Consider the following 70,659-nt stretch of genomic DNA (forward strand, 5'->3'; position numbering starts at 1 on the left):
GTAAGTAACCCAAAGTGTTAACAAATTATTAAAGTGCTCAGCATAATGTCAGCACCTTCTTAGTAAAAACTAAAGAAAATGTCAGCTATCTCTACTACTACAGAGATGGGCACAAAGTCCTCTCAGGAGGCAGGTATTTCAGTTAGAGTGGGCTCAGTGATGAGGTCATTTACTTGGTGAAGATGTTATTTCCTAGACCTGAAATCAGAAAAGGAGAAGAGGGCTTAGGAGACTTGTAAATTAGAACGTATTAGTGTTGATCAAGAATGAGCAAAGTTTAAGAAATAGCTTCTAGAGGGATGGACCTTAAGAATGGTACTTGCATGTTAAAGCAGGTCAGAACTAAAAACCAGGGTAAGGTACCCAGGCAAGAAGGTACCTCTAAAGTACGGTGAACGTAACGAAAGACAACAGGTAATCTAGAGTGGGCTTTGTAAATTAAACTACAACAGATTAAGAAAACCCTATCCGGCCGGGCGCGGTGGCTCAAGCCTGTAATCCCAGCACTTTGGGAGGCCGAGACGGGTGGATCACGAGGTCAGGAGATCGAGACCATCCTGGCTAACCCGGTGAAACCCCGTCTCTACTAAAAAATACAAAAAACTAGCTGGGCGAGGTGGCGGGCGCCTGTAGTCCCAGCTACTCGGGAGGCTGAGGCAGGAGAATGGCGTGAACCCGGGAGGCGGAGCTTGCAGTGAGCTAAGATCCGGCCACTGCACTCCAGCCGGGTGACAGAGCGAGACTCCGTCTCAAAAAAAAAAAAAAAGAAAAAGAAAAACCTATCCTTGAAATGCCAGGCTTATTTAATGCTTTTTGTATTCTCTGTGCTTATATTCCTGTTTTTCTTTTCTTTTGGTTTTTTTTTTTTTTTTTTGAGATGGAGTCTTGCTCTGTCACCTAGGCTGCAGTGCAGTGGTGCGATCTCCACTCACTGCAAGCTCTGCCTCCCAGGTTCAGGCCATTCTCCTGCCTCAGCCTCCCGAGTAGCTGAAGGCTGGACCATCACACCCAGCTAACTTTTGTATTTTTAGTAGAGATGGGGTTTCACATCTTATAGTTAGCCAGGATGGTCTCGATCTCCTGACCTCGTGATCCACCCTCCTCGGCCTCCCAAAGTGCTGGGATTACAGACGTGAATCACCGCGCCTGACCATTTTTCTTCATTAGTATTTCATAAAGTCTGTAATCCCAGCACTTTGAGAGGCCGACAGAGGCGGATGGCTTGAGCCCAGGAGTTGGAGACCAGCCTGGGCAACATGGTGAAATGCTCTCTCTCCAAAGAGTATGGAAATTATCCATGCGTGGTGGCACCTGCCTGTGGTCCCAGCTACTTGGGAGGCTGAGGTGGGAGGATCACCTGAGCTTGGTAGGTCAAGGCAACAGAGTAAGACCGTGTCTCCAAAAAAAAAAAAAATTTCATAAAATATTTGGAAATGTCCGACTCAGCCATCTATGCTTATAACTAAGGATTTGGGGTACATGAAGCACAGCCTGAAAAGGACAGCAAAAAGCTGAAATGGGAATTTCAACAGGGAGAAGAAAAAATTCACTAAAACAATGAGGTTTCCTAGAAAGAGCTGCCTTCCTTTACCACCTTGCTAACCTTGGCGAAATTGGGGCTGTTTCATTAAGTGAAGCTGCATTCCCTTAGGATGTCTTTATAGATTTCGACTGAGAGATAAACCCCACTTCCTGCTCCCACCAGTTCTCCCCTAACCTCACTTACCCCAAAGAAATAGGATGGAGGAGAAAGAGAGTAGGGGCTCAGTTCTTGAGATATAGAGCAAGGGAGACTGGGCAGGTTTGTGCAGAAAGCAATAGGCCCTAAAGGCAGTAAATCTTAGCTGCTCTGGCCTCAATGGCCCTTTTAAATTTTGACTAATAGTCATTATTGGTATTCCATATTCTCGGTTTGTTTCATCTGCACAACTGGTAAGTTTCCCTTTAATACACTGATCAAAAAGCTGACAGATCTGTAGTATACTACAATAAATGGACACAACTTTGATACCATGCAACATAAACAGTCCCAACCCACAGGATATTCCATTCTCCCCACCCCCCTGCCCCTTGTGAGGGCTTGGGGCAGGTGCTGCTCCAAAGCTAGTCAGACCACAGTGATCATATCCAGTCCACAGCACCTTCCATTTTATTGTTTTATTTACAAACAGGGTGAAGTCAAAGGGAAAGTCAGGGGTTGAAGCCAGTCTGGGCCATCCAAATGTGGAGTAGTTCTTGGTCAAGCTCCACCATGAAGGCCACCTCTTACATATCCTTTTCCTGCCCCTTGGTAATGGCCCCTTGATTCCTCAGGGCAGCCTCAGTTGCTGTACCTGAACACTTTTATAAGGGCAGATGGATCCTGGGGTAACAGGGGTGGTACGAGGGCTGGGGCCCCCTCAGTTTGTGTAAACCTGAGTTCCGATCACACGCATGATTTCCTTCTGTATCTTGGGGTCCTGAGTATTAATGTTGGCATCGCCCACCTGACCATCCTCATATCTGCCAAAGATAGGGCAAGTGTGAGCGTAAGAGGGAGAACAATACCAGAATAACATCAATCAGTGAAACTGTATTTGAAGGTATGGCCATCCCATCCCAGAAGTCAAAGCCCTTTCTCACTACTCTTCATAGTGGAAGAGATTCAGCTTATCTGGTTTCCTCTAGATAGATCCCAACAATCTATACCCATTCCCATCCTCCAGTGGTAAAGTCCCAGTGCCAGCTCCACTCAGCTAGCCAAGGACATGTCTCAAATAACAGAAATACACTTTTCCCAGTAACCACACACCATTACACCCCCAACCTCACTCCTCGAGGAATCCCCAGAGTCCCTCTGAGACTTACACAAAGAAGAACCTTGTGCAGACATGGTCGGATACAGGGCACACCCAGATGTTCCCATGCTTCTGGAGGTCCTTAGATGTAATCACTGGGAGAAAGAGGGCCAGAAATCATAGATACAATGCTTAAGGCATGGAGTCCAGGCAAGAGAAGGAAGCCATACCGCTTTAACATCACTCTTGGCCAGATCATGTGCCAAAATTACATCAGAAACAAAGGTTAGAGACCCAGAAAAATAAGACATGGGCAAGCTACCTACCTTCACAAAGTGCTATACAGTTTAGATTCCGACTCTGCAGGAACCTTGACTGAATGGATCGGGTCTGGAAGAGAAGGAGGCAAAGGAGACCAGAGCCAGGGTACGGCTTTCCCCAGACAGGCTAGTTAGCTGATGACTGGAAGTGGGGATCAGAGATATCCTGGGCTCCCAGCAACCCCTGCCAAAATTCTGCTGTCCCATAATCAGTCTGGATAGGGTGACAGCTTCCATCTTTACATTTTCATCTAAACTCAGCCTCTGCTTTTATACTCATGACTTTGGCTACATATGACTCCAGACATGTGTTCACTTTAGAACATACCTGATTCCTTTAAATGATCTTCAAATCACTCCCCAACCCATTCTCACCCCACTGTTTCCCTGTCCAGCTCTGGAGCCTAAATTAGCCCCAGGAAAAGGTCCTGCCTCATTAGAACAGTTCCAATACCTGGGGGATGGTATTCATCCTGTTATATCTCTGGACCAGCTCATCCTTGGAGGGCATCCTGTGCTGTCCTTTTCCCATTCCTGTCACAGAACAATACACCCAGTTCATTTATCAAAAATTTACTAAAGGGCCTGAGCTAGATGCTCATCCCAGCACTGAGCTAGATGCTCATCAAAACAGCAGAAAATAAAACAAACAAGATATTTTCCCCCACAGAATTTAGTCTGCTGGAAATTATAGGCAAGAACAAGTAATTATAACACGGTATGGTAAGGGGCTGTGATGCAGATTATAGAGCATGGTGTGAGCCCAGAGGAGGGCAACCAGCCTAGCCTAAGGGTTTAAAGAAGTCATGTGGTAGAGCTAGACTAAGAACTGCAGGATCAGGAAGAGTTAATTAAATAAACAGGGAGGAAGTATCTGGACAGAAGTAACAGGATACAGAAGGCCTGAAGGAAAGATAAGATAGTGCGTGTTAGTCACATAAAGAATAGTCAATTGCACAGGAGTGGTGAGAAATGATGTAGAAGAGGCAAGCTAGGATCAGATCAAGCAGGCTTTGCAGGCCATGTTAAGGCAACTAAAGTCTATCCTCAGAACATTAGGGAACCACTGCAGGGTTCTAAGATAGGGGAGTAGCACATGAAATCATCCAGGAATGAGGGGCCCAGGAGAGTGAGACATCAATACCTTGGTGTCAAGTGCCTGGATGAGTGAAATGAATCTGACGAGCAGAGCAAGTCAGATTTGCTCTAGTCTCAAAGTTACATTAAAAATCTGACCAGTAATTCAAGAGAAAAGCACTCATCAGCAGTTAAGTGATGAATAATTTTGTACAGGAAATCACAATGGCAACTACCTTGAAGAATCTTACTTCAAAAAGTTTTCCTAGGCTTGAGAAAGAAGTGCCCATTTCTTCCAGTTTCCACATTATCTGAATCCATAAACTCTCTACCTTCCTTACCCCTGTTTATAACATTTATAGACTCAACTTCGACTTTTCTTATTTAGATATGAAAATGTGCTTGTGTGCTCCCACTCCTCACTTTTTCTGGTTTGAGGATAGGACGTTAAATCTCTGTACTCAGCTTTATCATAGGCCCAATCTTACCACAGATAGGGATAAAAGTGTGTATGCATGTGTGGACATAGGTGCCTGTGTGTATGTCCACCAGGGAGAGAGATGAAGATGGAGATGATGCTATCATTATAGGTCATAAGCACTCTGATCATTCTGCCCTGGAACTTTCTAATATTATTAATTCTACTCTGATTAGTTCTTGGTTTTCTGATACTCATGGTGTAGAAATAGAGTGACAGCTGTTGAACTGACATTCTTCACTGCTCAGGCTGTCAATTCATCATGCATTCACATTCAAGTCTCAGGACAGATTTAGGTAGGGCCAGAACAGAACTCAGGACACCAAGAGCCTCAAGGCTTGAATTGCCAATTTCTTCCTTTTACAGGACAGATACTCATAACCCCTTTGTTTTCACCTTCCCCATTAGCCTTAACTAGATTCAGCTCTCCATCCAAATACCATGACCTTCTCTCAAATTGGGTATGTCAGTGACAAGAAGTAAAATTCCCATTCAGGTTATACTCCAGAGGAGGCAGAAAAGAAGATAATAAAGAACAATCTGATTCCTCTGGAAGGTCTTAAAGATGGCCCTTATGATAGAACCCAAATCTTGTCCCACCTCAATCCTGTTGTACACTGTCCTTTCCATACTGATCCAATGATTGTCCATTTCCTGAGCCCAGACCCTGAGATCATGGTGGCTAGAATAATCCCTAGATGTTTTGTGTCCAGATTATGCACTTATCAGAAGTCCCTAAACAAGACTAAACAAACAGATGGAGTATATCACCTCCTTTTTCACTGTCCCCTATTTCAACCTGAACTTTATAGCCAAGTCACTGGAACCTCTACTAGATATATGAACACTATTTACACCAACCCCCACTTCCAGAGGGCACCCAATGCCATTAGACTAAAGATAGTGTGAGAAAGAAAAAACAGAAAACCAGAGCAGAATAGCATAGAAGAAAACATACAAGACAGCTGGTTAAATGCTGGAGTAACTACAGTAAGTGGAACATTTGCACACATTTCCCCAAACATCCCATTATACATACTCACATATCTATAGGGCCCTCAGAGACCCGTCATTCAAGCAAGGCCTACTCTTTCAGTCTAAAATAATGTATTAGTCCATTTTCGCACTGCTGATAAAGACATACCCAGGACTTGCTAATTTATATAGAAAAAAGGGTTTAATGGACTTACAGTTCCACATGGCTCAGGAGACCTCAAAATCATGGTGGAAGGCAAGGAGGAGCAAGTCACATCTTAAATGGATGGTGGCAGCCAAAGAGAGAGCTTGTGCAGCAAAACTCCCCCTTATAGAACTATCAGATCTCATGAGACTTATTCACTATTACAAGAACAGCACTGGAAAAACCTGCCCCCATGGGCCGGGCGCAGTGGCTCACGCCTGTAATCCCAGCACTTCAGGAGGCCAAGGCAGGCAGATCATGAGGTCAGGAGATCGAGACCATCCTGGCTAGCACAGTGAAACCCTGTCTCTACCAAAAAGACAAAAAAAATCAGCCAGAGCGTGATGGTGGGCACCTGTAGTCCCAGCTACTCGGGAGCCTAAGGCAGGAGAATGGCGTGAACCCGGGAGGTGGAGCTTGCAGTGAGCTGAGACCACGCCACTGCACTCCAGCCTGGGCGACAGAGAGAGACTCCATCTAAAAAAAACCCTGCCCCCATGATTCAATTACCTCCCACTGGGTCCCTTCCACAATACATGGGAATTCAAGATGAGATCTGGGTGGAGACACAGCCAAACTGTATCATATAGTGATAACAACAATGGCCTAGAAATTAGGAGACCTGGATTGCAGCCCTATCTCTGCTACTCATAGCTATGTAACCATGAGAAAACCATTTAATTTTTCTGTATATCAGCTTTCTTATCTGTAAAGTAATAAGGGATTAAATTAGATGATCTATAACTCCAATAGTAAAATTCTATTGTATTTTGTATCTATAATCAATTACCCTTTGAGAGAGGGAGATGAAAGGTGTCTATGATATCTTTATGTAATCGGTTAAGTGATGAAGAAAGACAAGAGGTCAACAGAGATTTCTGACTTCATCTGGTAACTAAAGGTATTCAGGCACTTGATAGTAAACAAAGGCCAGGGGGAGAAAAGAGAAAGAAAGGGAGGGGATAGGGAGAAAACGGGAAAGAATCTCAATGGGCACCAAGAACCATGAGAATCTCACTACTCAGAAAGACAAAAGAACTTAATCAGAAGGATGCTTAGGCTGAGACAAAGATAAAAAGTGAAGAATCTAGACAAATCAAAAAGACTATCCCAACCCTAACCCCACTTTGGATGCCAGGCACAGAGAGTAAGATTCACTCACATATTCAATAAATATGTGTTGGTCACCTGCCCTGTGTGGATTAATCATAACCTTTGTTTCATGACACATTGTTGGTTTTGTTTTTTTGAGACGGAGTCTTGCTCTGTCGCCCAGGTTGGAGTGCAGTGGCACGATCTCAGCTCACTGCAACCTTCGCCTCCCAGGTTCAAGTGATTCTTCTGCCTCAGCCTCCCAAGTAGCTTGGACTACAGGTGTGTGCCACCACACCCAGCTAATTTTTGTATTTTTAGTAGAGACAGGGTTTCACCATGTTGGTCAGGCTGGTCTCGAACTCCTGACCTCGTGATCTGCCTGCCTTGGCCTCCCAAAGTGCTGGGATTACAGGGGTGAGCCACCATGCCCGGCCTCATTATTATTTTTTAATAAGACAATGAATACCCAGAGACCCAATCAAAGAACTAAATTCTAAATCTAAAACATTACCAGTGACCTACATCTAACTATCTGCCTCCCTTTGGAGGTAATCACTATCCTGCAATTTGAGTTATTATTTTGTTTTTTTTTCCTTTAGTTTTCTCACACACACACACACAATACACATATATATGCCTAAACAATGTTTATTTTGTTTGCTTTTGAACAATATAAAAAAGGCATCACAGTCTCACTCTGTCTTCTGGGACTTCCCTCTTTTTATTGAACTTTTTTTTTTTTTTTTGGAGATGGAGTCTTGCTCTGTCACCCAGGCTGGAGTGCAATGGTGCGACGCGATCTCACCTTACTGCAACCTCCGCCTCCCGGGTTCAAACAATTCTCCTGCCTCAGCCTCCCAAGTAGCTGGGATTACAGGCATGCGCCACCATGCCTGGCTAATTTTTTTTTTTTTTTTTTTTGTATTTTTATTATAGATGGGGTTTCTCCATGTTGGTCAGGATGGTCTCAGACTCCTGACCTCAGGTGATCTGCCCATACTGGCCTCCCAAAGTGCTGGGATTACAGGCGTGAACCACCGTGCCCAGCCAAAAAATACATTTTTATTACTAATCTTTTGTGGTTATATGTGCTGCAAATGTCTTCTGTCAGTTTGTAGCCTGTCTTTTCACCTTCTTTAGGGTGTCTTCTGAAGACTGTAAGTTTTAAATTTTTTTCTTTTTTGAGACAGGGTCTCACTCTACTGCCCAAGCTAGAGTGCAGTGGCATGATCACGGCTCACTGCAGCCTCAACCTCCTGGGCTCAGTGATCTTCCTTCCTCAGCCTCCTGACTAGCTAGAACTTACAGGCACGTGCCGCCAGACCTGGTTATTTTTATTTTTTGCAGAGATGGGGTATTGCCATGTTGCCCAGGCTGGTCTTGAACTCCTGAGGTCAAGCAATCCTCCCACGTCAGCCTCTCAAAGTGTTGGGATTCCATGTGTGAGCCACTGCACCCCGCCAGAAGTTTTAAATTTTAATATAGTCAAATTCGCCAATCTTTTATGATTTGTAATTCCATTTTTTCTATTCTCTGGAAGACTTTGGATAAAACTAAAATAATTTGTTACTTGAAAGTTTAAAATTAATTTGTAAAATTATCTGGGCTTGGTGAGGTTTTTTGTGTGTGTGGAAATTTTTAAACAATTTCTATTTCTCTTATAGTATTATGACTATACAGGCTATTTCTTGTCAGATTTGTTATCTTTTTCTAGGAATTTATCCATTTTATCAAAGTTTTAAAATTATTAGCATAGTGTAGAGAACTCTCTTATTACCTTTTTTTTTATTTATTTTTTTAGGCAGTCTTGCGTTGTTGCCTAGGCTGGAGTGCACCGGTTTGATGTTGGCCGACTACAGCCTGCCTCCTGGGTTCAAGCGATTCTCCTGCCTCAGCCTCTCGAGTAGCTGGGATTATATTATAGGCCCATGCCACCAGGCCTGGCTAATTTTTGTATTTTTAGTAGAGACAGGATTTCACCATGTTGGCCAGGCTGGTCTTGAACTCCTGATCTCAACTGATCTGCCCACGTCAGCCTCCCAAAGTACTGGGATTACAGGCGTGAAGACACCGTGCCCCGCTTTATTACCTTTTTAAATTCTGCTGTATCTACAGTTGTACTGCTTTTCTTGGTCATTATATTATTTAATTGTGTCCTTTTTATTCTCATCTAACCAGGGTTTATCTGTTTGGTTAGTTCTTTGAAATCATCCTTGGACTTCTTTGGTACTATCTATTGTAACTATTTTTATTTCACAGGTATTAGTTCTTACCTGTATTATCTCCTTTCTTCTATTTTGTTTGGTTTATTCTGTTGTTAGAAATGTTTTCAGGCCTCTGATTTTGGCACTTTCTTTTTTCTTTTTTTTTTCGCGATGGGGTCTCCCTCTGTCAACTAGGCTGGTGTGCAGTGGCGTGATCTCAGCTCACTGCAACCTCCACCTCCCGGGTTCAAGCGATTCTCCTGCCTCAGCCTCCTGACGGCGCTACATTTTCTGATCTTTGTAACAGTTACAAATTACTAGAGGATATCAAGTAATAATCTATAAAGAATCTAGCACAATCCCCTTCATGTGGTGAACATGCAACTACATGGTGGCTATACCTTGTACAGAGACTATATCAAAAAAGCACAAAAGCAGACTAAAAAGGAACTAAGACATGAGCCAGGAAGACTGAGAGAACTCTAAATCAGATTCCTTTTCTGAGCTGGACTGATCTCCTGATTAGAATCTGGACTTCATTTTTAGAATAAAATGCTTTATCTTGCATTCAATGTGACTAATACGTGTATGATTATAGACAGTTTAAATTTTAAAAGATGGTTGAGAGAGAGAAGAACAATGTCTCTAGAAATATAAGCCAATGGAAAGGACTCAAGCCTTCAGGCCTTTGGATGTTTTCACATGTAAATTTACATGCACAAGTATACACAAACACAATCTATAATTGCCAATACCAAACATGTGTTCTACAAAAAACCTTGTTATGTCCCTGTTATTCCTCCACCCATTCCCAGAGCCAAGCCCCTGCCATGAATAAAACTATCATTTTTAACAGTAACTGGCCTCACCTTGTAAAGAATCTAAATTTCTAATAACAAAATGTAGAGAGAGGGAGAGACAATATGTATCCATGATCGGGAAGAGAGCTGACACAGACCAAGTATCCATAATGACAGAGGAACAGACAGGACAAATCATGTACTCACAAATGGATGCAATGTAAATAGAGTCAAGGTGGCCAGAGAGTATTCTTACCTGAGTATCCAAAGGAAATACTGGAGATGGGGCTCAGGTAGATGCCTTTGCCATAGGCTGCTCCATGCAGCTTGCAGGGAAACACCAGGATGAGTAATATGAGCCTGGGCCCTCCCATGGCTATTTATTAGGCAGCTGCAAGGCTTATCCAGCCCTCTGTCCCTCCTTCTACCTTCTCATTCAAGTAACCCTAAGCACCTATTCTCGGAAAGCCAACTGGCTGAAAAGTGGATGCAGGTTAACCCGCTTGCCTATGAAATACCACATACTGATGCATTGGAGAGTGGGAAATGGTAGAACCACTGAGTCAGTCCCTCAGCATTCATTTTCCTGTCTCCAGGCCTTGGTACATATGCAGATTCCAAAAAAGAAGAACTACAGAACAGGGAGGCAGAAGGAGAGCCAATACACACTCCCTGGAGTCTCTCTGGGCATAGAAACAAGTCTCCCATATCTACTCCTTGAATGAATAGCCATATAAATTGAAAAGCTCTAATATATTAATTCATCACAGTGGCTACAATCAGCAATTCCACATTCCTGCTTACAGGTACATTCCCATTCTCCAAGCCACCAAAAAAACGCAGCCTGAGGTCAAATACACAACAGCCACGTTCTCTATTCACACAGTTCTAACTTCCTCTCTAGGGAAATCCACAAGACAGGTTAGGCTTGAGGACACTGAGGCAAGAACAGCTCACTCTACAGCAGCCTTCCACAAAACTGAGTAGGGAAGGGAGCAGGCAGAAATAAATGGGAAAGGGGCACAGCCTCACCTGCAGTTTGGTGTAGGATGCATTGACCAGCCCATTGCGCAGGATCGAATGCCAGTTCTCAATGTGGGACCCACTGCAAGGCAGGGTAGAATACATGTCTCCTTATGATATGAGGTTCTCAGGAACACTCCCAAGACTGCCATGCCCACCCATTCTCACCCACACAGGACATGAAGATGGACAGGTACACCTAGTGATGGACATACACATGGATACGATCACAGGCATGCAAGATGTATGTGTTTGGTTAAACTCTACGTCTCTATTTCCAGTCCCATCCTCTCTTCTGTGCTTCAGCTACTCCCATCCTAAATCCTCAGCTGCTAGTTCAGTATTTTCATTTGCCTATTCTCCCGACACTTCCAATTCAATAAATTCATCTGAAAATCAACAAATTTATTGCTGACCCCAAATATGGCTTCCAGTTCTGACTTCATGTTCTATTTTAAGAAAAGGGTACTACCACTCCCTATAAGTTCCCTTTAATACCTCTCTTTCTTTCTCTTTCCCTCCTCTCACAATTAGATATAAATTGTGGATTTTTCCATCAAAGTAGCTTTCAGATCTATTCTCTCCAATCTATTTCTTCAGCCACATCTTTTCACATGTAAATGTCATTTTTCCTCAGCTACATCATAGTTTGAGAATAAAGATCACGTTATATGTACCTTTTTGTCCTCTATAGCACCTACCACAATAGCATTTAATAAGTATCTGCTGACTGGTTGATGGACACATGTAACACAAACCCATATCTCAAGGGCATCCTTCTCACTTATCCCCGCCCCCTTACCACCCCCACTGCCCAGCCCCCAGCCTCCTCACTGGAAGGCAAAGGTGCTGCCATAGAGCTTCTTGGCGGTCCGGAACCGAGCCTCCTTGGCAGGAGGGCTGCTCAGCAGGAGAAACTGGTGTGAGGTGTGCATGAACTTCAGCTGCTGCCCAGGGTGGGGGTGGAATCAGGAAAACAGAGCAGAAATCGAGATCAGGGAGGGAAGGGTTGGGGATAGGGAAAAAAATCAGGCTTGCATTAACCCCACACAAGGGAAATATGCTAAGGCCCAAAGACTAAGTTGATGGACAGAGCAAGGTAGGCAGATCTAGGACCAATATGATTAGCTGGCTTACAGCCCCTCCCTGCCCCTCGCCAGAAATTTAAAGCATTTAGAGGGAGAATGGTCACTTACCCTGCTGAGAGGTAGTTTGACAATGTGTGACCTGTTGCTAGAGATGATCCTGGGAAGCAACGGAGAAAAAAATAAAAAGGATAGAATAATTATGTATTTAAGCTATCCTTCCTGAACAAGTAGTCTTCCTCTGCCCTCTGGAGAGTAAGGATTCCTGGGCTGTCCAAATTGTGTGAAATGTCAAGGTCACTATCTAGATATTCCTGTGGGTGATAACGCTTGTGAATAAAAAAGTAAAAAGGAAGCTACTAACCAGACACGAGCTAATTACTGGGGAGTTAAACAATGGATGAAAAAAATAAAGGGGTGGGAGGAGGGCTGCTACAAGTAGAGAGTAAAAAGGGTAGAACAAAAGAAAGAGCACAGAGGTCACCTACAAAAAAAGAAAAGAAAAAACAGAAAGAAGAGGTCTGAATTAGAATGGTGACAACTTATACCCGGGATTTAGACTCAGATTCAGCCATCCTTCCTGAGCTCAAGAGAAAACCTGAAAGCTCTCAGGAATGGGGAGATATGGAGAAAAAGTTACTGCCTAGGCTGGAAAAAGAAACAGAACAAACTAGAATGAACTTCTTTAGGAGTCAAGGACAAACTAAGCTCTATACAGGCTGAACACAGAAGACAGAAGAGAACAGACATAAAACATTGAGGGTTCAGCAAGAGAGCGTTATCTCCCAGGTGGATACAGTTTGTTGTTGTCTTTGTTTTTTGTGCCTCATCTATGTACTTGGGATGCCACCCCAGATGGTCTATGCCTAGTTATTCCTCAGGCTAAGAGGGCGAAAGCTGTAGCACTGAGGAAGTACTGAAGGCTGATTAGGAAGAGGAAGGCAAACTAGAAAGGGAAAGCTATGTCAGGAAAACAACAGAAATCGAGATCAGGAAGGGAAGGCAGCAGGGACCGTCAAAATCTTGGATAGGAGAAGAGCACAGCAATAGTGCCTCAAGGCTCTGGACATTCTATATCATCAAGGAGGCCCAGAGACAGGGCAAGGGGATAGCAGGAGGAGACAGACCTCTCTGGATGCATAGAAAACTTAGTTGAAATTAACAGTGTTAATTCCTACATGCAAAGGACACAAAAACCTACTGATGGCGACTATAGTTAGTAACAATGTGTCATATTCTAGAAAATCACTGCGGTAGATTTTAAGTGTTCTCACCACAAAAAATATATATGTGAGATAAGGCATACACTTATTAGCTCTACTGAACCACTTTGCAATGTATACACACTTCAAAACATGTTATACACAATATATGTAATTTTCTTTTCTTTTTTTTTTTTTGAGATGGAGTTTCGCTTTTGTTGCCCAGGCTGGAGTGTAATGACACAATCTCGGCTCACAGCAACCTCCGCCTCCCGGGTTCAAGCAATTCTCCTGTCTCAGCCTCCCAAGTAGCTGGGACTACAGGCATGGGCCGCCATGCCTGGCTAATTTTGTATTTTTAGTAGACGGGGTTTCTCTATCTTGGTCAGGTTGGTCTCGAACTTCCAACCTCAGGTGATCTGCCTGCCTTGGCCTCCCAAAGTGTTGGGATCACAGGTGTGAGCACTGCGCCCGGCCCTGTAATTTCTATATGTCAATTTAAAAAATAAATTACAAACCAAAAAGGAAAACAAACAACAAAACCTATTGCGAAACATGGAACACCTAAAGAGAACTTGAAAAATCATGTTAGCAGCACATTGTGGCTCATGGCTATAATCCCAGCTACTTTGGGAAGTCAATCGGGAGGATCACTTGAGCCCAAGAGTTCAAGACTGGCTTGGGCAACATAGGGAGACTCCATCTCTATTAAAAAAAAAAAATTAGCTGGGTGTGGTGGCCCATGCCTGTGGTCCCAGCTACTGGGGAGGCTGAGGTGATCACTTGAGCACTGAAGGGCAAGGCTACAGTGAACCGTGATCGCACCACTGCACTCTAGCCTGGGCAACAGAGTGAGACCCTATCTCAAAAAAAGAAAAAAAAAAAAAAAATTAAAATAAGATTAAAAATAATTTTTTTAAAAGAAAAATCATGTCAGAATTTGTGGGCTTTTTGTAGGATGTGTTATTTTCAAGGCAAGGTATATCAACAAATTCCAAGAAAAAGCAGCCATTATTGCCTATAACCTTGGGCAGGATGTTGAAATCACCACTAAAAGAAGGTACAGGTTCCATGTCCAATAACTCCCTCCCTCCCTGTAACCCAAGAAGGATAAGCCATTCTATCCATACCACTGCAGGAGAGGATGGGCCAGGGGATCCAACTTGTCCATCTGTTTCTTGATTTCCAAATATGAGCCCTGTAAGACAATGGCCATAACATTATCTCCCCGAGAGGTGGGAGCCTACCTGCTTTCTGCTTTTCACAGAGTGACTATTAGGATCCAGGGCAAGGTAGGCAACAAAGGCCACATAGAGGAAAAAGGAAATAGGGTTCCCACCCTCAAGGAGCCCTAGTCAGGCTGGGAAGACTCATAAATAAATATGAAAATGACTGAAGATGCTTACAAAACAACATGCAGGTGGGTCTCCCTCATTTTATGCAATTCCTACAGCCCTAAAAAGTTGATTGTAAATCAAAAAATAAATAAAATCAATGTCCCAGGAAGATTAGGCTAAGGAATCCTGTAGTAAATCTTTAAATAAAGCAAAGCGTCCTCCTGACAAGTAAATCATTCCTCCTAGGTGTATCTTATGTGTAAATCTCAACTGTGATATACAGGATTTGCTGAGAAGAGGCCCACCTGTAAATGAGTACAAATGAATGTCTATTCATGCAGAGACTGCAGACGAGGGGTGGGGAAGTCTGGTGAGGGACAGCCTTGAGTCAAAGGATGGTCACCGCTCCATGTGGCTGCCCCACCCCTAGAAGGATAGAAGATGTAGGCCCCTGTGTCTAGTTCTTTACCTCCAAGCCCCCCTCCTCCTCACCCTCCCAACCCTGGGCAGAGGTCTTTCCTTCACTTCTTTTTTTTTTTTTTTTGAGACGGAGTCTGGCTCTGTCCTCCAGGCTGGAGTGCAGTGGCCAGATCTCAGCTCACTGCAAGCTCCGCCTCCCGGGTTTACGCCATTCTCCTGCCTCAGCCTCCGGAGTAGCTGGGACTACAGGCGCCCGCCACCTCGCCTGGCTAGTTTTTTGTATTTTTTGGTAGAGACGGGGTTTCACCATGTTAGCCAGGATGGTCTCGATCTCCTGATCTCGTGATTCGCCCGTCTCGGCCTCCCAAAGTGCTGGGATTACAGGCTTGAGCCACCGTGCCCGGCCTTTCCTTCACTTCTTAACTCCCTAAGAATTACGGCAAAACATTAAATTTAATAAACATTATGTTCATTAAAACATAATGAACAACTTGTAAAGGAATTAACAGCAAAGGTAAAGATTGAGACACAAAGACTAAAGAGAATAAAGAGGAGTAACAGAGCTAACAAAACAGAGAACAAGAATTGGGAAGGTTAAAGAGGAAAGACTAAAAAAAAATAATACAGTGAGTAGCATCTCTAAATCTTCATCCCACTCCCACAAATTACAAACAGAATAGGACACTTGAACTGGGCAGGCAGAAGAAAGGGGACAGAGAGAAGGCAGAATACCTGGGTCATCTCCCGAATGGACATCACACTATCCAGAGCTTTCTGAAGCCGCTCATAATTCTTCTTCTGTGGGGAATCAATGGGAAGAGAAGAATCAGATAAAGAAAAGTAGAGGAAAGTAAGATGTGATGAAAAGGGGCTAGATGTACAAAAAATGTCTAGGCCCAAGGAAACAACAGTATGTCATAGAAAGAGCATTAATGGTCAGACAGTTCTGGGGTCACATGTTTACCAGCTGGGAGTAATAGGGTAAGTTATTTGGCCTCTTGGAATCTTTAACATCCCTTTATGCAAATGAAGATAACAACTATCACCCCCATAAAGATGTTCTGAGGATTAAATAACATACATAAAGAACTCTGTATAGTAATGACAGTAATAGTGAGGTACTATGCTGGGTACTTCCGATGGTTAATTTCGTGTGTCAACTTGACTGGGCCATGAGGTACCCACTCATCTGGTCAACCATTATTTCTGGGTGTGTTTGTGAGGGTGTTTCTGGTTGAGATTAATATTTGAATCAGCAGACTGAGTAAAGCAAATTGTCCTCCCTAATGTGGAAAGGCTTTATCCAAACAGTCGATGACCTGAATAGAACAAAAAGGCTGACTCTTCCGCCCCACCCCGCCATGAGTTTGTAGAGTTTGTAGTTACTCCTCCTGCCTGATTGCTTGAGTTGGATTATCAGTCTTTTCCAGTCTTTGGGTTTGAACTAAAAAAAAATTGGCTCTTCTTGGATGTTGAGCCTTCAGGCTTTCAGACTGGAACATACACCATTGGCTCTGATTTTTCAGTTTTGTTTTGTTTGTTTGTTTGTTTGAGGCAGAGTCTCGCCCAGGCTGGAGTGCAGTGGTGCGATCTTGGCTCACTGCAACCTCTGCCTCCCAGGTTCAAGTGATTCTCATGCCTCGGCCTCCCAAGTCACTGAGATTACAGGCGCCTACCAACATGCTTGGCTAATTTTTTGTATTTGCAGTAGAGACCGGGTTTCACCTTGTTGGCCAGGCTGGTCTTTAACTCTTCACTCAAGTGATCCGCCCGCCTTGGCCTCCCGAAGTGCTAGGATTATAGGCAGAAGCCACTGTGCCCAGCCCGCTCTCTGATTTTCAAGCCTTGGGACTGGGATTAGAACTGTACCACTGGCTCTCCTGGGTCTGCAGCCTGCTAACTGTAGATGTTGGGACTTCTCAGCCTCCATAATCATGTGAGGCAATTCATTATAATAAATCTCTTTCTCCTCTCTCTCTATGTATCTCCTATTGGCTCCGTTTCTCTGGAAAACCCTAAAACAGCACTTTACATATATTACTTCTCATTTTTATAATGATCTGCAAAATAAATATTATCCCTTTTTACAAGATAAGGAGATTGAAGTTTAGAAAGGTTAAGTGACTTGCCTAATACCCTTCAACTGGGGACTAGCAGAACCTCAAATGGAATCCAGGTCTGTCTGGCTCCGAAAGCCCTTCTTCCCTATCATAATGTAACTAATATTAATTCTTCTCCTCTTTCTGTGTCAAACGTGGCTATTTACTGAAACAGCTAAACCACAGAGTTTAAGAGTTCTGTCCCTTATTCCAAGCCCTGTATATACCAGAATGTCAGCCTATAGTCTCCCACTATCTTTTACCATTTCTATTCCTTAGCCTTGACTTTCTCAAGTAACATACCTTAGGGTTAAAGGCCAGAGTCTTGGGATCAGTGGGGTCCACGACAGAGGGATAAGGCTCAAAGATGATGCTCTTTCTAGGGGACTCTAAAGCTGCCCTACACATGGCCACCAGCAGATCCACCACCTTAGAGGAAAGGAAAAAAAGGGGGCAGAAGCTAAATGATTTCCCAGTACTGGGAGTCACAGAGTATCTAGTATTTCTCTCTGATGTTCTTTTAAAAAGCAAATATGTTTAAGCCTTTTAAAATAGAAAATACAAGCTCATAAAAATTCAAGTAATACCAAAGTAACTAAAGAAACATTAAAAAAACCATCTTCCTGCCCTTAAGCTAATCTCATTCCTCACAGGTAAGTACTAGTGAGTTTGATGTATATCCTTCCAGATAATTTTCCTATGGAAATATTTTCTTTTCCTTCTCTCTCATTCTTTTTTAAAGAGACGGGCTCACTCTGTTACCCAGGCTGGAGTGCAGTGGCGTGATTATGGCCCACTGCAGCCTCCACCTCCTAAGCTCAAGCCATCCTCCCATCTCAGCCTCCCAAAGCACTGGGATTACAGGTGTGAGCTACTGTGCTCGGCCCATTATTTTCTTACATGGAAAGTTTTACTACGTATACTGTTGTATTTGCTTTTTTGTATAACTATGTTAAAATTTTCTGTACATAAATAATACCTATATAGTATGTCTACTCTAAGGACATCCCATAATTTCTTTAACTGGTACCCGTACAGATGGGGTTGTATCCATTTTTTATTTTACAAACAATACGACAGTGGGTATCTTATACACAAAAGCATTTTTGGAAGTTAAATTCCAAGAATGAAATAGTTGGGTTCCTCTGTCTTTCTTGATCCCAATTCCCCAACCACGTTTCCCTCCCCCATACCTCTGCTCCAGTGGCTACCTCCTCTGCAGCTCCGGACATGACGCCCAGTGTGTAGAAGGAGAAGACACATAGTTCACGAGTACAGACAGCTGGCTGAAAGGATATATTAAACAGATGGTGGTGGGATGGGGTGTGCAATAAGGTGTAGGCAGAGACGGACAGTCCTGCCCTTAGACAACTCTACAACAGGGTAGGAATTTGAGGCCCTCTATATCAGGAGAAAACTACCAATAAAGTCTTAATCAGAATGCCTTACCAGTAAGTTTGGGGTAACACGGTCTCCGCTATAAAGCCTTCCCTGATCTTCCTGTGATGTCAGATGCTCTCTCACCTGATTTTTAACAATGCTAATATCTCTTCTATAAACTTAACATACACTGTGATTTGTCTGTCTCCCATCTGGACTTAGAGTCCTTGAGGACAGCATCATATCCAATCATCTTGGTTAATATCTGATCCCCATTTTTAAATGTCAGGTGGACTCTATCCTAAATATTCTCATATCCTCATCTCTCTAAACAGTACTGCTGAGATTTGTTTTCTAAGAAAAATCAACGATTTCTAGAGTATCAGGGTGTACAGACAGAATTTTACCTTGACCACAGACCAAGCAAGAAGGAAATAAAGGAGAGGAGTGAAGGGGACCTGGTTAAGGAAGAGGGTCATAGAGTAGGGACCTATACCTTCAGCATAGATCCATTTTGGAAGACATGCTGCTCATCACACACTACACAGTACTCATTCAATGTTGGAATCCTCTGCTCTGCATACTTCATGATCTGGGAAGAGAACAGATTCTAAGTCTTTTGGAAGTATTGGCACACACAGATATGGGAAATAATTTCAGCTTTTTTTTCCAGCTACCCTCCATCCTCCCAGCCCCATGCCTAAGGTAGGATATATTCTTAGGCTGTGTACTTAAACTGATGACTGTATGGTATAGTAAAAATAAGACCATGATGTTTGATTGAGAAGACCTGGGTTAACTTCCTACTTCTAATACTTAATGGCATATATAACTTTAAGCAAGTCAGTTAACCTGAGCCTTGGTTTCTTCGTTTATACAGCAGAGCGTTATTCACCTCATAGGGGTATTGCAAGAAATGAGATGATGTCCATGAAAGCATTTTAAAAATATAAAATGGGTGCTAATCAAACTATGAAAAGTACTTGTAATTATAGGCTGTCCCTCTGGGACAGGAGAGCATTCATTCCATGATTAGATGGCAGAAGGTCCTGAGAAGCCATTTCAACTACCTAGAACAATTAGCCAGTCCACTGGTAGTCAAAACTACAGACAATTCTGTACTGGGAAGATAGCAAAATCCAGAGCTAATGCAACAATATCCTGAAGTGTTTTTTTATGTGTGTGTTTTGTGACACCCTGTCTTAACATAGCTTTTGTGCATAAATCAAGTTGTTCCCATTTCACATGATTTTAGGCTGGTAATGGGACATGCAAGAGACTTTATTCATTTAATGCAGATTTACCGAATGCCCATTATGTACCCAGCTCTGTGAAACGTCTTCTTGATTATGAAATAAAGGTTGTTTTCTCAGAAGCTAAGCTTCAATAGGAGAGATGTGGCATGTTTATAAATAAATAACAATTCAAGGCAGCCCATAGTATGTGACACACAGGTGCCATATGAAACAAACAAACAAAAATCTTAACAGTTTAGTGAGGGGAGACATCACTTCTAGTTAATGCATTGGAGTAATGGCAATTTTATGAAAAAGGTGCCATCTGACTCTTCATGGCAATAGGAAGATATAAGGAATGACATGAACAAAGGTAACAGAGATGCAAAAGTGAAAGCATGCCCAGGGAATAAAGAGATTTTAAAAAGCAAATGACCAGTAGTAGCTGAGCAGTGAAAGGGGTCTGTGAAGAATACTAAAAATCACTTGAGCAAGGGCTATTGGGAATCATTAGGGAAATGAGTGTCAATCTCACTCTCATCTCATGTCATATGAGTCTCGACACCCACACACTTAAAACTGGCAGTGCCTCATTGGCACTTGATCATAAGTGGTAAGTGTCTTTCTAGTAATGTTGTCAGTTTCCTGAAGATGGGAACTATGCCTTCTTTCTTTCTACCATTAGTTTTGGAAGAAAAGCAATTCAGGAAGTATTTGACTGAGGAGCTGGGAGGTGTTAGGAGACCAAATGGGTCAGACAACAGGAAAGGGCTTTGGAGTGACGATTTTGACTTGATTACCTGAACGAGGAATCCATACTCCAGAGTGGGAATGTTCTTGCAGTGACCACTGACCTGGTAAGAGTAAAAAGACAGACCCCATGAACCTCCTATGAAGCTGGGGCCTAGACAGACCTGACTCTTGCCCATCACCTAGGACTCTCCTAAAGCAGCTAAACCTTAGCTCAGAATCCCAAAGCTGGAAAGGAGACTTTTAGACATTTTTGCCAAAGGTGATGGAAAAGGGCTTACCTATTCCTTAACCCTCCTTCAAAGTAGGTGGAATAGGTTAGTACAGCAGCTACAGTTAACTACAGTCCTACTCACAAACTAATAAAATCATACATGACTTCTCCTTGAGATTCCCATCTCCAGACTCTCTGCTTCATGGTCTATCAGAGAAGCTTGCCAGACAGTTTAGACGTAAGTTTTCTATTGTTAAAAAATGTGTTCCAGCTGGGAGTGGTGGCTCATGCCTGTAATCCCAGCACTTTGGGAAGCGAAGGCAGGTGGATCACTTGAGCTCAGGAGTTCAAGATTACCCTGGCCAACATGGCAAAAGCCCATCTCGACAAAAATATGAAAAATTAGCCAGTTGTGGCATGCGACTATAGTCCCAGCTACTCAACAGGCTGAGGTAGGAGGATCATTTGAGACTGGGAGGCAGATACTGCAGTGAGCAGAGATTACCATTGCCCTCCAGCCTGGATGACAGAGTGAGACCCTGTCTCAAGAAAAAAGAAGTGTTCCATTCTACTCACTCATGGTACCTACCTAGGTTTGATTTATGATGCCTAGACAACCATACCCCCACCCCATTTTAAGAAACTACACTCCCACATTTCCACTCCCACCCTCCTGATAGCCAAGTCAAACCCTCCCCAGCCCATGTACCAAAGGAGAGGTCCGTGCTGGGGGAGGGAGGCCCACGTGCTGAGGGCACAGGAGACCTGCCTGGGGGCTGGGAGGGTAGCCAAACACCTCCACTTTGGGGTTCTTCATGGTACAGGAGATGGAACGGTTCATGAGACGCCCAACCCGAAGCTCTGGTACACCTAGTTTGCCTTTCAGCATGGAGTCCTGTATGATGGGGAAACTGGGAGACCTGGAGAGAGAGAGCAAAGAGAAGTGATAAAACTGGGGATTTCATAGGAGCCCTACAGGGTACTAGAGATAAGTGAGCCCTAAGCCAAAAGTTCTAAACCAAAGAAAGACAAACTCATATCTGAGGAAAGTTGCATTGTATCTTAAACACTATTAAAACAAGTAGATCACACATATGAATTTAAATTTTTATGTCATCATCTGTGGGTTCTTCACATTGGGACACTGAGGGTGGGCAGATGCAGAGCATAGGTTATTATGTTTCTAAGCCAAGTATGGAATAATCCCTTGGAAAGGCTGCCTGTTTTTCTTACTGAGAGAGACAGAAAAACAGAGAAAGAGAGAGAGATTAAGTGTTAAACACTGTCCTAGGCAAAAAGTAGCTGCATCCCAAAGGGCCTAATACTGACTATCTGACTGTCAACAATGATTCCTGGGAAGCTACAAATCTGGGTTTGTGTCTGCCTTAGGAAAATGTAGACCTGGGGTCAAAGAATGGAGCAATATTTATTTCCAGAAGCTAGCAAGGAATTACTGCCTGTTCTCTGACACTTTCCTCTTAGGATGGGGAAACGGACCAGGGCAAAAGAAAAGAAAGATGGAAGATTCAACCTACATTTCTCCAAATACATATCAAAAGCTAGGTATTCTGTTTTACATAAAGGATTAGGTATTAACATTGGGTAAGGAGTAGAAAGGTAAGGACACATGGGGAACAGGACCATGTGAGTGGTGTCAGTAGTTAAACAGACAGAATTCAGGGAAGAGAGGGGACAGAAAAGTTTATGTAATCAAGAAGGTGGGGGGTGGGGGCTATCACAAGCTGTTTACAGATGATCAGCTTTAGGGAGCACTTACTTGGGGATGGGTGAAAAGATGCTGAGGCCAGCTCGGAACTTCTTGATAGTACCACTTGCCTTGAACCAACTGTGCCTCTTCTCCTGCTGGGTCTTCAAGAAATCGTTGCTCAGATGTTTCCATTGTTGAGATGTAAACATACCCAGGATCCTGAGGGATCAAAAAGAATGAGCTTAGGCAAGATGAGGCAGGGTCAAGAAGTAAGGACTAAGAGAGGCAAATAATCTAAAATTCAGACCCAGGGACTACAAAACTAGTTGTGGCAGGGAAATGTGTATATGAAGACCCCTTAAAATGATCTTAGTAAATAAAAAAATCACCACCCCAGAGCACCCCTTTACCCTAGAGGGTACCTATCCTAATGGACCAGAAAAATTCTGAGATGCTTTGCCTTTAGAGGCAGATTTCAAAGGTGAGTCTTCAAAGGCTGCAAACCTTGAAATCTATTGCCAAGAATGACTATACTGTTTTTTTTTTTTTTTTGAGACGGAGTCTGGCTGTGTCCCCCAGGCTGGAGTGCAGTGGCGCGATCTCGGCTCACTGCGAGCTTCGCCTCCCGGGTTCACGCCATTCTCCTGCCTCAGCCTCCTGAGTAGCTGGGACTACAGGCGCCCACTACCGCGCCCGGCTACTTTTTTGTATTTTTAGTAGAGACGGGCTTTCACCATGGTCTCGATCTCCTGACCTTGTGATCCGCCCGCCTCGGCCTCCCAAAGTGCTGGGATTACAGGCGTGAGCCACCGCGCCCGGCCCAATACTGTTGACAGGGAAACAGAAGTGGTAGGATGGAGGTGAGTACCACTTTGCTCCTTGTGAGTCATGAAGAAAGGGAGTAGGGACATAAGGGGTACTGACATTGAAAAATTATATTCCCAAATTTATGGTTTCCAATTTGAGCTACGCCCTTAGCTAGATTTGTCAATCCTTTCACTTGTCCTTGATCAGTTCTCTCTAGCATTACTCTAAGGTATTGTTCTAAATCCTTATTACCTTCTTTAAGTTACTAACTTCATCTACAACCAATAACCTCTCTTCTTTCTTAAGCCATCAGGTATCAGTTCCCTTAATTTTCCAACCCTACTATAACATCTATTTATATTTCTACCCTACCTCGATCCCTCCATTTTCTGGAGGTAAGGTGACCCTTCTACCTAAGATCAGTCCTTCGATTTGTGCTCTAGATCTCAGCCCTGACTTGCCTTTTTAGGGAGCTTGATGTGTCAATCATTCCCCTTTCTTCTCAGTTCCTTTCCAAAAGTCAACAGAAAATGGCAACTTTCTGCACCTTAGTCTAGTTAACCTCTCCCTGTTGCTTTCCCATCCCCACCCAAATTTCTCAACCCATACTCAATGTTTCTATGTTGTTGCCAACCACTCACCTCTCAAATTTCTGTATTCTGGTTCCTACCTTCATCACTAAAATTGTTCTCGTCCTGATGCTAAATCCAATGGAAACTCCCAGGTTCTTCCCTTATCTTCTCTGGCATCTGGCCCTCCTTGCAGAACCTGCCCTCCTTTGTCTTCTGTGCCACCTTTCTCTTCCTACATTACTCTGACCTACCTGCAGTGTTACTTCTTCCTCTGCCTACCGTGCTGGTTTCTTCGGGATTTTGTCTGACTGTTTAAGGGTATTTTGTCCTTGATCCTATCTTCTTTTCCCATTATCGTGCCCTCCTTTGGCAATCTCATATTCACTGGCTGTAATTTCTTCCCACACGCACTGATGCATATCTTCAACCCTAACTTCTCCGGTAAGTAGCAAATTGACATTTCAGATAAGCATCTCCACCAGCATATCCGAAAGTTACTTTTAAATAACACGCCAAAAATGGAACTAATTACCTATCCTCATCCTACAAAACTGCTCCATTCTCATATCCCTATTTACATTGGTGGTATCACAATTTACCCATACATCTAGGTTGGAAACCTACATGTATTTTCCACTATTCTTTGGCCCTTATGGCTATATTCAATACATGTAAATCAGTCTTCAAGTCTTATTGATTTTATACCTCACAAATCTTTCTAATCTGTCTCTCATCTCCATTCTCACCTATAATCACACTTTAGCTCAGGCCTTTAGCATCTCTTGTCTTGACTTTTACAAAAGCAACCTATTACACTAGTTTTGGTCTCTTGTCTCATCCCCTCCTACCCATTTTGTACAATGCTACCAGAATGGTTTTTAAAAATTAATCTGACCACGTCATTTCTTTGCCTAAACCCCTCAATGTTCACACTGCCTACAGGATAAAAGTCCAAGACCCTCTCTAACTTGAACCCTTCCCTATTCTCTGGCTTTGGCTCCTACACCCCCAGCTTGTATTTTACCAGCAATATTTAACTACCTGAAGCTCCCTACACACATACTGCTTTATGTGACTAAGCCCCTGCAAATGTTATGCACCCTCGGAATCTGTCTACATGGACAACTCTTACCCATCTTTGAAAATTACTAATGATTGGCTGGGTGCAGTGACTCACACCTATAATCCCAGCACTTGGGGAGGCTGAGGCAGGTGGATCACTTGAAGCCAGGAGTTCAGGACCAACCTGGCCAACATAGAGAAACCCCATCTCTACTAAAAATACAAAACTTAGCGAGGCATGGTGATGGGTGCCTGTAATCCCAGATACTTAAGAGGCTGAGGCACAAGAATCACTTGAACTCAGGAGGCAGAAGTTGTAGTAAGCCAAGATCATGCCACCGCACTCCAGCCTGGGTGAAAGCAAGACTCTGTCTCAAAAAAAAAAAAAAAGGAAATTATTAATCATCACCCTTTCAACAGACAGAGTCTCTCTTCAGGGTCCTTTCTAAACCTTACATATTCACCTGTATTAGAATATGTATCCAGTGGACTCTATTTGAAACTTCACTGAGAGTGGAAAATATGCTTCATTTCTTTGTATACCATATAGTTAGCTTAATGCTCAACACATTCAATAAACTAAAATTAAATCCCTAGAGACTTACTCTGAAGAAAGATTCCAGGGTAGTAAAAATGCTAAGTAGTGATGAGCCTCTTTTACCTCTAGAAAGTCTCAGGTTCTGACACCCAAGAACCATACACTCTCTCTCCACAACCTTAAATCTGGCTCCCTAAATTTATTTTAGCTTTTACTGGGCATATTTCAGAAAGACATTTTTGGAAGGAGGTATTCCATCCAAGGCTCTGCCTGTCCATCCATACATTTCCATCTCTCTTTCCTTCCTTCACATGTCCATGACCAGAAAAGACCAAAGTTCTTACTTTTTCAACTGAAGACCCAGCCCAAATCCTTCCTTATTTGATGGCTGGAAAACCTCAATTGATGGTTCTGCAAAGAGAAGAGAAGGCTACTAGTAAGTATGTATCTCTTGACTTCCTGGAGTCCAAAGCTCAGTGGCAGAGCTTCTGTAAATTCTAAAGATCATAGCTGCTGGGTACTCTAAACAGTAATGGTGGAAGAAAAAAAACATCTGAAGCAGAAGGCAGATTCTAGAAGCTCTCATATGAATCTGAAATATCCTCAGTAGGATGTTGAGAAAAGAAGGAGAAAGAAATTTTATCTTGGAACCAGAGAAAACAATGTCATTAGGCAAGAAGGCCTTTAGGGAATGGTTATCAGGTGACAGGGGATGAAGACACCAATTACACGGGACTAAAAAGCCCCTACCGATAGCCTGCAGATTGAGCCCAAGGACCTTGTTCCTAATTTTTTTCTACCTTAGTTAACTTAGGGCTTTGGATTAGACCACACTCAGATCACCCACTTGCCCAAAGTCACTGCCTTTACCTGGTCCATCTAGGTACTGGGAGAGAGAAAATCGCAGCCTCAACACAATAGGTTCTGTCCGGAGGACCTTCCAGGCTGTAGAGACTTCCTCCTAAAAGAAGACGGGAAATAGTTTCCAGTTTAGCAACATACAGGAATGGACCTGAAATTTCCCCTATATGACACACACATGCACATGACAGTACACACCACTGTCTGCTGATGGTTTAGGAAAGACAAAGATGAAGAATATATGCTCCAAATACAGCACTCAGGAACAAGACTCCTGGCCTACATGACAAATTCCACAGTCCAGCTAGACATGTTGTTGGCAGGTACTAGCCCCACTTACATCGAGGAAGCTGATGTTGATGTGGAGGTCAATGTCCACGTCATCGATAGTTCCATATTCTCTATAGAGATACAGGTGACAACAGGTGAGACTCATTAAGGGAGAAAGGGAATAGAAACTGAGGTGGAAAGAGAACTTAGCCTGGGGACAGGAGAAAGGGAAAAGTGGACAACAGTTTTGTACCTAGGGTCTTAGCTACAGCCTTACACCACTTACATGATCAGTGTCTTCTCCCAGGCCAAAAGCATTTCTTACCTGAAAGGTGAGACTACTGGCCCAGAGGGGTCTAGGATAAGAGGGAATTCCTAAGAAAAGTGGCCTTACTTCTCTACTCTCTACTGTCAGCCAAGCTCATTTATTCTGAGCATTTTCTATCATTAAGTTCATAATTTATCCCACTATCATATGATAAAAAGAAAAACCTCTAGACTTCTAACAACTCAGAAAGAAGTGACTTGCTCCCCTGCCACCCCTGAAGCAGAGTCCCACCTGATGGATACAGAGTTCTCACTGTAGATCTCCTTCACGGCTTCAATGTCTGCATCAAGCTGTGGGTGTCGATACAGGTCAGCTGCACAGCTCCCCTGAGATAGCAGCAAAAATGGTGGTGGAGAGAGGTGGAAAAAGACGAGGGAAAGAGAGAGATGATAATAAAAAGAATATGAAGAGACACCAGGAACAGGAGAAATCAGACAGTAATATAAGGTAAGTGAAAGCCACTTATGTGAAGGGGTTCTCAGTGGTGACCCTACCAAGGGATTTCATTAACAGAGGTCTGCATTTCATCACGACTTTAAAAAGGTTCAGCATACCAAATGTAGGCTTTTGCTTGGAGTTCACTTCCTTAAATCTCCAGCTTTTCCTCTCAGACCTTGACCAGGATACCTTCTATGACAACTCAGCACAGGCTGAAGTTACATGTTTCCTAAGATTGGTTCTATATGAAGAGTATTCTGAGAGTCTGGGTATTTCTGCTCAGGGCTGTGCCTGGGTAGTGATGGCATTAAGCAATCGCTGGCAGAGTAATCTTTTAAGATGTGACCCTAATGAATGAAACTACCCCCACTGGCTAGTGTTAAGAGTCAGAAAATAATTATGTCTAATTAAGAACATATGGGTAGTCTCCACATACAGAGGATGTAGTTTACTCTAGTGGAACAAGTATGATTCCAAAGGAAGAGCAAGGGCATGGGATCAGCTCTGACAAGACCATGCTCAGACCACACCAACATTATAACCTCATCTCATCTGTGCTCCAGAACCTCTTTCACTCCTGATGTATCCAAAGAGCAGCACACATCTAGACCATCCAACATGGGGGTCTTGGGAGATGGAACCTCACCTGAACTCCATAGAGAAATTCCTCTGATTCATTATCTCCCTCCGAGTCGTCATCATTCCAGAACTGGCCTTTGATGTCCTAGTGATGAGAAATAAGGATATCATGCTTTGTTAGGTCCCTATTATCCCATGGAAGCAGGTGGGATGATATGATGGGAAACAGATTCCCACAAAGATTGGGAAAAGACAGAATAACTGAAGCCCTGATCCCTTTACACCTTTCACCTCACCCTTTGGGAGAGTCTCAGTCTCTTCCTGATATGATCATATCCATAGACTAGCTCTTAGTGGGACAGAGGAAAACATCTAGGGAATTTGGGCCTTCTGAAGTCTCAGCATGATGATTGAGAGGCTCTGGTAGCCAGTAGGAGAGAAATGCAAATGACTTCAATGTCAAGGTTGATTCCTAAGCATATCTCAGTTCCAGTACAAGCTGGCCTCTTCCAGGATCATTATCTAAGACAGTTCCCAAGCATACCTAAGCTCTCGTCTCATTATTTTCTTTCTGTCCTTTAAAGTACTTAACTCTCCTCTCTCTCCCCAAGAAAACCCACCTACACAAACACATCAAGTAATACTGTTTCTGTGCCCCTTCCCTTTCCTTTAACTTCAAATAGCCACTCTATCTTCCACAAGGGTAGAAGGGAAAATACCAAGAAAGGGTGAGATCTGCACTTTGTCTCCTCCACCCTTTGAACAATCAGTTGGAGAGGCGGGCAGTCAGTTCTCACCATTGGGTCAGTGGGTCACACACACTCTCAGGTCAGTGCTAGGCAGCACCCCTCCATACCACCAGCCGAACCAAGGTCAACGAAATCGGCATTTAGGAGACCACAAAAGGAGGGAAAGTAGGGCACGATGTCAGGGACAACTGGAGATCTGTTGGGGATGGCAGGCTCTGCTGCTGTGGTGGTAACAAGTCACTGTCCTGTGGAAAGTAGAAAACAATGGGTTTCATCACCATTTAATAGCTGGGTGGTATATATACAGGCACACATATTTATGAATATGCTTTTCTTTTGAGACGGAGTTTCACTCTTGTCACCCAGGCTGGAGTGCAATGGCGTGATTTTGGGTCACTGCAACCTTCACCTCCAGTGTTCAAGCAATTCTCATGCCTCAGTCTCCCAAGTAGCTAGGATTACGGGTGCCCACCGCCATGCACAGCTAATTTTAATATTTTCAGTAGAGATGGGGTTTCACCATGTTGGCCAGGCTGGTCTCGAACTCCTGACCTCATCTGATCTACCGGCCTCGGCCTTCCAAATTGCTGGGAATACAGGCGTGGACCATTACATCCGGCCATTAATACACTTTTATTATACATACAGGCCGGGCGCGGTGGCTCAAGCCTGTAATCCCAGCACTTTGGGAGGCCGAGGCGGGTGGATCACGAGGTCAGGAGATCGAGACCATCCTGGCTAACATGGTGAAACCCCGTCTCTACTAAAAATACAAAAAAAACTAGCCGGGCGTGGTGGCGGGCGCCTGTAGTCCCAGCTACTCGGAGGCTGAGGCGGGAGAATGGCGTGAACCCGGGAGGCGGAGCTTGCAGTGAGCCGAGATCGCGCCACTGCACTCCAGCCTGGGCGACACAGCGAGACTCCGTCTAAAAAAAAAAAAAAAAAAAAAAAAAAAATTATACATACAGATACTTGCATATAAAAAGACATGCTTGTATGCATATACATGCACACTTGCACATGTAGTTCTTTATAGGTAATGAAACACAAAAGCACTATATACAAGATATTGCTATTCTACTTAAACTGGAAAGCTGGGCAAGCTTTCCAGTTTAACTGGAAAGCAAGACCTTGCTCTAGCTCATAATGTTACAACTCCTAAAGCCAAAAGTGATGGTGGCAGGACAAGATGCTTATGTTTACTCTGTCAGTTAATTCTTCAGAGTACCAACTCACACCAGAGTTAAGATTCAGAATCGGATTATTTCTAGACTCTTTATTTTTAGTTATTTCTCCATGTTGAGCCATTATCTCTCTTTAAACATCAGTATTACTAGCTATTATATGGCAATGATAGCTAACTTAAAAAGTCCTCAATGGCCGGGTGCAGTGGCTCACGCCTGTAATCCCAACGCTTTGGGAGGCCAAGGTGGGCGGATCACCTGAGGTCAGGAGTTCAAGACCAGCCTGACCAATGTGGTGAAACCCTGTCTCTACTAAAAATATAGGACTCAGGAGGCTGAGGCAGGAGAATCGCTTGAATCCAGGAGGCAGAGGTTGCAGTGAGCCAAGATCGCACCATTGCACTCCAGCCTGGGCAACAAGAGCAAACACTCTTGTCTCAAAACAAAAAGTCCTCAACAACAACACTGAACATCTTTTGCCAGTTATGATCTCAGTTGTCATTGCCAAAATAATGCCCTAGAGTCAGCTTGGAACCTGCTTCCCAAATAAAAATGCAATAATTATCCCAAAAAATGCTTAGAAAAACACTTAATCCAGAGCCCTTTCATATACAGTTCCCTGCTTGCTTCTAATCTCACAGACTCCTAATCCTATACCAGCAACTTTTAGCCCCACTAAAGCCTCCACATATAGCAGAAAAACAAAACAAAACAAAAAACTCATCTGTGAAATTATGAAGGCTTTAATGGCTGAAGATGGCAAAGTTATCCTAAGAGCAGGCTAAAAAAGCTTTCTGCTGATCTCTAGACCAGCAAGTCACGAGCTCTGCATGTATCTCAGTTGAAAACACTCCAACCTCAAACAGAGGTGTTCTTGGTCTCTAATACAGTTCTTCTTCTTCTTCTTCTTTTTGTTTTCTGACAGAGTTTTGCTATGTTGCCCAAGCTGGAGAGCAATGGCGTGATCTTGGCTCACTGCAACCTCCGCCTCCCGGCTTCAAGCAATTCTGTCTCGGCCTCCCAAGTAGCTGGGATTACAGGTGCCCACCACCACGCCCAGCTAATTTTTGTATTTTTAGTAGAGACAGGGGTTTCACCAGGTTAGCCAGGCTGGTCTCCAACTCCTGACCTCAGGTGATCCACCCACCTTGGCCTCCCAAAGTGTTGGGATTACAGGCGTGAGCCACTGTGCCTGGGTGGTCTCTAATAAAGTTCTACTGAATGTCACGTTTCCAGATTAGTGATTCTCTGACTGGGGTTGGTGGACCTGTAGCATCAGTATCATCTAGGAACTTGTTAGAAATGCAAATTCTCAGACTCCTCCTAAGACCTACTGAATTAGAAACTACAGAAATGGCCAGGCACTGAGGCTCATGCCTGCAATCCTAGCACTTTGGGAGGCCCAGGTGGGCAGGTCACCTGAGGTCAGGAGTTCGAGACCAGCATGGACAACATGGTGAAACCCTGTCTCTACTAAAAATAAAAAAATTGGCCGGGCATAGTGGTGCACACCTGTATTCCCAGCTACTCGGGAGGCTGAAGCAGGAGAATCGTTTGACCCGAGGAGGCAGAGGTTGCAGCAAGCCGAAACTGCGCAAAAAAGAAAGAAATTCCAGAAACTGGACCCAGTAATCTGTGTTTTAACACACCCTCCAAGTTGTTCTGATGCATAAAATTTGAGAACCACTGTTCCAGTTCTAGATCCTTGTGTGTTCTAAGGACCTGTGGTTCATTCCTTAAATACCAACTTAAAACTGGTAACTAAGCCAGGATGGGAACAAAAGGCACAATGCCAGAGCAGAGCCAGCATAGGAGTCTTCCAGCCGATAGTGTTGCCTGATCTCTCAGACACAACATGCAAAAGGAAAGTATAACTGAAGTTCTTAGAGATGGAATGACCTGATCACTGAGATTTGTTTTAAAATACTACCCTGGCACACACACATAAAAAAAGGAGGGAGGATAATAGATGAAATAAATATAGCAAATAGCAAAATGTTGATTACCGATGAAGCTAAGTGACGTACATGAGGGTTTTCTGGTAATCCCTACCTCCCTACTTTCATGTAAAGTTGAAAAGTTTCAAAATAAAAAGTTAAAAAAATCAGAAGCTACTCTAATGGACTCTCCTCAGAGTCAACTCTAAATGTTAAAAGGAAGATTAACCAAGGCTCTACAATTGCCTCATTTTGCTGTTTGCTGTTCTTCAAACTCACCAAGCATATTCCCATCATATTCCCAAGCATATTCCCACCACAGGGCCTTTGTCCCTGCTGTTTCCCTTTCTCGGAATGCTTTCCACCCATATATCCACATGGCTTGTTCCTTCACTCTTCCAGATCTCTGCTCAAAGGCCACCTTGACCATCCTATTTATTGAAACAGCAACAACTCAACACCCACATACTACCACTCTCTATTTCCCTTCCCAGCTTTATTTTTTTCCACTTACCATGTTCTAACACATGAAATGTTTATCAGAATATACACTCTGGTGGCAGAGGCTTTGACTGTTTTCAGTCTACATTATTAGTCCCTTAAAACATTTCTTGAATGAGTGAATGAATGAATGAACCCTCTGCTGGATACTTAAGTCTAATGGGAGATATATACAATAACCTACATGTTTCTACACATAGACAAAAATCACACAAAAAATGATTTTAAAAACCAAAACTTCATTCACCTTCAAGAGTAGCTGAGAACCAGAATGTGAAGATCTTGGGGTGAGGTTCGTGAGATTTGAAAATAAACAGTCAAGTGCTGATCTGGATGATCAGAGAGAAGTAAAGAGGGAGGCACTAAATGTCCAGCCTGGGTTGCCCTGGCGTGAGGGGTAGGATGATGGCAGCGTTAGGCCAGAAGTGCCAACTTTTCACGGTCTTTGTCGCTGCAGAAGTCAAGAAAAATTTAGCCTCTTTCCAAGGGCTGTTGCTGCTTGGTTTCTGTTGCTATCACAAGGAGAAAAAGGTAGTTGAGAGGGAGATCGTCTCGTTCAAGGAAGAGACAGTTCAGAGATTACCAGCTTTTTCAAACCAGGCTGCTTTAGTGAAAGGGACTTGCTCCCTCTCCTCTCAATGCCCTTTCCTCTGGAGAGATGGAAAGTGGATTTAAAAGGTGAAGAGTTGGAAAAGGAAGGTGATGGGTCATGGAATTCACAGAATCACAGACACGTTTTAAAAAACAAGCCGGAAAGGTGGCCTAATTCAAAGCTTTCATATTACACACAGAATACTTAGACCTATAGAGGTTGAGCAATTTGCTTAAGGTTAGGAGTACAGAAGGACTGGGATGTAAAGACATTGGACAGGTCCTAATTAAATCTAATCTTCACGTGGTGTGCTTATAATTTAGTTGTTCATGAATTAAGCAAGAAAGACCTATCTGATTTATCTAAATGAGGTAAAGAATGGGACCTTACAAAAGAAGTTGGGCCAAAAATAAGACTATATGATGAGTGTCCAGAGAAGGTGTTAAACTCAGCAACTAATATAGAACGCTTTATGAATTTCCACGGGAATAAGTCAAACGTAAACGAGCAAGTCTGGATCACAAACGTCTTTCCCTAGGCCATGGGCGCTTCTCTGGGTGTGACAACTTCACGTCTAGTCAAAGCAGCTTCAGAGCTCAACGTTAAAAATGGGGGTTGGGCTCCGGGCTTTGTGGTCCTGGAAGAGGTTACCCCACTCCATCCCGTGTGCTCCCTTCTCAAGACTAGGCCACTAAACAAAGACTACTACGAAGAATCACTGAGGGGCGATTACCGCAAGTCAGCGCTATCTCGGGCACCCAGTAGGGAGAGAGGACAGGGCTGCCCCCACCCCCTGAAAACACTCTCTGGCACCGGTGCTTCCAGGACAGGCCCTGAGGCCTCTCCCGGGGAAGCAGTTACACCGGTTCTCCGGGGCTCCCCTGAAGACCCCAAAAACACTCAACACCTGCCTCCCCAGGGAAGACGCTCTGTGCCCGATCTATGCCGCTCGGTCGCCGGGCCTGAGAAGCCCGTCCAGCCTAGGAGGGACCCTCGGAACCTCCCGGTCCAAGCCCCTCACTTCGTCCACCCCTGCGGAGGCGGGGCGAACCCCGCACCCTTCCCGCGGCCCGGTCGCACCGCCCCGTGCCCGTGGTGGCGGCCCCACAGGCCAGCCTCGCGAGTACTCACGGCGACCCCGGGCCGCGCGCGGCCGCAGCCGACGGGACGAGCGGCCCGGGACGCCCCGCGGGGGCGGAGCGGCAGACCAAGGGGCGGGGGCCGGGCCTGGCGGGCGAGGTCGCACACCCCACGCCTCGTCGTTCCGTCACGGGCGCGCTCAGCCACTCTGCGCACGCTCGCGCGGTGACACCATGGCACGTGGCCCGCTCCTAACCAACAGCCTGACTGCCCGCTCCTGGGCGCGCCTCAGCCGCCGACGCCAGCCCTGGGACGCCTGCGCGACGGTCGCTAGTCGGGAAGGGGTGCGGATCGGGGGTGGCGCCTGCGCCGTGGGTCGGGGAGGCAGTGGAGAAGGAAGAGGGACTCTGGGGGCGTGCGGGGAACGCCCAAAGGAGAATGCTTGCATTTAGCGCCCCGTGTGGTTGGGAGGAACGAGCAGGGAGGGTAACCCAGATTGCTTGTAGGCTGGGAGTCCCCTCGCTGGAGGCTGGGGCTGGCAGGTAGAGACTGAGGGAAGTCCTGAGGCTCTGCTGACTGCTGGATTCTCTGGTTCGATAGTGGAAGTCGAACACCTCGGGCTTTTAAAAATTCTGACATTTAACTTATTTGTTCCCCGGTAGCTGCAGCGTGATGGAAAGCACCCTAGCCTTCTAGTCAATCTGGGTCTGAAGCTTAGGTTTGGCACTTATTGATGGTGCAGCCTTAAACAATGACTTTCACTTTGTGAGTATGATTTCTCCTCTTTGAGGTGGAGACAGTAATACGTGTTTCTTGGAGCCGTTGTGGTAAGGATGAACTGAGATAGTGTTAGGTTGAATCGTATGAAATTGCTATTTTTGTAGTTTCTAAACAGTCCAATACCTTCAATTTCATACGATTCCAACTAAGCCATGTCAAGTAACCAGCAGAGTACCTGGGACTAGGAAGTAGTCCATACATGGAAGCTGTAATTGTGGTTATTATGTTATTAACCCTAGACATGGCCAGACCTCCTTCATCCTTATCAGTCTTGGGGCTTCCACGTGACCCTCTTTTCCATCAGCACTAATGGGAAAAGGCTTATCTTAGACCTACTCTGTTTCCTCACTCCCTCTTTGTAGCTGGACACAGTACACACAAAGAAGGCTTTGGCTCTGAATGATATAAACATGTCATGTCTATCCCTCCTAAGCTGGTCTCAGAAGTTTCCCAGTTAACTTTTTGTTGTTGGTTGATTTACATTTGCACATTCTCAGCCTCTCCTTTCTAACTCCTTACCCTTTTGATGTCCCCTCTGCTCACCTTGCCACTCAGCCTGGGCCACAACACTGTCTCGGTATGAGTTTGTTACACCTATTGCTTATAGTAACTGAAAAAAGTGAGGGATCAGTATAGCCTCGGTTTCAGAGTGCAGAAGTTCAGAGTAGTAGGGGAAGGAGTCGGGCTTGCTCTCTAAAACAACTCACCATCAAGGGCCCCATAATAGCTTTTGAGAACCAAGTGTGTATGGGAGTGTTGGAACATAAGCAGTGTGCCCATGAGTGACAAGTCCAACTCCAGTATTCAATAACCTTTAGAATTCCCCATTCCCAGCATACCACCAGCTCTTCTATATCATGAATCTCAGCCACCTCATAGTTTATCAGTATCTTCCAGGCTTCACCTGTTTTCCTACTTAGTCCAGATCCTTGGTCAGTCACTTTTAATCACATTTTTGTTAATATGCTTGCACTGACTCTGTAAAAATCACACCCCTGGTCATGCCAGCTATCTACCTTCTCTACTCTCCCATCCTAAACCAGGATAAAGGACGTCACCGAATCCTGCACACTTAAGTGGACACCATCTAGGTTAGTTTAGCCCATGAACCCTATTCTGTGGGAATTATAGTTTCCACACCCACACTATGGATCCACAGGCCCCAGGGCCATGTTCATCTTATGTGACCCCTAGCACTCTAGCTGCAGTTTATTGAACTGTGAGTGGATTCCTGATCTAAGCTGTGTGAAGCAGATGTTCTCCTGAAAATCTGGGATTAGAGCTAACAGATTATGATTCTAACTGGACTGGTTTCTTAAGCAAAAGAGACATAGACTTAGGAGCTATGGTACCTCCCACCTACTATGATGAATGAGAAAAGGAAAAAAGACCATCTGGGGACACAGAATGAAGCATGGAGAGGCAGAGACCAGAAATGGTGAGACTACTGCCTGCTTCCTGGCAGCTTCCCAGGCCCCCCCACCCCCGTTTCTTCTTCTTTTTTTTTTTTTTTTGTCAGGGTGTCACCCACTCTGTTACTCAGGCTTGAGTACAGTGGTGTCATCATAGCTTACTGCAGCCTCCAAGGCTCAAGTATGCACTAACATATCTGGCTAATTAATTTTGTGTGTGTGTGTGTGGAGATGGGGTCTCCCTGTGTTGCAGAGGTTGATCTTGAACTCCTGAACCCAAGCAGTCCTTCATCTTGTCCTCCCAAAGTGCTGGGATTACAGGTGTGAGCCACCACACCCTACCCCAGGCACTTTCTGAGGCCCTCTGATCTTGGGGGACTAGGAGTCAGTTTTTATCTAGAATAAATGGCTTAAGCTAACTTAATATGCGCTCAGTATGTGGGGAAAAGAAAGAGAGATCAGCCTGTTACTGTGTCTATATAGAAAGAAGTAGACATAAGAGACTCCATTTTGTTCTGTATTTGAGATACTGTTCATCTGTGACCCTACCCCCAACCTTGTCCTTGCAAGAGACATGTGCTGCGGTGACTCAAGGTTGAATGGATTTTGGGCTGTGCAGGATGTGTCTTTGTTAAACAAGTGCCTGAAGGCAGCTTGCTGGGTAAAAGTCATCACCATTCTCTTAATTTCAACTACCCAAGGACACGTACACGGCCAAAGGTCGCAGGGACCTCTGCCTAAGAAAGCTAGGTGTTGTCTAAGGTTTCTCCCCATGTGATAGACTGAAACAATGCTGCTAAATGGTTTATGGAGATGTTTGCATATGCATCTCAAGGCACAACATTTTCCTTTAAACTTATTCATGTCACAGAGATTTTTGTTCATATGTCTTACTGCCGATTTCCTCTTTTTCTTTGATCCTATTGTCCTGCCACTCCCCTGTCTTTAAGATGGTAAAGATAATTATCAATAAATACTAAGGGAACGGAGGCGTGGGTCCTCTGTAAGCTGAGCGCCGGTCCCCTGGGCCCCCGCTTCTCTTTCTCTATACTTTGTCTCTGTGTCTTATTTCTTTTCTCAAGCCTCTCGTTCCACCTTACGAGAAACACCCACAGGTGTGGAGGGGCAGGCCACCCCTTCTCAGTACAGAGCTCCTATAAATTCACTGTCTCCTCAGCAGAGCCCTCAGTATACCCAGCAACCCTTCCACATGTCAGCCTCTCCCACCACCCCTCATTCTGCTTCACAGAAAAAATAAAGGCTATGGGTGCCAGCTACTTGGGTGGCTGAGGCAGGAGGATCTCTGGAGCCCAGGAGTTCAAGGCTACAGTGAACTGTGGTTATGGCACTGCACTCCAGCCTCAGCAATGGAACGAGAGACTCCCCATCTCTTTTAAAAAAATAAAAGGCCATGGGGGAACTGCCTCAATTTTCTGTCCCCTCCAAACATTTGAATCTCTCCCATCCTTTCTGTTTCAGAAGTGGCAAGGTCTGTCTTCAAATACAAAGTTAATCCTTTCACTGTGATCTGTATTTCATTCCTTTTTGCCTCTTTGGGAAATCTGCTCCTTCACTTATCTCTTTCTTTCATTTATATTCAACTTTTTCCTCTCCCTTACTCTTTGATCTCAGTATATAAACTTGATCAACTAGCCCAACCTTAAAAAGAAAATCCAATTTGAATCCTATATGCCATGCTACTGATTTTTCTTGCCTCCAACCAAGCTTCTAGGAGTAGGCTATACTCTCCCTCTCCACTTCCTTGTCTTCAGTTGTTCCTTAAATCTGGTGTCATCTGACCTCTCCCCAAAATTTCTACTGAAAATACTTTCACCAAAGTGACACAGGACTTACAAATGGACAAATCCATTGGGAATTTTCAGGCTTAATTTATATGACCACACAGTGTCATTTGGCATTGTCAATCGTCTTGCTCCTGCAATCGACCGCATGGTATCATTTGGCATCGCTGATCATCCTGCCCCTGCAACCCTTTCCTCTGTTGGCTCTTATGGGCTACACTCTTCCAGTTTCTTGCTACACCTCACATGACTCCTTTGTAGTATCCTTATTATACTCCCTTTCCTTCATTCCCTACTTAAGTATAAAAGCAGCTCAGCCCATGCCCATTTCTCCTGTTACTCTTCCTGGTGGCCTCCGTGGCCACTTGAATGAGATCTTGGTAATTCGGAGTTGCCCAGAAACAGAATCTCCTTCTTATGTTACAAGTCTTAGAAGTAAGCAGAGCCCATCTTTCATGACAGACAGTATAAAGTTTGGATCTTTGCTTTCCCAGCTCTCTAGCTAAGACAGAGGCATGTGGCCTCGGCCTGGCCAAGCATCTTCCAGAAATGTAGATTCTGGAGTGATTCAGAGAAATAGAATCATGGAGAATTCATGCCAGTGGCAGTGGTGACAGGAGAGCAGGGTCAGCTTTACCCCATGCCCAGGGACTCTCGTGGTGTGGGTACTGGTAGTGGTGACATCCCGTGTCCAATAATGATGACAGCAGCAGTGGTCTTGTGGGACTGGTTCTGGCTTCTGAATTTGGCCTGTGCTCTGGTGGACTGGCCTCTCATTGTTCCTGCCTATTTTCCAAGCTTGGGTCTTTTGCCTGGCAATCCCGTGACTCACCTAGTGCCCTTTCAACAAATGGCTCGTTTAAATCCACCTGAGTGACACACGGTTACAGACTGGAACTACCAAGTCTATATTTCCATCCTGTACTACTGCTTCTGCTGCTGCTGCTTCTCTTCTTCTCCTCCTTCTCCTTCTCCTCCTCCTGCTCCTCCTCCTCCTTCTTCTTCTTCTTCCTCTTCTTCTCCTCCTCCTCCTCTTTTCTTCTTTTTTTTTTTTTTTTGACAGAGTCTCACTCTGTTGCCAGGCTGGAGTGCGGTGGTGTGATCTCTGCTCACTGCAACCTCCGCCTCCCAGGTTAAAGCAATTCTCCTGCCTCAGCCTCCTGAGTAGCTGGGACTATAGACGCACGCCACCACACCTGGCTAATTTTTGTATTTTTAGTAGAGACGGGATTTCACCATGTTGGCTAGAATGGTCTCAATCTCTTGACCTTGTGATCCACCCGCCTCGGCCTCCCAAAGTGTTGGGATTACAGGCGTGAGCCACCATGCCCGGCCTCCATCCTGTACTTCTTGAGTTTCAAGTTGACTTTGGTCAAGTTGTCTTTTGGACAACTTCACTTGGATGTCACATAGGCAAACATCTTCTCACTGTATTTCTTTCATGTTCCTAACTTAGTAAATCTCACCTATGACTTATTCAGACTGAACCCTGAGAAGAAAGCATCTTAGACTTCTCCCAGCCTCATTTAAATGGAACCAATTTTACCTCATAAACATTCTAAATTTTACATCTTAATACATCTTCTTCTTCTTTTTCTTTTTTTCCAAACTCTGACCTCCTGCCCTCTAGCTGCCTAAAAGCACAGAGACTCCGAAGGCACAAGCCTGGGTCACAAGCCTGGGTCTAGCTTTTCCCAAGGGATATCTTAGGTGCTCAGCAGAAAATGCAAGAGACTAAAAAGAAAGTCTGTGGAATGGGCCTCAGCCTCCTGGGGAGTAGTAGACAGAGTCTCACTATGTGGCCCAGGCTGGTCTCAAACTCCTGGCCTAAAGTTATCGTCCCACCTCGACCCCCCAAAGTGCTAGAATTACAAGTGTGAGCAAATTAATACTTTTTTTTTTTTTTTTTTTGAGACGGAGTCTCGCTCTGTCGCCCAGGCTGGAGTGCAGTGGCCGGATCTCAGCTCACTGCAAGCTCTGCCTCCCGGGTTCCCGCCATTCTCCTGCCTCAGCCTGCCTAGTAGCTGGGACTACAGGCGCCCGCCACCTCGCCCAGCTAGTTTTTTGTATTTTTTAGTAGAGACGGGGTTTCACCGTGTTAGCCAGGATGGTCTCGATATCCTGACCTCGTGATCCGCCCGTCTCGGCCTCCCAAAGTGCTGGGATTACAGGCTTGAGCCACCATGCCTGGCAAATTAATACATCTTAAATCAATCCCTCCTTTATATTCCTGTTCCTCCCTACCAGAACTATTGCATTTGCCTCCTAATAGACTCCTTATCCAATATCTATTCCTCCAATCTATTCTCCACTTAGCTGCTTAGGGGATCTTTCTAAAACTCAAATCTGATCACGTCACTCCTCTATTAAACCCTTCAATGGGTCGGGCCTGGTGGCTTATGCCTGTAATCCCAGCACTTTGGGAGGCCAAGGCGGGTGGATCACTTGAGGTCAGGAGTTCGAGACCAGCCTGGCCAACATCATGAAACCCCGTCTTTACTAAAAATACAAAAATTAGCTGGGCGTGGTGGCAAACGCCTGTAATCCCAGCTACTCCAGAGGCTAAGGCAGGAGAACCACTTGAACCTGGAAAGCGGAGGTTGCAGTGAGCCGAGATCGAGCCATTGCACTTCAGCCTGGGCGAAAGAGTGAGACTCCGTCTCAAAAAATAAAATAAAATAAAAATAAAACCCTTCAATGTCTCTCTACTACTCTCAGGATAAATATACCCTTTCTATAGATATGACCCTATTGGACTCTTACCACCCCCTCACATGCATCCTACACTCCAGCCTGGCCAGATTATACATTCTTATAGGCCATGCAGGACATACTTTTTTGTTTTTGTTTTTGTTTTTGCTTTGTTTTGTTTTGTTTTGTTTGAGATGGAGTTTTGCTCTTGTTGCCCAGGCTGGAGTGCAATGGTGTGATCTCGGCTCACTGCAACCTCTACCTCCTGGGTTCAAGTGATTCTCTTGCCTCAGCCTCTCAAGTAGCTGGGATTACAGGCATGAGCCACCACGCCCAGCTAATTTTGTATTTTTATTGGAGACAGGGTTTCTCCATGTTGGTCAGGCTGGTCTCGAACCCCCGACCTCAGGTGATCCGTCCGCCTCAGCAATCCCAAAGTGCTGCAATTACAGGTGTGAGCTACCGCGCCCGGACGCATACTTTTATACTTTGTAAGTATTGGTACTTAGTGGGGCTGACAATCACAATGCTACCTCCTGCCCCATCTACTCCACACAAATGGATGCATGACCCATCAGGTCAGGCAGAGGACTCCATCATCCTGGCCAAAGTGATTAGTTCAGGTGTGGGTTTGTGACCTAAGCAAAGCCAACCATAATCTTCTGCTCAAAGCTCTCTTGCTTTTGAGGTTAATGTACTAAGAGGATATGAGATTGAAGCTGCCGACACCCAGCTCTCCCTGCCATAGGACAGAGAATGGGGCCAAGGCATAAAGAGAAGCAGAGCTCTGAGAAGTGGAATGAGAGAGACCTGATGACATTGTTTGAGCCCCTGAGATCAGCCTTGCCTGAGGTCAGTAATACCACCACATTTCTCAATTCTCATCTTGCTTAAGTTTGTCTTGGTTTGCCTTGGTTCCTATAACTTGCTATTAAATCAGACCTAATACAGAAATGGAATGAAGTATGGAATTGATGGCACTGAAGTGAAGTTGAAGCAGTGGAGATCCCCACTTGGCTGGGGAACTGGAAATCCCTGCTATTTGGTATCAAACCAGCTGGTTAAATGATCGTCTATTTTATCTTGAGATTCAAGTCATGTATCCATCCAAGTGGAGATTTCCAGCATGCACTGGAAAAAAAAAAAAAAAAAAAAAAAGCTTGGATGTTGGAGTATGTTGACCTCTTCTTGAGATTTTCAATAAGGTCCTCCAGTTTGACTTTCCTCCATGCTGGCAGAATCAGAACAGTATACAGCTTTATTTAGAGTTGACTTTTCTGCCTTTTTTTTTTTTTTTTTTCTTCCTCTGAGACAGAGTCTCTCTCTGTCACCCAGGCTGGAGTGCAATGGCATGATCTTGACTCACTGCAACCTCTGCCTCCTGGGATAAAGCGATTCTCCTGCCTCAGCCTCATGAGTAGCTGGGATTATAGGCACGCGCCACCACGCCTGGCTAATTTTTGTATTTTTAGTAGAGACAGGGTTTCACCATGTTGGTCAGACTGGTCTCAAACTCCTGACCTCAGGTGATCCGCCCACCTTGGCCTCCCAAAGTGATGGGATTACAGGCATGAGCCACGCGCCCCGCTGCCTTTTCTGCTTTTGACCAGCAATCCAGGGTGCTAAAGGTCATATAATCATGCATCTTATAGACTATAAAGGCCAAATCCTTTGCCCCAAACTAAAGTGAGTAAGAACAAAGGCCTAGAGGTGGAAAATCCAGTAGGAGATATTGGAGTGAGTTTAGGGTCTGGGAAGTTCCAGAAAAAAAAGGGAGAATTCTGATCCTCCAGGCTATACCTGAATGCTTCCCTTTCCACACCCCCAAATTAAATAAGATGTATTTGGCTTGGAATTCAGACAGTGTTGGGGGTTCTGGTGCCTGGGGACCCTGGCTGTGAATCCTGTGGGAGAGAATGGGATGTATTGGGCACGCACTTCATGCACCTTCTTGGATTCCCTAAGCCACCTCCTTCTTTCTCTCTCTTGGTTGGCACCCTGCCTGTGCTAAGTAGCCCTTCTACTTCCACGTCTATAGTAGAAATGCCACACAGCAGACCATGGGAGCTGACTTCCCAACAGCCACCCAGGGAGCAAATGATGCAACTGAGAAGTGCAGGGGAGTTAGCTCCTTGTGGGGTACAATCTTGGCCAACAGAAAACAGGAGAAAAGAGGGGAACAGAAGCATTAATTCCTTCTCAAATCTCCCCTTGGTGAACTGACCCAAGGTGCCATTTCTCCTTGCAAACACCATGTGCTTGGCAAACAAGCCCGACAAGGGACCTGCTCTCTCCTAATGGCTCATATGAAGTGGCGGCCGGCACAGTACTGCATCATCTTGCATTGCCTTCGTCTCTTCTCCCTTTCACCATCCTGGACTTCCACCTCCCTGCAAAATGTCAGCACTTGCCTCAGAGTCTGCTTTCTAGAGTACTTGGGTTAAGATACGGAGACAAAATCAAAGCCCCCATCTCTACACGAAGTCCCAACAGTGGGGTAACATAAAGGACCTGAGGACGTAGCTGAGTTTTCCTACTCAAATGCAGGGAATCCAGCCCAGACTGCTGGCTTCCTCTCGGGAATCCAGTGTCAGGTCACTGGATCAGGCCATCTTGAGACTACTCCCCAGGAGGCTGAGGCCCATTCCACAGGCTTTCTTTTTACTCTCTTGCATTTTCTGCTGAGCACCTAAGATATCCCTTGGGAAAAGCCAGGCCAAAAGCTTGTGGCCTGTTCTGTCTTCTGAGTTTCTATTCTTTTAGGCAACTAGAGGGCAGGAGGTCAGAGTCTGGAAGTTCAAAGTCCCTTCTACAGGTGGTCAGCTAAAGGGTTTGGTCAGCCCAGGCTTCTAGAGGGCAGAGGTTGCCATAATAGCTGTGTCTGGAGTTGGGGCTAGGGAGAAAAAGTGTGCCCTCTGCCCCTCCTTACTTTGCACTTGGCATAGACTTGGCCACCTCTTTGCAGATCCCAGCTGGCTCAGGCTGCAGGCTGGAAGGGCAGCAGAATGGTCCACATTGGTTCTTAGCTCCCTGAACTCATGAGGTTTCTTCCAGATAATACAGGGCTGTGTAACATAATTGTGCAAATATACTAGCCATGGATGAGGCCCAGAGGCCAGAAACAGCCTGTGAGTCCATGCTGGGTTTGGCTATGTCATGATGGAGGCAAGTACAATCAGGACAGTGGTTGCTGAAAGATTACAGCCCAAGCTGGAAAGGATCAAGTGAGATTCTGTGATCTCCACATCACAGCACCCTCCTTTGGAAGGTATTATATGCATGTTCTGCTCCACTGAGGCCAGGGTGAGCCCCCAGTTCTGGTCAGAGGACATAGCAGAACCAGAGCTGCTTCAAGGTCAGAGGTCACCAGTCCTATCTCAGACCAGAGGACTTTTCTCCCTACATCCAAGACACCCAGGTTGCATCCAGCGAAAGAAATTCATTATAGGGGCTCTGCTGGAGGCTGAAGACTCTGCCCAGAGCCGCCAAGTTCTAGAGGTTCTCAGAGGGCCCCCAAAATTCAGTGTCAACTGATAGACTCCCCTGAGCAGTCTTTCAACAATGTGGCCTCAGGGTAATAATGGGCCATGGCCAGAGTTGGAGGAGTAGAGCAAGCTGCAGGTTGCTGGCCCAAGAGTACTTGACTGGTTGCTTCCATCCTGTCCTATGCATCTCCTTGGGGCTTGAGGCCTAGAAGCCGGTACTGCTCAGGGATTTTGACTATCTGGCCAAGACCAAGCTCACTGGAGCGTGAGTTGGCCAAGTGTTGAACGGGCAATCTCTCTTTGGGGGTAGTGAGCAGATTAAGGTTGACTTATCACCTTGGACAGACCATTATGGAAACCATGAAACTGAGGGGTAGGGGAATGGCCAAAGTGTGATCTGGTGCTAAGACGCAGAAACCACATGAGCTAGATTGAGACTCACGGAGCAGGACATTATCAAGGATCCCTCATGATGGTTACCAGCTCAAAAAAAAAAGCCATGAATCACAGAATCCTCACAACTGACAAACAAGGATCTGGGAATGCTTGATCTCTACAGCAACCTTTAAACCCAAAACTGGCTGGGCATAGTGGCTCACATCTGTAATCCCAGCACTTTGAGAGGTCAAGGGAGGTGTTATCACTTGAGGCTAGGAGTTCAAGACTAGCCTGAACAACATGGCAAAACCCCATCTCTACTAAAAATATAAAAATTAGCCAGGTGTGGTGGTGGGCACCTATAATCCCAGCTACTCAGGAGGCTGAGGCATGAGAATCACTTGAACCCAGGAGGTAGAGGTTGTAGTGAGCTGAGATCGCACCACTGCACTCCAGCCTGGGCGACAGAGGAAGACTGTCTCAATAAATAACTCAAAACCATGTCAAAAGGGAAGTGGGATGCTTCAGTTCCAAAGGTCCATCCTCTCAGGGATGTGCATAAAGAACAACGGACAAAGGAGACATTTCCCAGTGGAAAGGACCAAAAACAATAGGTTTTGTTGACCAAGAAATTCACTCCACTGTCCAGAAGGATGTGTTATATGCTGTAGATTAGCGACCATTGTATTCTCCTCTCCCCTATTCCAAATGGAAGGTTTTAAAATAACTGTTATAGCAAGGTGCAGTGACATGCACCTATAGTCCCAGCTAGTCAGAAGGCCAAGGTGAGAGGATCACTTGAGCCTAGGAGTTCAAATCTAGCCTGGGCAACATAGCAAGTCTCCATCTTAATTTAAAAAAAAGAATTAAAAATTTTTCAGTCATGTGTATCTGTAGTCCCAGCTTCTCAGGAGGCTGAAGCAGGAGAATTGCTTAACCCAGCAGTTCAGGTCCAGCCTGGACAACATTAGCAAGACCCCATCTCTTTAAAACAAATTGTTATCCTCTTTCTCTCCATTATTTTACCTTGGTTATAGGACAAGTATGGGGTAGCTAAGTTTATCTTTTACCCATAGATGGCAAAATCTTAAGAAGTCATATCCAGACCTGAGCAAGAATTGCCCCTCACCAAGGGACCCTGGACTGAGGACTCAATAAAGCAACTGGATGTGATTCTGTTTTATCTCCCATTGGGAAATAGGTGAATGTGGTTTTTGTTTGGTCTATGATTATTGCATTGTCAGGCAGGCACATTTTTGAAATTGTATGTCTGTCAAGAAAAGTATAGGTGGATGCAATAAAGGGTGGGATATAGTGGATGCATATTATTTATCTGCTCATCATCTCTTCCTTCAGGACCCATTTCTCCCCCTCCACACAGTCCTGATGAAGTTGTCAATTATGGTGGCCTACTCTTCCATCCTAGTGGTGGGCATGTGTCCAAAGCTGGTCAAAGTCCTCCCTGGGATTTTAGAACTAGAGCTAATGAGGCCAACATATGGGAGGAAGCGGAGCCAAGAGATGGAGGCATCATCTTTTGAACCCCTAGATCCAGCCATGATTCAAGGCAGATACATCCTTTGATTTATCAGTTATGTAAACCAATTAATTCCAATTGGCCTAAACATGTTTGAGTTGGGTTTTTGACACTTGCAACTGAAAAGGTCCAGACTAATACATGCACACAGAGAGACACAAACACCATATTGTTCAAACTCATCAGACATTATGTAAGTCTTCCATGATCTTACTGGGCTCAGCAAACTTTTTGTCTAAAGAACAAGATAGATATTTTAGGCTGTGTGGGCCATATATGGTCTCTGTTTCACTTTCTTGTTTCGTTTTGACGACCCTTCAAAAATGTAAAAGAAATTTCTTAGTTTGGTAGTTCATATAAAAATAGGCCACAGACCAGATTTGGCCCACAAGCCATTGTTTGCCAACCCCTAATCTAGACCATGTCAACCCTGAAGCTTTGTAACCACACAGTCTGCCAGTCCCTAGCCCATACTGTAGAGTATGAAGCAAGATATTTTAAATATCATTTTGGTTCAAGTGTCTTGACATGACTCAGTAATGGTAAGGTTCAGGGTAGCGTTAGGAATGGGAAAAGGGTCTTATCTTGTGCCCATTATCTGCCATGCAACAGGTACTGAATAAATGGTAATTACTATTATTTCTTGGTAATAAAGATACTTTTTCAAAATGATGGAGCTGTCTAAATGGCTTTGTCCAAATGTCTCAGTTCATCCTTGAAGACTTTTCCCCTTCTTAATCTCCTTCAGAAAGTATTTCACAGATCTCCCCTACCAATAAAGTCTGAATTAGGTACTCTCCTTCTTGTTAGCACAGACTTTCTATGGCCCTCCATTGTAACTGGATTATTTGTCTCTCTTTCCCCTTAACTCTGAGTACTTGGAACATGCCTGAGCCCCAACATGTAGCATAGTGCTTAGCACCTAGCCTGAGAGGACTCTGTGCCTCCATGTGAATATCAGTTTGAGGGTGCAGGTACTGTGTGTCTCTGTTTGTGTCCAGGATGGTCACTCTAGGTGTCAGCATTGTGCTGGTGTACATATACCCTCTGGTTCTTCTCTCAGTTGGAAAATATTTGTGGATGTCCATCGCACCTTACCTGGTAATATTACTGCCAGATCTATGTTTCATTCCCATTCCCTCCAAAAATGAGTCGAAGACAGAAGAACAGGTGGGAACAAGTTTTCTTAGAAACTGTTATGAAGGAGGAGTCCTCCAACCCCACCCCCACATCTTTTACTATATGACATGTTATCAGATCAGAGGCCTTCAGCCTCAGCAACATCTGGGGATTAGAGTGACCCCACACAGCTGGGGCCTTAGACTAAGCTGATCCATGTCTGTGGGGTGGAGGGGAAATCCTCCTGGGAAAAATATGTGCAAGGCCCTACAGGCCCAGGAAAGGCTGACCAAGGCAAGGTGAGTCATGGTGTTCTAAGCTGAATCTTTTGCCCATCTCACAGAAGCAGGCAGGAAGCACCACCATTGATCAGCTTTATATGGCACCCACTGTATACAACAGACAGACAAAGACAGACAGACAGAGCACACACCACTTCTAAGCTCAACACTGCTCACCAACTAGAAGCACCTCGGTTAAGCACATGTGAGACACTCTTGCATAGGAAAGATGTACTTTTTAAAGGAATGAAGAAGTATTTTGACAAAACATCTACTTCCCTCTCAGGTCCAGGGTAAAGAGGGACCTCTAATTCTGAAGCTTCTACATGTTGAAAAATTTCCCCTTCTCAATGGCAGTATATACAGTAGCAAACCTTCCAAGTCTGTTGTCACAGCCCTCTATAGATATCCTGAATCTACCTTACAGGTGGGCAAACTTAGACTAAGAGACAGAAGGTAGCCTGGAGCAAGGGGACATTGGGACTGGTTCAAGGGGAAGGGAAACAAGAGGTGTCTCAGCTCAGCCAAAGGCAGGGCCTCTGTCTACCTGGATTGGCAAGGGAAAGGCTCAGGTGGCCAGAACTCCCTCTTTCTTCCTGCCTGGGGAAGCAGTGGTTCCACAGGAAAGGCAGTCCCACTCCTGCTGGCTAGGGGGCCTCCTGGGATGGCAAAGGCCAGGGCGGACCTGAGCTCCGCCTGGGGCCTCTTCCGGGATGCACTCTGAGTTTGAGGATTGTGGATTGTGGGTTCACTGCTTCTATAACTTTCTCATTACCTGCATATGAGCCTAGACCTCAAATCCTTAATTATTTTTAAAAGGGAAGGGTCGGGGAGTGGCTTCAGAGGGAATGAGACACAGAACAATCTTTCCACAGCCTCCCTCTGCCTAGGCTGGAGCTGTCAAGGGTCTCCTTCACCCTGTCTCCTAGGGATATTTAAAGGCAGCTTTTATGAGACTCTATACTGTCTTTTTTTGTTGTTGTTTGTCTTTTTGTTTGTTTGTTTCTTTCTTTGTTTTAATTTATATAGATATATATATTCTTAAAAAAGCAATAGTCCTTTGGTCCCTAAACTCTAAGGAATGATATGATTTTGAAAGAAGTGAATCTGGGCTTCCCTTGCGGAGAAGCCCTTGGCACCCCCAACGCCCTCTGCTGGTTCCCCTGGACAGTCACTCTTCACCAGCCCTAGTTGCTCTGCCAGCCTGCGCTCTATGCTGCAGGCACAGAACAACCCACTTGATAAAAACAATCTTTAGAGTGGCCTTAGCCCCAGGCACCAGCCTTGGGTCCGATCCACCTCCGTCTGTCCGCAGCTGCTCCTTTGGGAAGGGCTGCTCAAGCGTTTCTGTGCTTTTCCTCTCCTTTCTTCTCACTCTTCCGTTTCTGTTGTGTATTAATTGATAAAGAGAGAGAGAAGAAAAAAGGCAAAAATCACCTTGGAGGGCAAGACCAGAAGAGCAGCTTGCCCCCATCAGTGACATCTCGGGTGAGTGGCTGGACCTCTCTTCCTGAGGAGCAGGGCTGCAGCAGGATCCAGGCAGCAGCCCAGTCCACTGAAGCCAGACTTGAGTCCTGAGCAAAAGACCCCAACCCCACATCCCCTCCAGAAGGCTCCTGGGGTAGCTCAAAGTGAGGCAGGGCCATGTGGGCCTTCTGAGACAGAAAATCTCTAAAAGTTGCAGGCAGCATCCTATGGACCCATGACCTTGCCAAAAATGTAGAAGAACTTGGCCCATCTCTCTCTCCATCACCCACCAGGCCCTGCAGATTCCACCTCTGAAGCATGTTTGCTTCTCTTCCTCCATCTCCATGTTCACTGCCATTATCTCAGCCCTTACTTCTAGTCCTTTCTCTGCTTAAGCTCCTCAACGGTTCTTTCTCATCTTCAGGATAAAGTCGAAACTCATGGCCTGCCGGGCGCGGTGGCTCAAGCCTGTAATCCCAGCACTTTGGGAGGCCGAGACGGGCAGATCACGAGGTCAGGAGATCGAGACCATCCTGGCTATCATGGTGAAACCCCGTCTCTACTGAAAATACAAAAAATTAGCCGGGCGCGGTGGTGGGCGCCTGTAGTCCCAGCTACTCGGGAGGCTGAGGCAGGAGAATGGCGTGAACCCAGGAGGCAGAGCTTGCAGTGAGCTGAGATCCGGCCACTGTACTCCAGCCTGGGCGGCAGAGCGAGACTCCTTCTCAAAAAAAAAAAAAAAAAAAAAAAGAAACTCATGGCCTGAAGACTCTTGAAAACTGGCCCAGAGCGACTTTTCTAGTCTCATTTTCCAGCCTCCCGGACCCTCCCTACATACAGGTTCTCTACTCTCATTGGGTATCTCTGGAGTAGAACTGCTTCCCCAGGCAGAAAAGACTCTGATTGTCTCTCCTAGACTACGGGGCAGGAATGTTGTCTAATTGATCTCCTTGGATTGAAGGAAAAGCAAAGTCACCATCTGAGGATTCCTCCTAGCTCCTGGCTCTTCTCTCTATCCCAGACTTTCTCAGAGGTGGGTCCCTCCAAGGTCCCAAAAGGAGGACCATCAAAGCTGGGAGGGCCTCATCACTCAGGCCTCATCTACCTGGGGTCCATCAGGGACTCACCTTTCTGTGGCTGGTCGGTGAAAGCAGGTCAGTAAGGCCGGTTGGCATCCTTGGGCCGCTTTAGCTGGACCTTGAGCCTCTTCATGCCAATTTGAAAGCCATTCATTGCCTGAATAGCAGTCTGGGCACTAGTTGGATTGTCAAAACTAACAAACCCTGGAGGGTGTGGGCAAAGAGGTTAGCTGGGAACTCTGCCTGGCAGGGCCTCTGACCCAGCCCCCTCCGGCCAGTTCCATCAAACGCATACCCTTCCACTGTTTGCGTACACACATGGATATAGAGTCACAGGCAGACGGCCTGAGATTCCTAAAGGTGTGATTCTTGGAAGGATAGGAGGCAACTCTGAGTGTGTGTGCAGGGTCAGTGTGTTGATTGGGATGTTTCCGTGTTTTTCCTGGCATGGGTTGGCTGTCTCCCTCCACAGCTCCCATTCTGGTCCTCAGAACATAGTTGGAGTTGGAGGGGATCTTTGGTCTCAGAACCAAACTCCTTCTGCCCTGGCCAGACTCCAAAGCTCTGACCTAGCTGGCCACATTCCCGGTGGACACCTGATCGTCGTCCTAGGTAAACCTGAAATAAAGCTTGTTCTTTTTTTTTTTTTTTGAGATGGAGTCTTGCTCTGGCACCCAGGCTGTAGTGCAGTGGTGCCATCACAGCTCACTGCAAACTCTCCCTCCCGGATTCAAGAAATTCTCCTGCCTCAGCCTCCTGAGTAGCTGGGATTACAGACACCCATCACCACGCCCAGCTAATTTTTGTATTTTTAGTAGAGATGGGGTTTTGCCATATTGGCCAGGCTAGTTTCAAACTCCTGACCTCAAGTGATTCACCTGCCTTGGCCTCCCAAAGTGCTGGGATTACAGGCATGAGTCACCGTGCCTGACCAAGGCTTGTTCTTAGCCTAAGCTTAGCCCCATCACTGGTTTGTGACCCCATTTTGTGCCATATATTCAATCTCAGGAAATCACTGCATTATGGAAGGACAATCGTAGGGTCTGTAGGGAATCCTTTATAGTTAGAGGTGGGAGAGGCGTAGGGGTAGGTTCTCAGCTCACCAAAACACTTGCTCTGGTTGGTGGCTCGATCCACAAAGACTTTAGCAGAGACAACCGCTCCAAAGGGCAGGAATGTCTGTATGAGTTCCGCATCACCAAACTCCTGAGGCAGGTGATAGATGAAGAGGTTACAGCCTTCGGGGCCTGCAGGAACAGTAGCAGGCTGGTTCAGGGGAGGGACCCTGAGTCCAGCCCCACCAGGCTCTGCTCTCCAGCCCCCAGTCCCTCACCTTCTCTCTGCTGCTGGGGCAGGGCTGAAGGCTGCTGGGGAAAAGCTGTGCTCACTGGGGCATAGGCCGACGGATAGGCTGCTGGAGACAGAGGTGGGAGTGGGCAGTGATCCCCAGGAGCCCTTCCCCAAGCAGGGCCCCAAGTGCCTGGCGCTTTTGACCAATTCAGCCCAGTCCACCATAACCCTCACCCCAAGAGAGGTCGTTCTGGGAGTAGGAGGGGATGGGAGGATCAACTCCTTGGAACAGAGCCTAAATCCCCCACAACTCTCCCTATTTCTTTCTGGGGCCCTTCAACCTCCCCCAGGCCGCGTAGCGCCAAGTGAAACCTGCGTAGTGGTGCATCCCAGCGTAGGCCTGCTGCAGGGGGTCAGCCACGCCGGGGCTCTGGGCTGGGGAGAGAGGGGCGCAAGGCCCACGGTGAAGGCAAGCGGGCGAGCGGAGTGGGTGAGAAGCTCAGGGAGTGTGGGAGGTGGACAGTGGTTGTGAGAGGCAGCAGGGAAGGAGGGAGATCTCTTCCCAGGGAAGCCAGGCCCTACCCCCCACCCCCCCGCTCCCCACTCCATTTCGGGGGGATTTGGGCGGAGCGGGGGGCCCACCTGGGTAAGGGGAGAGCCCGTTATTGTAGAGCGTATCGGAGCCCGGCTGGCCGTTGGTCTGGGGGGTCAGAGGGCCGAATCCATTGACCCCGATGGGCGCCGGAAGACCTGGGAGAGTGCCAGGGCCGCTGCCGGGCGGGGAGTTGGCTGCTGATGGCGGAAGAGGTCAGAGAGTCAGTACGCCGCCCGGTCCTGCCCGGCCCCTCCCAGGCGCGCCCCAGTCCTTGGGGCCGTACCTGCCGCGGGCAACAGAGGAGCAGCCACCAGGCTAAAGGCCGCCACGTGCTGCATCTGGGCTGCCACCGCCGCCACCGGGCCTAGGCCTGGGCCTTGTGCCGCGGCCAGCAGGGCCGCCTGGTGCTGCAGGATCTTTGGGAGGAAAGATGGGCGAGAGTGGGGGGCCAAGGGGCAGTCAGCTGCCCGTGCTCCCAGCCCCAGGCCTGGCCCACCCACCTGCGCGCCCTTGCACGGTACCTACCGCTGTGGTGTAGGCGCCGCAGGCCCCTAGCGGCAGTGGCGCGGGGTGGAAGGCGCCCAGTTGGCCGGCCATCTGCTGCATCCGCCGCAGCGCGCGCTCCCGGTCAGTGTCCGCCAGCTTGACCACGAGGCTGGACGAGGCGCCCTGGGCAGGGCAGGGGAGGCCGTGGTGACCGGTTCTGACCCTGGCCCCGGCCCGGGGCTGAGCGCCTTCCCCATCAGGTCCTTTCGCGGGGCACCGAGCACACTCGGGGAGGAGAAGCCCGTCCCCACCCCACTGGTCTCACCCTCAGCCCGGGGAATCCGCCCTCACCGCCATGGTCCGGCTGCCGTGCAGACCCTGGATGGCCGCCTGAGCTTCCCCTTGACTCCCGAACTTCACAAAGGCACAGCCTGGGACAGGATAGAGGGAGCGGGTGGCTCAGGCCACAGAGGCCAAAGAGACATGTGGCCCAGAGTGAGGAAGGGTCACCAGGAAATCCCGGGGTCAGCTCAGGTCACCTTTACTGGTGCCGTCAGGACTCCGCAGGACCGTGCACTCCTCGATGTGGCCAAAGGGCTGGAACAGGCGTCTGACGTCCTCCTCACCCTGCTGCTTGCCCAGCATCCCCACAAACAGCTTTCGGTCCTCTGGGGACAAAGCCAGGAATGACCTGGGGACCCCAAGTCTTCCTAGATCCCCCAAGAGTAGCCCGAAGAACTTAGGAAGGTAGCTCACCAGTCTCACTCTGGGAAGCAGAGAGAGGGAGAAGGCCCTGGGCTTCCAGGGGTGGTTTTCATTGAGGGGCAGGATCTGGGGAAAGGATCTGGAGAAGGGAGCTCAGCTCAGCTTTCCCTCAGGAAAACCTGGGTCCTGGGGAAACCCAGAGAGTCTCAGGGCTGCTCTTGTAGGGAGTGATGCAGTCTTGATATCTTTGACTGGGTAGAGCCCTATATGCATGGTTTTACATGTTTGACCTTTCTGTTCTTAGAGTTTAGGAAACGCTGTTTCGGACCATTTCTGTAGTATTAAGGAAGAGGGTGCTCAGAGAAAGCCTTTCTATTCAGACTGGGTCCAGAGAAGAGAAGTACATCCTTGCTGGTCAGCCTGATAGTGCTGGCTAGAATCAATGCCCCTTCCTGCTCATATCAAGGAGGGTTCTGGATTTAGAAACAGCACACAAAACAGTCCTCTCATCCTACTGCCTCATCTTTAGGCACTGAGCACTGGCATGATGAATCCTTAGCCTCTGCACCACATCCAACCTGGATGCCCCTCCCAAGGGCCTACAGAGAGCAGGACCTTGGTTTCCTGAGCCTCCAACATTAGCATTTTCCCTACTACAGTTGCTGAACCTCTGACCCCTTTCTTTAACTCCCACCTCCACCACCCTGTCCCTTCAGCAAGCTTCTAGTGCCGTCTCTGTATCCTTCCCTCTGATTCCCCTGTCCTCTTGCCCTTAATGCCTTCCAAAATGTTCATGCTATTAGAGAAAAAGTTCTGCCTGTAGACTTGGATTGCCATCAGAGAACCAGTCTGATTCCTCCCTGTGTCCACCCTTTCTATGGGAGTGGCAGAAATGCAGGAAAGGCATGCTGGGCCTGTGTACCTCGAAGAAAACTGGAGAGCTGGGGCTGGAAACTAGGGTTTTGTTGCACATCCAGCAAGTTAGGCCTCAGGAACACTCTCTGGGAGCCTGGGGTAGAGCGGTTCAGCCTGCTGTTAAAGTCTGGCTTTTTTCTCTGCACCAAGGTAAATCTCTGAATTTGGGATGGGGCTTGACCATGTAGGGGACAATACAAGTTGGGAGAGAAGGAGTGGATAGGAAACTGGTTTCAGGCTTTATCTTCAAGAGCTTGGAGTGCAGGAAAACCCATCCTAAATGGTTCTACTCCTTGACCAGCTTGACTAGGCAGTTGGGGGTCCTTGGATTCTGAGTGCAGGGGAAACAAGGCAAGTGGGGGGGGGTCGTAGACTGAAGCCTGGGTGACAGCAAAGGAAGAACAGACTGTTCAGAACTGACTGAAGTTAGCAGGGAAGAAATCTCCAACAAGACTATATGTGTGTCCGTATGTCACCCAGGTGGTGTGGGTGGCCTAAGTGGGTGGGTTTGGCCTAGGCTGCCCGGGGGATCCTGAGGTGTCTGTCTGTCTGACGATGCTATGTCTGTGTGGAGGGCAGGGGCTGCAGTTCATAAGAGGCAGGCAGAATGTGTTTTAGCAAAATTCTGCCCTCTGTCCAGAGAGGTACTACCTGGTGATCCTTGGGGAGGGGATGGATAATGGACTTGTGGCTGGAATTCTGATGGAGGAAAGAAGGTCTCAGCACTGACCTTTGGTGGTGAGAGTACAACCCAGTGGGTGTGCTTTGCTTCTGGGGGTGTCAACCATAGAATAGTGCCCTTGGAACAGACCACTGGTTTCCCAACCTTTTGAAAAATCAGTGGAATACATTATTCTAACATAAATATTAGGATGAAGCTCAAAATGTAAGAGAAAAGTAGAAACTGCTGTGACTGAAGCCAGAAAAGGAGGAGTGGAGTTCGTCTTGCTTGATCCTCCCCTAATACTCCCTAGAGGGGCTCCAAGGAAAGCCCTTCGAAATTACTGACCTAGAAGATAGAGTACAGAGTTCCAGCTGGTGTATGAGGGGGGATCTGAGATCATCCTGTTCAGGAGCCTGAGAAGACAGGAAAGGTCTTTCATGAGTCTCTTGACCAACCTGATGGTTTTGCCTTGACATTGGAAAATGGGCTCATTTGGCCAGAGAATGAAATCCCAAAAGATCATGCCATTGTTCTAAGTTATTTTGGGCTGCAGAAGGCCTGGGAGAGGCTGGAGAAGAGTCTAGGGCCTTCATAGTTCCAAGGGGGGCTTCACAATGCCCTAATTTGTAGTGGAGCTGTGTCATTGGGTAAGGTCTGAAAACTGGTGATGGCACCCAGATAAGATGTCATACCACATGGACCAGAATCCAGGTAGCCCTGTGTAGGAAGAGAGACATCACAGGCTGAGATAGAGCCCATAAGACAGAAAAGAGGTTTGTACTGACAGTGGTGATCTGATCCTTCATCTGCTCTGCCTCTTGTTGCTTTTTCTGCTGATGGTGGTCAGTTCAAACTCATGTCATGACCCATGAAATTTTCCGATCGTCTTTTCCAGTGAGAATCTCACAAGTTAAGAATTTTCAACAGGGCACAGTGGCTCACGCCCATAATCCCAGCGCTTTGTGAGGCCAAGGTGGGCTGATCACTTGAGGTCAGGGGTTTGAGACCAGCCTGGCCAACATGGTAAAACCCCATCTCTACTAAAAATATAAAAATAGCCGGTCATGGTGGCACATGCCTGTAATCCCAGTTATTCAGGAGACTGAGGTGGGAAAATGGCTTGAACCCGGGAGGCGGAGGTTGCAGTGAGCCGAGATTATACCACTGTACTCCAGCCTGAGTGACAGAGTGAGACTCCATCTAAAAAAAATTTTTTTTCCTTTTCTCTTTCAGGGTACTGACCCTATGGTTCTGGACTACTGGGATGTATGGAGTTTGGAATGGAAATGAGTACCTACCATGGGGTGGGCTCTAGGCTCCTGTTTCCCAGGTATCACCTTAAATCCTGGTATTGTCTTTGCCACTTTACAGGGACCTTGATTGTGTTTGACAGGAGGATAAGCTGGGTCACAGTGGTCATGAGCCTCAGGTGACCCAGAAATGGTGGGATAAGTTTCGTAAGAGACCCAGTCAAAGAGAAGTACATGCTGGACCCCTAAGAGTAGCCCCCCAAACCCACAGATCTGAAGGTTCTGATGGCTGATCATTGCCTCCAGAGAGAGATGATGATGGGATATAGCCCAAATAATTCAATTTCCTCTAGGTCAAATTCTATCATTTTGGTAAAAAGTGGATGCTACAAGAGGCAAATCAGAAATGTCTGAATAAAAGTATCCTATTAGTGGTGGGTAGGATCCTAGAAAGATGGGAATATCAAACATGGAGGCTCAACCATCCTGGATTGGAAGGAATTAGAAAGCAGCATCAGTATAGAGTTGAGACATAGTTGGAAAGCCATATGGTTGAATGGTATAACTGCATTTTCCTGTTGGCAACTGATGTGTACTGCTTGATCTTCTATCAAATGCTTTTTGTTTTTCTTTTTTTGAGACTGAGTCTTGCTCTGTCACCCAGGCTGGAGAACAATGGTGCGATCTCAGCTCACTGCAACCTCCTCCTCCCGGGTTCAAGCGATTCTCCTGCCTCAGCCTCCTGAGTAGCTGGATTATAGTCACACGCCACTATGCCCGGCTAATTTTTGTATTTTTTAGTAGAAACAGGGTTTCACCATGTTGGCCATGCTGGTCTCAATCTCCTGACCTCAGGTGATCCACCCGCCTAGGCCTCCCAAAGTGCTGGGATTACATGCATGAGCCACCACGCCCGGCCTCAAAAGCTTTTTGAATCCAAAACAAGTGGCTTAGGCTCCCAGAGGCCCATCTCCATGAAGCTGCCTCGTGCAGCTGGTCATATAGGTCAGGGATTCGAATGCGGCAAATGAGGGGGTTGACATCCCAATAATCATAGCAGAATCAGTCCAGACTCCTTCTTCAGAAAGGGCACCAGGATGCTGTTCAAGGAAGGAGCCTCTGCCTCAAGTTGCTCCAAAGAAATTCCTGAGGTGTTCAAGTTTCTGGTTTCTAGGCCACTCACACCAAATCACCTCCATGTTGGTGAAATGTAATGATTGTAGGGACAGTGTAGGGAAAGGTCCAGCCTTGGGGTACCAACTACCAGACACATCCTAAAAATACTGGTCCATTTCTCGGTTTAAATGCCAACCCAGAAAGTCTTGCTGGTGGCAGTAGTTGTATTATAGCAAAGCAACTCTCTCCTGTTACTCTTAGTGACGACTGCAGCATAAGAAGCCACGGGGAAAGTGACGGAAGGAAGTAGCCAGGATGAGCAGTCTCCTGGCCAGATGTGACAGGCATCAGGAGGGACTTAAATTCCATGCACACAAAAAACTGTTAGAACAAATAACCCAATTCAGCAAAGTTGCAAGAAATAAAATCGACACACAAAAATCAGTTGCGTTTCTATACACTAGCAATGAAAAATCTGAAAATGAAATGAAGTGAAAGCAAAAGCCAGTCACAGTGGCTCACGCCTGTAATCCCAGCACTTTGGGAGACCAAGGCGGGCGGATCACATGAAGTCAGGAGTTCGAGACCAGCCTGGCCAACATGGTGAAACCCTGTCTCTACTAAAAATGCAAAAATGAGCCAGGCATGGTGGCATGTGCCTGTAGTCCCAGCAACTCACAAGGCTGAGGCAGGAGAATCTCTTGAACCTGGGAGGTGGAGGTTGCAGTGACCTGAGATTGCACCACTGCACTCCAGCCTGGGAGATAGAGCGAGACTCTATCTCAAAAAAAAAAAAAAAAAAAAAAAAAAAAAAAGCCTGGGCGCGGTGGCTCATGTCTGTAATCCCAGCACTTTGGGAGGTCAAGGTGGGCGGATCACCTGAGGTCGGGAGTTTGAGACCAGCCTGACCAACATGGAGAAACCTCGTCTCTACTAAAAATACAAAATTAGCCAGCGTGGTGGCACATGCCTATAATCCCAGCTACTTGGGAGGCTGAGGCAGGAGAAGCACTTGAACCCGGGAGGTGGAGGTTGCGGTGAGCCGAGATCGTGCCGTTGCATTCCAGCCTGGGCGACAACAGTGAACTCCGTCTCAAAAAAAAAAAAAAAAAAAGAGAGAGAGAGAGAGAGATGAAAGCAAACAATTCTATTTGCAATAGCATTGAAAAGAATAAAATACCTGGAGGCTGGGCATGGTGGCTCATGCCTGTAAACCCAGCATTTTGGGAGGCTGAGGTGGGCGGATCACCTGAGGTCAGGAGTTTGAGACCAGCTTGGCCAACATGGTGAAATCCTGTCTCTACTAAAAATACAAAAATTAACCGTGTGTAGGTGGCAAGCACCTGTAATCCCAGCTACTTAGGGGGCTGAGGCAGGAGAATCCCTTGAACCTGGGAGGTGGAGGTTTGCAGTGAGCCGAGATTGAGCCACTGCACTCCAGCCTGGGTGACAGAGTAAGACAGTCTCAAAATACATAAATAAATGATAAGATAAAATAAAATCCTTGGGAATAAACTTAACCCAGGAGGTGAAAGACTCATACACTGGGCTGGGCGCGGTGGCTCAAGCCTGTAATCCCAGCACTTTGGGAGGCCGAGACGGGCAGATCACGAGGTCAGGAGATTGAGACCATCCTGGCTAACACGGTGAAACCCTGTTTCTACTAAAAAATACAAAAAAACTAGCTGGGCGAGGTGGCGGGTGCCTGTAGTCCCAGCTACTCCGGAGGCTGAGGCAGGAAAATAGCATAAACCCGGGAGGCGGAGTTTGCAGTAGCCGAGATCCGGCCACTGCACTCCAGCCTGGGCGACAGAGCCAGACTCCGTCTCAAAAAAAAAAAAAAAAAAAGACTCATACACTGAAAACTACAAAATGTTGCTAAAAGTAATTAAGAGGTCAGGCGCAGTGGCTCACACCTGTAATCCCAGCACTTTGGGAGGCCGAGGCGGGCAGATCACGAGGTTGGGAGTTTGAGACTAGCCTGGCCAACATAGTGAAACCCCATCTCTACTAAAAATCCAAAAATTTAGCCGGGCATGGTGGTGGGTGCGTGTAATCCCAGCTACTCAGGAGGCTGAGGCAGAATTGCTTGAACCCAGGAGGCAGAGGTTGCAGTGAGCCGCGATCAAGCCACTGCACTCCAGCTCGGGTGATAGTATGAGACTCTGTCTTAAAAATAATAATAAAAAAAGAAGACACAAATAAATGAAAAGACAACCTGTATTCATGGATTAGAAGACTTACTATTGCTAAGATGTCAATGCTACTCCAAGTGATCTAGAGATTTAATGTAATCTCTATAAACTCCCAATGGCATTTTTTGCAGAAATAGAAAAATCCATCCTAAAATTCATATGGAATCTCAAGGGACTCCAAATACCCACCAATCTTGAAGAAGAAGAAGAACTCCCTGTTTTCAAAACATATTACACAGCTATAGTAATCAGCACTATAGTACTGGCATAAAGATAAATATATAGACCAAAGGAATAGAACACAAATCCCAGAAATAAACCCTCTTATATATGGTCAAATGATTTTTAACAAGGAAGACAAGATCATTCAATAAGGAAAGGACAGTCTTTTCAACAAATGGGGCTGGGAAAAATGGATATCTACATGTAAAAGAATGAAGTTAGACTCTTACCTTTCACCATAAACACAAGATTAAATGAAAATGGATGAGTCCTAAATGTAAGAGCTAAAACAATAGATGTCTTAGAAAACTGAGGGGAAAAAGACTTCATGACTGGATTTGGCAATGATTTCTTGGATATGACACCAAAAGCACAGGCAACAAAAGTAAAAATAAATAAATTGGACTGACTACATCAAAATTATAAACTTTAACAAGGATATATTGGAGGGCAAAAACAAAAAACTAAAAAACTTCTGTCCATCAAAGGACACAACCCACAGAATGAAAAAGCAACCTCTGGAATGGGAGAACATATTTGCAAACAACATATCAAGATGAGAGGTTAACATCCAGAATATATAAAGAACTTGTGGCCGGGCGCGGTGGCTCACGCCTGTAATCCCTGCACTTTGGGAGGCCGAGGCGGGCGGATCACGAGGTCAGGAGATCGAGACCATCCTGGCTAACACCGTGAAACCCCGTCTGTACTAAAAAAAAAATACAAAAAATTAGCCGGGCGCAGTGGCGGACTCCTGTAGTCCCAGCTATTCCGGAGGCTGAGGCAGGAGAATGGTGTGAACCCGGGAGGCGGAGCTTGCAGTGAGCTGAGATCATGCCACTGCACTCCAGCCTGGGCGACAGAGTGAGACTCTGCCTCAAAAAAAAAAAAAAAAAAAAAAAAAGAAAAGAAAAGAAAAAAAAGAACTCGTACAACTAAATAGTAACAACAACAACAAACACCAAACCTTCTATTTAATAATGGGCAAAGGATTCGTATAGACGTTTCTGCAAAGAAGAAATGCAAATGGGCAACAAACAAAAGAAAAGATGCTCAAAATGACTAATTGTTAAGGAAATGCAAATCAAAACTACAATGAGATATCACCCACCTCACACCGATTAGGATGACTGCTATCAAAGAAACAGAAAATCACAGCGTTGGCGAGGATGTGGAGAAATTGGAACTCTTGCACACTGTTGATAGGAATGTAAAATAGTGTCGCTGCTATGGAAAACAGTATGGCAGTTCCTCAAAAAATTAAATATAGAATTACCATATGATCTAGCAATACGTTTTCTGGGAATATATCCAAAAACATTGAAAGCAGGGTCTTTTCAAAAATTAATCTATAATTTTATTTCAATTGACCAATAATAATTGTATATATTTATGGGGTACAATGTGATGCTTTGATATATGTAGACATTGTGAAATGATTACATGGAGCTAATTAACATATTCTTCATCTTGCGTACTTATCACTTCTTTATGGTGAAAATGATTTAACTCTATTAGCAATTTTGAAATGCATATTGCATTATTATTAACTACAGTCTCCATGCTATGCAATAAATCACTAAAATTTCATCCTTCTGTTAAACTACATCCTGCTGTTTAACTTTCTGTCCTTTGACTAACATCTCCCCTTTCTCCATACTGTAACCCCCCATGATGCCCCTAACTTCTGCCAACCACCATCCTACTCTCTGCTTCTCTGAGCCCCACTTTTTCAGGTTCCACACGTAAGTGAGATAATGCAGTGTTTGTCTTTCTGTGCCTGGGAAAACAAGATCTTGAAGAAATATTTTGTACACCTATATTCATAACAACATTAGTTACAAAAGCCAAAAGGTTGAAGGTACCCAAATATCCAACAGATGAATGGATAAACAAAATGTGGTATATACATACAAAGAAGTATTATTCTGCCTTAAAAAGAAGGAAATTCTGACACATCCTATAACATGAATGAACCTTGAAGATAGGCTAAGTGAAATAAGCCAGTCACAAAAGGACAAATACTGTATGATTCCACTTATATAAGGTATCTAGAGTAGTCAAACTCACAGAAATCAATAGAATGATGGTTGCCAGGCTGAAGGAAAGGTGGAAATATAGAATCATTTAATGGATACAGAGTTTCCGTTTTTGCAAGAAGAAAAAGTTCTGAGGATGGGTTACACAATGTGAATGTACTTAGCTCTAGCAACTGTACACCTGAAAGTGTTCTGACAACCAGCTTTGGGTGATCTGCTCTGAGTCAAGCCTAAGGAAAGCGCCTCTCATTACCTTTGGGGGTAGAATGCATTTCAGGAAGTGAAGAGTTAACGTGAGGAAAGTGTCAAGTAGCACAGGTGAAACCTATCCAATCTTAGTTGGAAAATACTTTTTAGAATTAAATTCGTCTAAGGACCAATAACAGATATGACTGTCAACTGACTGTGACAGAACAGTTGTTGCTAAGGTCTATTTCTGATTTAGGCCAGAGAATATGTCCCAGGACTATGAAATTCTGAAAATTCTACCGCGAAATCCAAGAAAAATGGCTCTGCTAGTGAGATAGTCATATATGCATATATGGTTATACTCAAAATCCAGGCTGACATCTAACCAAACCCTTGCAAAGTCAGGCAGAAATTATTTAAGCAATTATAAGATAGTGATAGGAGGGTTAATTGGATAACAGATAATTGGCTTTTGAATTGAACCAAATTGCAGGATTAAAAAACGAGATGCCTCAAAATATATTTTAAAATCCTCAGAGCATGTTTTAAGTTTGAACGTTAAAAGAAAATAACTAAAGCCAAAAGAGTGCATGGATTGATTACCTAACCTATTTCTGTACCTTAGGCATCTTGGATACATAAATATTTGCTGAGTAAAGGATACAGCCAAGTTGAGAAGTGGAACAAGCAGAGCAATCACCACTGTGATTTATGTATTGATTCTATGCTATGACATTTGAAAGAGGAAAGAATATACAATTCAATCATTTTTAATATTTTGCTTAAGACTAAAAAATACTTTTCCTATAAGAACGGTACTTACAGTTTAACTTATTGGTGTTTCCAAACTAGAAAAAATGTAAGTGAGGAAAAATCAGCTACAGTCCCTATGCTAAACAGCAAATATAACAGACTTATTTAGTTACCATTGTCTAAGGGATGTGGGGATCCTTATTTCTGACCTCTATAATTTGTGGTTAACATTTTAAAAATACGTGAACCTAGGCCGGGCGCAGTGGATCATGCCTGTAATCCCAGCACTTTGGGAGGCTGAGGCCGGTGAATCACTTGAGGTCAGGAGTTCAAGACCAGCCTGGGCAACATGGTGAAACTCCATTTCTACTACAAATGCAAAAATTAGCCTGGTGCAGTGGCAGGCGCCTGTAGTTCCAGCTACTCAGGAGGGTGAGGCAGGAGAATCTCTTGAACCCAGGAGGTGGAGTTGTACCTTGCAGTGAGTCGAGTTGTACCTTGCAGTGAGCCGAGATCATGCCACTGCACTCCAGCCTGAGCAACAGAGTGAGACCCGTCTCAAAAACAAAACAAAACAAAACAACAACAAAGATACATGAACCTTGAATTTTTACCCATACAAACATTTTAATGTTCATGTTCAAATACACTAAATGCTGAGGGAAGTTTTTTTTTTTTTTTTTTGAGATGGAGTCTCACTCTGTTCAGGCTGGAGTGCAGTAGCATGATCTCTGCCCACTGCAACCTCCGCCTCCTGGATTCAAGCGATTCTCCTGCCTTAGCCTCCCAAGTAGCCAGGATTACAGGCACACACCGCCAAGCCCAGCTAATTTTTTTGTATTTTATTTTATTTTTATTTTTATTTTTTCTAGTATCATAAATTTCTTTATTTTTTTGTATTTTAGTAGAGACAGGGTTTCACTGTGTTGCCCAGGCTGGTCTCGAACTCCTGAGCTCAGCCAATCCACCCGCCTCGGTCTCCCAAAATGCTAGGATTACAGGTGTGAGCCACCGCGCCCAGACCTGAGGGAAAAGTTTTTGACACTATGTGTATTTAATGTATGTTAGGAGATAGTTTCATTTTAGAAAGTTGGATGCATTTTCCTTTAATAGTGTACTGCTCAATGTGTAGCTGCCACAGTATGTAAAATATAGGCCTGGAGTGTGGAGTATAGGAACAGTGTGGAACTTAGCTACAGAATTTATGCAAACTCACTGGAATGCATTAAAAGGCTGCTATAATATATTCCACAAAGACCCAGATGCACCTCTGGTACTCTGAGAAAAGTGTCGCCAAGGCTGCAGGGGATGGCCATGACAGAAAAGGACCTTGGCATCTTCCATCAGACAGATCCTGATGTATTACTAATATTAATTGTATTGTAGGCATAGAATTAACAAGTGTTACCAATAACTATTAAAATTGATACAACAGGGGCCAGGCTTGGTAGTTCTTGCTTGTAATCCCAGCGTTTTGGGAGGTCAAGGTGGGAGGATCATTTGAAGCCAAGAGTTTGAGACCAGCCAGGGCAACAAAGTGAGACCCTGTCCCAGAAAAAATAAAAATACAAAAAATTAGCTGGCCGTAGTGGCATGCACCTGTAGTCCCAGCGACTCGGGGGGCTGAAGCAGGGGGATCACTTGAGCCTGGGGGTTCAAGGCTGCAGTGAGCTATGATGGTGCCACTGCCTTCTAGCCTCGGCAATAGAGTGAGACACTGTCTCTAAAAAAATAAAAAAATAAATAAACAGACAAATCAGTAAATAAATAAAAACATAAAATATACAATATGTATGTTGGTTATTTCAACCACAAACCTCATGTTTATTGATTAAAAGTAAGACTACTATACTACTACACTGTTACATCAAAAGTCAAGTGACAGAAGATAAAGTAGCTTTTTTTGTTAAAAAGCTAGGCTGGGTGTGGTGGCTCGCACCTGTAATTCCAGCACTTTGGGAGCCAAAAGCAGACAGAGCACTTGTGGTCAGGAGTTCAAGACCAGCCTGGCCAACATGGTGAATCTTCGTCTCTACTAAAAATACAAAAATTAGCCAGGCGTGCTAGTGGGCACCTGTAATCCCAGCTATTCAGGAGGCTGAGGCAGGAGAATTGCTTGAACCCAGAAGGTGGAGGTTGCGTTGAGTGGAGAGGGCGCCACTGCACTCCAGCCTGGGCGACAGAGAAACTGCATCTCAAAAAAAAAAAAAAAAAAAGCTCATGTGTGCACAGTGCAATCCTCCTTTATGGCAGATGGAAAAAGAAGCAATTATAGGTTGAGTAGGCTCTCACAGTGCTGGTCTATTTTTAAAAATTGAATTAGTTGCCAACATTTAATATAATTAAAATGAACTTTTTTTTTTTTTTTTTAGACAGGGTCTCATTCTGTCACCTAGGCTGGAGTGTAGTGGCGCCATCTTAGCTCACTGCAGCCTCTAACTCCTGGGCTCAAGTAATCCTCCTGCTTCAGCCTCCCAAGTAGCTGGGACTAAAGATGTATGCCACCACACCAGCTTATTTTTGTGTATTTTTTGCAGAGGCAGGGTTTTGCCATGTTGCCCAGGCTAGTCTCAAATTTGTGAACTCAAGTCATCCTCCCACCTTGGCCTCCTAAAGTGCTGGGATTACAGGCATCAGCTTGCATGCCCAGCTCTAAATTACTTTATTAAATCATGGGAGTCTCACCCATTTAAGGTTACCTACCTGGGCTCCTGTAGTATTTGAGCTGATGATCCCTACTTGATGGGAAGAAAAATCATGCAATAATCCCTTCCAGAAGAAAGTAGAAGGTTTTGGAAGAGTATGTTGGCCTTGATATCCCTTAGATTGTTTTCATTGACATCAGTACTCTTATCAGATAAAGAAGCCATTATTAACCAATGGTAAACTAAGGGATTTGATTTCAGGAATAATTTTAGAAAACACAGGCTCACTGGTGTAAATATATCTGGTCAGGTGTGACCATTGATTCTGAAGGTTTATAGAATGTTTGAGGTCACAGATATAAAACTTAAATGGGACAGGCTGTTCCACATTGTTGCCAAATGTTACATTTTAAAAGCAAAATTCAATGCCATTTTAAAAAGTTGATTTTCTCTGTTTTGTTTTGTTTTGTTTTGTTTTGAGATGGAGTCTCACTCTGTTGCCCAGGCTGGAGTGCAGTGATGCGATCTTGGCTTACTGCAAGCTCTGCCTCCCGGGTTCAAGGTGTTCTCCCGCCTCAGCCTCCCAAGTAGATGAGACTACAGGTGCCCACCACCACATCCGGCTAATTATTGTGTTTTTAGTAGAGACGGGGTTTCACCGTGTTAACCAGGATGGTCTCGACCTCCTGACTTCATGATCCTCCCACCTTGGCCTCCCAAAGTGCTGGGATTACAGGCATGAACCACCGCACCCGGCCAAAAAGTTGACTTTCTAAAGCATTAGGTTGTGTTAGGTTGTGACTTTCTAAAGCATTAGGTCGTGTTTGTTCTTGGAGGAACAAACTTCACAATGGAACCGCAAAGTCACCAGAACTGTGTGTGGGTTCTCAGACTGAGCATGAAGTCTGAGAGGGGTACAGAACTAGTAGGACTCAATACATGTTTATATCATTTGGGTTCCATTCTGTTCCTGAACTTGGGCAGTTTCTTTCAGCTAGCAAAGCCATGGCTGATCTTGGGTAAGACAGGAAGAGAGTCTTACCCAAGAGAAAGAGTCAGCAGACATCAGGGAGGGCTATAGGCTGATACACTGGAAGGATCTAAGATCCAAGGGTGAGAAAAACACCAAGAACTGTCACCAGAAGCCAGCATTGCCTTTACAGCATGGAAGCTGACCAGAACCCAGCTGGTTGGAAGAAAGCACAGGCTCTCTACCTGTCCTATGTGGTTTTGTTTTTGTTTTGATACAGAGTTGCGCTCTGTTGCCCAGGCTGGAGTGCAGTGGCATGATCTTGGCTCACTACAACCTCCACCTCCCAGGTTCAAGCGATTCTCCTGCCTCAGCCTCCTGAGTAGCTGGGATTACAGGCATCCATTACCACACTTGGCCAATTTTTCTATTCATAGTAGAGACGGGGTTTCACCATGTTGCCCAGGCTGGTCTCAAACTCCTGGCCTCAAATGATCTACCCACCTCAGCCTCCCAAAGTGCTAGGATTACAGGTGTGAGCCACCGTGTCCAGCCCACCTCCTGTTCTTAAGGAGCTCTGGTTTTTCTCTACCAGGAAACAGTGTAGCTATCAGAGCTTTACATGGTCCTCAGCATAGAGGACTTACTATGGCTCATAAAGTCTGTTGTACCAGCCTTATCTTTTACCATGAACAACCAGGCCATTACAATGAAGGAATGGCCTCAATCCGGAGTAGACTGTGTTCTCTGATATCAGAAGGATCTAGAAAAGGAGAATAACCCCCACCTGATTCTTAAAAACAACAACAACGAAATCCTGAAAGTTCCATGTGGCAAAACAGGAATGATCTCTCTCCAAGGGTAAGTGGCAAGAACTCCCTTTATCTATCACTGGCATCTGTTTAGGCCCTTCTTGCCTCTTCTGGGTCTGGGCTCCTCAGAACCCCAGCCCTGCTCAGTCTGAGTAGGGAAGGCTGAGCTATTTCAGGGGCTCAGCAACTCTGAGCCCCACCTGTCCCCTTGACCCAGGGAAGCTCTCAGACTAAGCCATGGGTAGGACTGACTCCAGGTGTGGGGCCACCCTCCCTTACACGGGTCGCAGCCTGAGGTTGGTCAGACGGGGAAGTTACCTCCTCGGCCCTCACTGGCAGCTGGCTTCACTTGGATCGGACGATTCATCTGAAAGACATCGGACCAACACACCCATTCAGCGTGACTGCCTGGTCCTGGAGCCCCCAGCTTCTCGACCCCTGGACTCCTCAGGATCTGAGCTCTAGCCCCTTTGAACTCTGCACTCCATCACTTCCACACTGGGATTACAGATTTTCTCCAAGATTCCTTCTTTAAACCCAGGAATTTAGAAGGTGCTGAAACTGGTAGGGATAGGTGACAGGAACTTAGTGGTAAGCACAAGATGGAATGAAGCGTCTAAAGAGACTTTTCTGCCTGGGGCTCTGGGCAGGGGCTATGTGAGGCCTGTCCCTTTGGCTTCTGGACTTACTTAAAGGCTTTGCATGAGAGAATTGGGAAGGAGGGTAGAACCGATACTGCAGATTTGTGTTTTATGTCTAAAATGGAGACTATCACGCTATGTGTCATTTAGATGAAAGAGTCTGGGAATCAGACTCAGTGCTATCTGCCTTCAACTTGTCATTTAATAGTTGTGTGACTCTAAGTAAGCCATCCTTTCTCAGATTCAATTTTTCTTTTTCTCCTGTGTAGCTGAAATTACAGGCACCTGCCACCAGGCCCGGCTGATTTTTGTATTTTTAGTAGAGACAGGGTTTCTCCATGTTGGCCAAGTTAGTTTCGAACTCCTGACCTCAAGTGATTCACCTGCCTCGGCCTCCCAAAGTGCTGGGATTACAGGCGTGAGCCACTGCGCCCGGCCAGATTCAATTTTTCGAATGAGGAAAACATTCCCCAAGCTGCTGTATCACCAGAGTCTCCACACTCACCCGCTTCATCCCCTCCCTGGGGTCCCCTTCCCTGAGGATGCTGGAGTTTTCCAAGGCGCCATTCTCAGCCCTTTTTGTCTGGCTCTTCCTACTTTTCTTGGATAGTCTTGTCCACACCCACAGCCTCAGCTCCTCTCCACACAGGGTTGACTTAGAGCTCTGTGTCTCCAGCCTGCATTCTCTTCTGAGCTTCAGAGCCATGTTACCAGCTGCCTGCTGGACATCCCCACTAGAAAGTCCCATGGGCGCCTTCACTCAACACACCAAACAAGAGCTGATTTTTTTTTTTGCCCCAACCTGATCTTCCCAGTCGCCCAAGTTATAAGCCTGGAAAGCAGCTTGACTTCTCCTTCCATCCCTTCCCCGCTCCCACCAATTTCACCTTTCAATTTAGGGGTTCCTGATGAGGTGTAGATAAAAATCACCAAGGAACCAGATGAGGCTCTTAAGTTGGGGGATTGTATAATTTGAAAACGTTCCTAGGTGATTTCAATATATCCCCCCCACATTCCCATCCCCCAACCACCCTGAGTGAATTCATGATTGAATCCCCATCTCACCTTCCTCTCATGGGTGTTGTGGGGATCACATGAGGTAATGGGCACGCAAAAGGTCTTTGTAAACTGCCAAGAGCTGGGTGCGTGGGAGGTGAGGAATTATTGTTGGGGGGCAGGCAGCTGAGTGCCGGGAGGAAAAAACAGCGGCCTTCCCGTTCATGGAGGAAGGGGTACTGATGCCCATCTGGCCTGAGAAGGTGATGATCTGACCCCCTCCCCTCAGGAAATGCTCTGCTTCTGCACCAATCAGGGGCCACTCCATCCCTCACCAATATGCTCGTTGCCGAGACAACAGGCAGCTTCCTGTTACCATAGCCACAAGTGCTACCCAGTAACCATGGTAACGCCCTGGCAGTCACAGTTGAGCAATTTCCTTTGGATCAAATTTGGGGGTGGGAGGGGCAGGGAGGGCTTACAAAAAAAAAAAAAAAAAAAAAAAAAAGGACAGGAAAACAGGCCAAGCCTGAACCAGTGCAACTCCCCTCCCACCCAGGGCTCTGACACACCCACCCGCTGGTGGTGGAGCACCTGCAGTGTACCAGGCTGTGGGTGGGGGCCGAGACACCGACAGGACTCAGGTTGCAGTCTAGAGGGGATGACAGATCAATCCAAGCAGATCAGGGCGAACTTGACAGGTCTGGACTGGCCTGGACCAGGGACCAGGAGGACAGGACCCGTCACAGAGCCATGGAGAGCAGAGACACAGGGAGAGATGAAGAAACACCGGCAGACAGAAATGATGTGAGAGAAAGACAGTCCTAGAAAGGGGCAAGGAAAGAGAGTTACTGGAGGAGAGGGGAAGGAAAAGAGGAGATGAAGGGTCAGGAAGCAAGTGCAGGAGAGGCAGGGAGGAGCCTGGTAGGGAAGAAGGCCAGAAGAGTAGAAGCATGGGGTGGGGGGCAGTGAGGGTGAGCAAAACCATCATTATTTTATTAGTTCTTAAATAGATCCTGAGAATTTCTCTCTGGAACCTAGAGTGACGAGCACACGTGACAGCAGCAGTTTCCATGGCAGCTTCCTCCCTGGCTGGGTTTCCTGGGAGATGGTGCTCGGGGGGACGCCCCCTTCTCTCCTCCCACCCACTTCACCACCCTTCAACAGAGAGTGGGCATCGGGTGGTACACACATGTTCTCCCCTGGACCTGACCTAGACCTTCCACCACTCAGGCATGCTGCCAGCATTTCCTGTACTCTGTGACGAGCCCCAGGCATCTCTTCATGGGAGACGGTGATGATCTGTATGGGGATTCTCTCGTCATAGGCCCGCAGAGGGGAAGATAATGTCACCGTTTCCTGAGAGCCCACTCTGTGCCAGGCCCTTCCTGGGACTCTTCATTGTCTCTAAATCCTTCCAACCACTCTGCAAGGGAATACGAGTGTCCCCATATCATAGATGAGAAAGCTGAGGCTGAGGGAGGTGAAATCACTTGTCTAACATCACATGGTGGGTAAGTGGTTGAGCTGGGATTTATCCCCAGGTCTGTCTGAGGCTGAAGCCCATGATTTTTGCATTGGAGTGCTGCTCAACTCCATTCTTAAGGCATGAACACAAATAGTGAGGCACAGAGGGACCAGGGCCTCAAGGGAGTGCAAGGTCAAGTGCTGTGGAAGAGGCAGACTCCAGCTAAAGAATTTGACTCAGGAAAGCTGCATAGAAGTGGCAATGTTTGACCTGAGCCTTGCAGGACTGGAGTCATTGGCCACGTAGAGATAATAGGAGAGGTAGGAGTGGTAGCTGAGCACGCTGAATGGGTAGGGTATGGACAGGGAGCTGCAAGTCTGAAAGAGCAAAGTTTCTGGTGAGCACCTGGCACGGCAGTAGCCAGGGGAGAGCAAATTGCTTCCTAGCAGAGAGATGTGGATTTCAATCCTGGCTCTATCACTTGCTTCTCTAAGATCTCTGAGCCTCAATATCCACATTAGTGAAGGGGGAATCATGATCTTACCTTGCAGAGTTGTGACGACAATGACAATTGCTAGATCTCAGTAGATACCTCAGATATAAAAAGTTATTTTTTTTTTGAGACAGAGTTTCACTCTTGTTGCCCAGGCTGGAGTGCAATGGCATAATCTCGCCTCACTGAAACCTCTGCCTCCAAATTCAAGCAAGTCTCCTGCCTCAGCCTCCTGAGTAGCTGGGATTACAGGCATGCGCCACCATGCCCAGCTAATTTTGTATTTTTAGTAAAGACAGGGT

General features: G+C 45.7%; 2 protein-coding genes across 17 annotated transcripts in view; both read right to left on the reverse strand.

Annotated features, from left to right (window-relative positions):
- Positions 1 to 2,126: 2,126 nt before the first annotated feature.
- Positions 2,127 to 34,162, reverse strand: PARP6 (poly(ADP-ribose) polymerase family member 6). 12 transcript variants are annotated; one of them, XM_038010128.2, is made up of 24 exons: positions 33,934 to 34,161; positions 32,458 to 32,722; positions 28,637 to 28,833; positions 27,907 to 27,984; positions 27,054 to 27,148; positions 26,565 to 26,625; positions 26,234 to 26,324; positions 25,708 to 25,774; positions 22,454 to 22,603; positions 21,386 to 21,596; positions 20,513 to 20,566; positions 18,974 to 19,069; positions 18,291 to 18,383; positions 17,401 to 17,526; positions 15,731 to 15,796; positions 14,372 to 14,439; positions 12,151 to 12,199; positions 11,789 to 11,901; positions 10,964 to 11,036; positions 10,188 to 10,257; positions 3,552 to 3,631; positions 3,104 to 3,167; positions 2,848 to 2,932; positions 2,127 to 2,502 (listed from the first exon to the last, which is right to left on the reverse strand). In XM_038010128.2, exons 3-24 carry the CDS (start codon positions 28,637 to 28,639, stop codon positions 2,400 to 2,402), a joined length of 1,896 nt encoding a protein of 631 aa, XP_037866056.1. In that variant the 5' UTR covers positions 28,640 to 28,833; positions 32,458 to 32,722; positions 33,934 to 34,161; the 3' UTR covers positions 2,127 to 2,399. The 12 variants fall into 12 exon arrangements, 9 of the variants coding, with proteins under 9 accessions (XP_037866056.1, XP_037866053.1, XP_037866054.1 ...); XM_038010125.2 differs by having other exon boundaries at positions 33,714 to 34,161; XM_038010126.2 differs by adding an exon at positions 31,285 to 31,362 and having other exon boundaries at positions 32,458 to 34,161.
- Positions 34,163 to 47,132: 12,970 nt separating this feature from the next.
- The window catches only part of CELF6 (CUGBP Elav-like family member 6), a 35,931-nt gene continuing 12,404 nt past the window's right edge, over positions 47,133 to 70,659 (reverse strand). The window contains exons 4-14 of one of the 5 annotated variants that reach the window (XM_073012285.1): positions 67,078 to 67,126; positions 52,824 to 52,952; positions 52,636 to 52,715; positions 52,324 to 52,467; positions 52,082 to 52,214; positions 51,846 to 51,995; positions 51,576 to 51,638; positions 51,247 to 51,327; positions 51,017 to 51,160; positions 49,962 to 50,117; positions 47,133 to 48,752 (exon numbers count right to left, since the gene is read on the reverse strand). In XM_073012285.1, the coding sequence (XP_072868386.1) occupies positions 49,990 to 50,117; positions 51,017 to 51,160; positions 51,247 to 51,327; positions 51,576 to 51,638; positions 51,846 to 51,995; positions 52,082 to 52,214; positions 52,324 to 52,467; positions 52,636 to 52,715; positions 52,824 to 52,952; positions 67,078 to 67,126 (1,101 nt within the window). In that variant the 3' untranslated portion in view covers positions 47,133 to 48,752; positions 49,962 to 49,989. Of the gene's footprint in view, positions 48,753 to 49,961; positions 50,118 to 51,016; positions 51,161 to 51,246; positions 51,328 to 51,575; positions 51,639 to 51,845; positions 51,996 to 52,081; positions 52,215 to 52,323; positions 52,468 to 52,635; positions 52,716 to 52,823; positions 52,953 to 67,077; positions 67,127 to 70,659 lie in introns of those variants that run through there. The other 4 variants (XM_073012286.1, XM_073012288.1, XM_073012287.1 and 1 more) reach the window with 4 other exon arrangements.

This window comes from Chlorocebus sabaeus, chromosome 26 (genome assembly GCF_047675955.1).
Source record: "Chlorocebus sabaeus isolate Y175 chromosome 26, mChlSab1.0.hap1, whole genome shotgun sequence".
In the NCBI taxonomy this organism is placed as follows: domain Eukaryota; kingdom Metazoa; phylum Chordata; class Mammalia; order Primates; family Cercopithecidae; genus Chlorocebus; species Chlorocebus sabaeus.

Coding starts and splice junctions, on each gene's coding strand:
- PARP6 (XM_038010128.2), bottom strand. Junction 21,597..22,453: donor ATCTTTTCACCCATCCCCAA/GTAAGTGCTCCC, acceptor CTCTCTCTCCAG/GTCTCCCAGTTTCCCCATCA. Junction 20,567..21,385: donor CAGCACGGACCTCTCCTTTG/GTACATGGGCTG, acceptor TACTCTTACCAG/GTCAGTGGTCACTGCAAGAA.